Source organism: Mytilus galloprovincialis, chromosome 8, assembly GCF_965363235.1.
Source record: "Mytilus galloprovincialis chromosome 8, xbMytGall1.hap1.1, whole genome shotgun sequence".
Taxonomy (NCBI): Eukaryota; Metazoa; Mollusca; class Bivalvia; order Mytilida; family Mytilidae; genus Mytilus; species Mytilus galloprovincialis.
In genome coordinates this window covers 37312385-37384473 of record NC_134845.1, presented here as the reverse complement: position 1 = coordinate 37384473, position 72089 = coordinate 37312385, and the positions used below count along the sequence as shown (strand labels likewise).

At 32.0% G+C, this 72089-nt stretch overlaps 1 protein-coding gene across 1 annotated transcript; it reads right to left on the bottom strand.

Annotated features, from left to right (window-relative positions):
- Positions 1-52293: 52293 nt before the first annotated feature.
- On the bottom strand, positions 52294-70543 carry LOC143041849 (uncharacterized). The gene is made up of 5 exons (XM_076213954.1): positions 70410-70543; positions 62300-62397; positions 60969-61253; positions 56005-57962; positions 52294-53983 (listed from the first exon to the last, which is right to left on the bottom strand). Exons 2-5 carry the CDS (start codon positions 62394-62396, stop codon positions 53777-53779), a joined length of 2547 nt encoding a protein of 848 aa, XP_076070069.1. The 5' UTR covers position 62397; positions 70410-70543; the 3' UTR covers positions 52294-53776.
- Between the last annotated feature and the right edge of the window lie 1546 nt (positions 70544-72089).

Here is a 72089-nt window from a genome sequence, read left to right as displayed (position 1 = left end):
AACACCTTCGACCTTGGTTGATACAGTAGTTGTTATACGTAAACCTTCAATATATATATAAACATATAGTGTATACTTTATCGCAAATACATTAAATGAGGTATTCAGAGGCGGATTTAAAGCGGGTCAGGGCAAAAATTCGGTTGATAATATATGGAATCACTGAAGCATGACCGGAGCGGGTCTCCTCTTAGGCAGTCAGTTAGCCCCTACTAAATTTCTGGATCCGCCACTTGTATTAGTTTTTCTATTTATAATTCTGGTTTTTCTATGTTTTATACACCCTGGCACTAAGACTGAAACAGACGGTAAATGATTCAGACTTTCTAGTTCTATTTGGGTATTTCAGTGGTCTCATCGTAATCTTTTATTTTGTTGATTTTTATTTATTCGTTAATTTGATTTAATATATTTTTTCATTGCTCCGTTTGTATATAAATATTAACAAATACCTGTTTTTATCAATGCGATAGTATACTTTGCATCATACCCCAAAAACGTTAATACCGATATACTAAAGCAATAATTGAGCGAAAGAAATTAAGGGAAAAAAAAACATTTTATGCACACAATATAGGAAAATCAAATACTACAGATAACAATCAACGACAAATTTAAAAAAAACAGGTTCCCGTTTTTACGAACGGTGCACACAAATGTGGCATGATTAAACATTTTGAATCGATGCTGAGCCCAACTCTTAATCGAGAACAGCATCAGAACAAACTTCTAATATAATTTTCACAGATCTATACTCCTCAGATCAGAAACAAGGACAAGAAAAGGTTAACAAAAAGACAGACCAACTACCGATCTAAGAGTATCCGCTATAACTGAAAGCTAGTTGAAAGCTCATAAAACTATTAATGTAACATCTTTTTCCATATAACAAATTATCTAGTAATTTCAAAAGTATTGTTACAGTTTGGTCTTATACTTGTGCTGTTACACAAACGCTAACACATGTTTAACCTTGCCATATAATGTGCTTGTCCTAAGCAAGGAACCTGTAATCAATGTTTGGCGTTGGTTGATATCTGTCTTCATTTTATTTTGATTTAGAACATACCCGGCGGATAACTTTATTTTTTCTTAATTGTTACACATTTTGTCATCTACCAGATTTGTATAGTGTGCTAAATTACCTGAAATTTGTTCTTCGATACATTTGTACTTTGAACTACACAGGCAACAGTCTCTCACATGAATTTCATATGAATCTCACATGAAATTCACATGAAAAATGTCACGTGAGATTCACCTCAATCGAGCTTATACATGAAACTCACGTGAAAATAAATTGAGATTCACATGAATCTGATGTGAAATTTTTCACATGAATTTCACGTGAAATTTACAACAAAAAAAATGATATTTTTCATAATTTTGATTAAATTTGAAAAGTTAGATGATATTTGAAATACTCTATCTTGAAAATTCATGTGAATTTCACATGTAAAATATTTACGTGATTTTCATGTGAAATTCACACGAGTTTCACATGAGATTCACGTGAAACTCAAAAACACTGATTTCACGTGAGTTTCACGTATAAGCTCGTTTGAGGTAAAATTCACGTGAATTTCACTTGAGATTGACATGAATTTAAATTCACGCAAAATTGATGTGAGTGAAATTTGCCTGTGTATAAGTGTTAAAATCTTGTCAATATATACATTGTTGATAGCTTCTCATTAAAGCAATCATACCATATCCCTTTTTTATATTGATCTAACTGAGTAGAGTTTAGAGGGATACAAGTGCAAAAATCATCGAGAAACTTAAGATAACAAAAACCCTAAAATATCCAAATAAATAGACTTTTTTAGTCGCAAAAATGCTCGTAAACACAGAGAAACATCAACAACACAAATACAACTTTATATTTCATTCAATTTATGATATTCCTTGAATGTCAACCAGTGCCCATTAGTTTCATTTCTCCTTTTAAAGCTTTGCTAGACCATAAGTTTAGATGTTAGAAATAAATTTTGTAAGGATTACTTTGGTATTAAAATTATTTTGTCACCTTGCACATCAAAGAAATTTTAGAAGCCAAATAAATATTTATACATGTTATATCAATAATCAACTTACCCTCCGCTTTCAAAGTCAGTACACAGAACAGTAGAATTTTAAACATCTGATATATCAAGAAAATCATATTGACGTTGTTCATAAGTCCCACTAAACTTCTGTACATTTATAGAAACTTTATATCAATGATTTCCTTTATATACTGGATGAGATTTAGAACCAACGGTTACAAAACAACATATTTATAATGCACATGCACAGCACCCGCAAAACAAAAACCACTGATATAAACGGAAATAAAGATCATTAATTTTTAACCTTAGTGAACGATAGTCTCATATTTTTCTTTTGACACATTCTAACAATCAACATAAAATATTCATATTAATGTCTGACATCTGAAACCAGTGACTTGATGTCGACATAAGTAATGATGATACTTAATTGGTGTAGATTGCCGAAATTATATCGATAAAATCCTGTTAATGTGTTGAAATATTGACAATTTTGAATTGTGAATTTTAAGAGATTTTCAGATAGAAGTTACAAAGTTTGAATGATATGAATCAAGTGAAAGAACGGAACGTCTTAACAATGATGCACTGCAAAAAAATGCAATTTTTGAAATTAGATGTGAAAAAATATTAATGATACAAAAATATTAAGATGTCGCTGGATTCCTGTTTTCGTTACAAATCAATCAATTTGTTGTTTTTACCCAGACTAAATCAGAGAAAACAACAAACAGAAAAAAGCTTGAAATATAACATCTAAACAAGCATTTGACGATGACGCACTGCAAAATCGCAATTTTTAAAATTATTTTTTTCGAAACTACTATCAATTAAAAAGAAGTTACGAAATAGATGAACGATTCATTTATAAACTTTACAAATTTGAAATTGATGCACTCAAAGCTACTATCAGTTAAAAGGGGTTAACATAGATCAACATGATCAAGGAATTATAAAAAATAATCATAAAACTATATATAACTGTCTAGACGAGTTGCAAAAATTTTTTAACCACAAAAAAGGAACTTAAATTATAAAAATGCTGTTTGAATACCATTGATACAACTCTCCACAAGAGACCAAACGACACAGAAATGAGCAACTGTAAGTCACCGTACGGCCTTCAGCAATGAGCAAAGCCCATTCCGCATATTCAGCCACCAAATTCCCCGAAATGACAAATTTAAAACTTTCCAAACGACAAACCTAACGAGACAGGCACATATATACAGAATGTGGCGGGGTTTAACATGTTAACGGGATTCCAAACCTAGGACAGTGGTGTAACAGTACAACATAAGAACGAACTATAAAAAAATTGTTGACAAAGGCTTAACTCATCAGATGAATACAAATAGAAATACATCTAATAACAAAAACACAGAGTGAACGTGGCAGTATACTTGTATATTCAAACGACTTTAAGTATTGATCTGAGAGTTCTCTTAGTTACTGACAGCTAGTAAAAAGCAAGAAACAACTAACAAAAGAGCATGACAAAGACTAAGACTAAAACTATTTGACCTAATTTAGTGTTTTGTTACGAAAAGACTACCACTTTGTTTAAATTGTAGACCGATTATCCATTGCATTCAGTTGCAGAATTAGACATAGAAAGCAGTGTTCAATGTAAATTTATTTAGAGTTCTGAAAGGATATATTAGTCCCCGAGGGTAATACCAGCCCAGTAGTCAGTACTTCGGTACTGGCATGAAAATACGGATTTTGTTTGTGTTATTAAAATTTGCTGTTACAAAATGTTAGACATTTTTATAAATTAAGGAATATATCTCCATCATGCAAAGCTCTGATTCCTTTCACGGATTTGACTATACTTTTTGGACCTTTAGGATTATAGCTCCTCATCTTTTATATAAGTTTTGGATTTCAAATATTTTGGCCACGAGCATCACTGAAGAGACATGTATTGTCGAAATGCGCATCTGGTGCAGAAAAAATGGTACCGTTAATGTTATTACTACCACTAGGTCTATGCCTCTGCTGGTGGACTGTTAGTGCCCGAGGGTATCAACAGCCCAGTAGCCAGTACCTCAGTACTGGCATGAAAATACGGATTTTGTTTGTGTTATTAAAATTTGCTGTTACAAAATGTTAGACATTGTTATAAATTAAGGAATATATCTCCATCATGCAAAGCTCTGATTCCTTTCACGGATTTGACTATACTTTTTGGACCTTTAGGATTATAGCTCTTCATCTTTTATATAAGTTTTGGATTTCAAATATTTTGGCCACGAGAATCACTGAAGACATGTATTATCGAAATGCGCATCTAGTTCAGAAAAAGATGGTACCGTTAACGTTATTACTACCACTGGGTCGATGCCTCTGCTGGTGGACTGTAAGTCCCCGAGGGTATCATCAGTCCAGTAGCCAGTTCTTCGGTACTGGCATGAAAATACGGATTTTGTTTGTGTTATTAAAATTTGCTGCTACAAAATGTTAGAAATTGTTATAAATCAAGGAATATATCTCCCTCATGCAAAGCTCTGATTCCTTTCACGAATTGGACTATACTTTTTGGACCTTTAGGATTATAGCTCTTCATCTTTTATATCAGTTTTGTATTTCAAATATTTTGGCCACGAGCATCACTGAAGACATGTATTGTAGAAATGCGCATCTAGTTCAGAAAAAAAATGGTACCGTTAATGTAATTACTACCACTGGGTCGATGCTTCTGCTGGTGGACTGTTAGTCCCGAGGGTATCACCAGCCCAGTAGCCAGTACTTCGGTACTGACATGAAAACACGGATTTTATTTGTGTTATTAAAATTTGCTGTTACAAAATGTTAGAAATTGTTATAAATTAAGGAATGTATCTCCTTCATGCAAAGCTCTGATTCCTTTCACGGATTTGACTATACTTTTCGGACCTTTAGGATTATAGCTCTTCATCTTTTATATAAGTTTTGGATTTCAAATATTTTGGCCACGAGCATCACTGAAGAGACATGTATTATCGAAATGCGCATCTGGTGCAGAAACATTGGTACCGTTAATGTTATTAAACGGACATGAAAAATTATTAACAGAATTATACAGCGTACAAACAGTAGCATGGATAAGCACAAAATATTGTACTTATCCCAATGTATGTACATTCTTATTTTCCTCAATAGCATTATTAAAAGAGTATAATTCTAAAAAAAGAAAAAAAGAACAGTTTAAAAATTGAGCAATTGAGAAAGACAACATATGATCATAAAAGAGGGACGAAAGATACCAAAGGGACAGTCAAACTCATCAATCGAAAATAAACTGACAACGCAAAGGCTAAGAATGAAAAAGACAAACAGACAAAACAATAGTACACAAAACATAGAAAACTAAAGAATAAGCAACACGAACCCCATTAAAAAACTAGGGGTGATCTCAGGTGCTCCGGAAGGGTAAGCAGATCCTAGTCCACGTGTGGCACCCGTCGTGTTGCTTATGTTATAAAAAAATCCGGTAAATAGTCTAATTCGGTAGGTCACATTTATGACTTGATGTTTATAATTACAAACTGTTTTTATTGCATGGTCTTATTTGGATTTATAGGTAGGTTGTGCATCAAATTATTTTGAATCCATTGACCAGGAGATTGAACACCTCCGTTTATTAACGTTTTTAACAGTTTGTGTGTATTGAGTGTCTACTGAATAAATTTTAAAGGAAGAAAAAGTAGTAGTCTTACAGTGCTTATTAGCGTGACTTTTTTTTTGTGATGCAATGTCCGCCTAATTAAGAATGTAGCGATATGTATTATATTTCAATCGAAAACATAAATAAATCATAATTATATATAAATAGGTTTTGTTTTGCAATATTTATCAAAAAGACTTCGTAACTAAATGGTAATGACTTTGGGAAAGAACATCCAAGTAATGAAAAGTTAATATTAATGTTTTCTTGTTTCGAAAATGTATAAAAATGTTGTCATTCATATTAATGGTGTAACGCTTTATGAAATAATAAAATTACGTTGTGTAGAATGTTTTTAGATTAGTTGTATTTCATTACTTGACGATAAATTTGTCCATATGTAAATGATTAAAAAGTCCAATCTCCGACTACCACAATCTGAAGATGGAGAACAATAAGTACCGTTGATAGTATTGCTATCACTAGATCGGTACCTCTGCTATATATCAAGTCATGCACACGTTCAATTAAATATAGAAAGCAAGAGTTCATATCTTATTTTGATATGAGCGTCACTGATTAGTCTTATAGAGATGAAACGCGCTTCTGGCGTATAAAATTATAATCCAAGTACTTTTGATAACTAATTAAAATATGCATACGTGCAACACAAAATTTCTATAAATCATCTTAAGGTAGCACAATACAAAGATTTTATAACTCCAACTCCCAAGTTATAAAATGCTGTAACTTTCTTTAAAATGCTTGAAAATTTATAAAAGTGGTAGTTTTGGATAGCTAACAGATTACTCTTTCAAAAAATGCAATGTTAGTATTATGCAACAATTATGTAACCACTCATAATGTTAACTGTGTCTAAAATATTTTTCACCAAATTTCCACTTTCAAATGAAATTAGCTTCTGCATAGGTAACCCTAGAGGGAAGATTTTATTATGTGTTGTTCCTATGGCCATTATCTACAAAAGGTTGTCTCAGATTTCAGATGTATAGAACAAATTTTACACCTAATTGAACATTATCTTCTTTTATGTGGTTAGGATGTTTACACTAATTAGAGATTTATGAGAGAATGGAACACCATAGAGACAATCTGAGACACCCTTTTGAAGCCCATGATGTGTTGATTAAGATTCTGTTAAAATTTGCTGTATAGTTAAAGAGATGATAGAGCTAAATTCATTCAAGTGAACTTACCCAGATTTTGCCACTTATTTCATAATAATTGATTACAAAATGATTGCATAATAAAAATACAGCATTCATTTAAAGGATTAATCTTTTATTTATCTATATATACCTCTTTTATTATTTTCTATGCATTCATAAGAAAGTTACAGCATTTTAAAGGTTAGTGATTGAAGTAAAAAAATCTTTGTATTGTGCTACCTTAAACACACTGAAGCATGCACATGAGGTAAAAAAAGCAAAAGCAAAAGTATAATGCTATGCGACAAAAAATGTACTTAGAGATTAGTTAAGTAACTTCAATATTTAAACTCAAAATAGCTGAGGCACTACATCAAACGAAACAAAAAAAAAATTGGTCATGCTGAAAACAAATCATTTAACCAAAAATAATGAACAGAATTTACTGGCTTTGCAAAACATTTGCATGAGCGGCTTGAAAAACACAATTTTTCAAGTTTTTGAATTGATTTATAGATATTTGCTTACTTAAAAAAAGCTTAGCACCCACATTACTTAACGATTGAAAACTTCAATAACCAATGATCGCATTCTTCTTAGTTTTAAGGAACATGGTAATTTTGATTTGCAGTGTAAATCTTTTTTACTTGCTGAATAGTTTTCATAAATATATCTTAGTGCTCTTTCCTGAATTTTATCAATCTTTTTTGTACTTACCTCCCCACAAAAGTGTCAAACTAGTCGGCAGTAATTAAAGTTGTACATTATGAATGAATACTAAATTGTTAATTTCCCAAGTTTAGTCAGTTGTTTGCCAATTCTGTTTAATACATTTAGCTGTTTGATTCATATTGGTTTTTTTTTTACATATTATAGAAACTTATTAATTGAAATTTAGTTTAAAGTCTATTGTTTAACCTCATTTTCGCATTCCATTCCAATACCTTTTAAAATAAATTTGAGGTTTTTCTCATCCTTTTTTCTACAGCTATCAATTGTTATTTGTCTGCTTTCATTTTTATTAATTGAGAAATATTTGATCAAAATATGGCTTTCATCTTCTGTAGTATAAATCTATTTATCTATATCATTATCTTGGTATGAAAGGGTGTTGCCATCTACATAATTGTAAGGTTCACATTAATAAATAAAAGAAAAATGTTTTTTATTCTGATCTTTAGTCTTTTTCCTGTGTTCAATTATTTTTTATAAAGCTGTTTGAAATTCTTATTCCTTTCGAAAAGCTCACAGAAAAATGTTGAAAAAGAGTTAAAATATTCAGTATGTTTCTATAGATCTCTCAAATTTCTTTGCAATCATTGTCCGTATACTTACAGGTCTATACTAGTAATTTTGGGGCCCTTTATAGCTTGTTGTCTCCATGTTGAAGGCCGTACATTGACCTATAATGGTTTACATTTATAAATTGTTATTTGGATGGAGAGTTGTCTCATTGGCACTCATACCACATCTTCCTATATCTATAGTTTACTTTATCTAATTTTTTGGATTTTTTACGCAGAGATATAACTTTAGCCTCCTTCATTTTATCTGGGAAAACAGCTGACTCAAATGTTAACTTATTAAATCAGAAATTGGGTAGGATGATTCAGACTCAAATAATTTAATGTAAATTCCTTTTCCTTTCACAAAGCTCACAGAAAAATGTTGAAAGAGAGTTAAAATATTCAAAGAGTTGAGTGCTATAGACCTCTCAAATTTCTTTGAGACATAAAGCACATTAGGAATCTTATACAAAAAACAAAGAATTTGGTTACTGAGATAAAAAAAATAAAATCCCTCAGAAACAACCTGGAAATATATGTTAAAAGTAAAATCACAAAAACGCTGAACTTCCAGGAAAATTCAAAACGGAAAGTCTCTAATCAAGTGGCAAAATCAAAAGCTGAAACACATCAAACAAATGGACAACAACTGTCATGTTTCTGGCTTGGTACAGACATTTTCTTAAGTAGAAAATTATGCATTAAATCTAGTTTAAAGCTAGCTAAGCCTCCATCTATATGACAGTCCGATCAAATTCCATTATATTGACAACGATGTGTGAACAAAACAAACATACACAATAGGTAGAAATGTCACAAATTGGGTTACGAAAGAAACCCGAAACCCCAACAGAAACCGGGATTGATCCCAGGTGCTTAGGAAGGGTAAGCAGATTGTGCTCCAGATGTGGCACCCGTCGTGATGCTCATGTTATAACAAAGACTGTAAATAGCATCATTCAGTAAGTCATATATAGTGATAGTAAAGGTATCGACCTAAATATTTCATCGATTTTGAATAAAGAGGTCAACAGATGTTATTAATTTAATGCACAGTGAAAACTCGTTTAAGGCAAGTATATGTTAATGAATTGATTAATTGATTGTTGGTTGCTTAGCGTGCAGTGGCAAATATTGCATGCATGTTCAGGACGGCATGGAAAGTTATTTTTTTTATAATTTTATAAGTTTATGAAATTTTGTGCTGATTTAAAAGTCAAAAGAAATGGGCTAATTGCTAGAAATAAACTCGTCATAGATACCAGGACTAAATTTAGTATATACGCCAGACGCGCGTTTCGTCTACAAAAGACTCATCAGTGATGCTCGAATCCAAAAAAAAAAAATAAAAAGTCCAAATAAGTTACGAAGCTGAAGAGCATTGAGGACCAAAATTCCTAAAAGTTTTGCCAAATACAGCTAAGGTAATCTTTGCCTGAGGTAGAAAAGCCTTAGTATATAAAAAAAGACATTGAATATTTAAAGGAAGCGTAACGTCATAACGTTAGCACACTTATACATAACATTTAGTTATTTAGCCAGCTAAACAAATTATACATTTTCATATCAATATAACTGAAATATGCACAGCTTAAGAAAAGTCAGTGTACTGAATTTCGAGGGAAAAATTAAGTGATCAAAACCCGATTTTTACACAATCTATACTTTCTATTCAGTCTAAGGTTTAAACATACATATTTATTTTGATTTACTTAATTCTATCTAACAAGGTATACATCTTTCGTTGATAATAAACTCATTATAGATCACAGGATTGAAATAGTATTTGCGCCGGACGTTTTTACTACAAAAGACTCATCAGTGACGATCGTATAAAACAGTTTTAAAGGTCAAATAAAGTACGAAATTGAAGAGCATTGTGGACAAAAAAATCCAAAATGTTTTACCATATAAAGCTAAGGTAATCTTATACTGAAGTAGATAAGCCTTGGTTTTAAAACTGTTGATCTTTATTTCTGCGAAAGGAGTAGGTCCGGTAAGGACCGATTTTGGCCTCAAATTTCAGGTTCATCTGACGAAAGATTTTGACCACTTTTTAAACACTTAAGTGTCTATTTTATTTGAGTTAATTAGTTTATGTGAAAGATTTTAACAGATTTAGTCATTAAAAACGATCCGATTCAAACTCAAAGATGAAAAATCTACCTAATATGCCGGAAAATGTCACTTTTCAGATGATTTTTGGTAAAAATGAAAGTGACCGCATCCGTGTTTATCCTCAACCTTTGTATATGTTATGTATTATCATAAAATACAACTTACATTTCAATATTAAGGATGAACACGAATGCTGCCACTTTCGTTTTACACGAAAACCGTCTAAAATTTAACTAAAATGCTTGAATTATGAGGATTTCAGTAATTTAGCATGACTTAATGGTGCTAGTACCAGATATATGTGCATTGTATTGTCAAAAACAGCCCATATTTATGTAGCAGAAGCATTCCACTGTCCAATAAATAACTAAAGGTTTACATTTTAACAATTTTGTAAAACTGCTATATTTTGGGGCCAAAAAGGGGTCTTACTGAACCTACTCCTTACATTTTTTTTCTGCTATATTTTTTTTCTCATTTATTTCAATATTTTTTTTTATAACTGTATAGTTCATATGCGGATGCTGTTAATGTGCATTATAAAAATGTTGTTATGTTACCGTTGGTTTTAAAATATCAAAATAATAAACGCATTTGTTTTAAATATCACCGTGACAACAATGACTACTCATTAAATTGAAATTATTTAGCCTTAATAAGATTTATTCCTATGAAGAATAAATCCGGTTATCGGAGGAAAGTGGGCTTACGTTTTGGGAGTTGTCCCGCTTTGAACACGTGGTGGAACTTGTTATGTATCATGAGTCACGTTAATTATTTTAACCTTGATAACTGTGACGTCATCATTCTTTCTTTACCACGTACGATACAGCAGAGGGAAGACGCAAAAAATTGGGTTCCGTATGAATTAACTAATGTTTGTTTCAAAAGTTAATAATATTTCTTTGATTTGGTAGATGAAATGGATGTCTTTCAAAAAATCTTATTTTACTGAAAAGGTTCGGAAAGTTTGAAAGATAGGAAAAGCACATGGTTTTGATCCAGTATAAAATAGTGTTAAAGATTTTATATCTTTTGTTGTTTCTTCTGTAAAGAGTTTCTAAATATTTCATTGTAAATTTTTAATTGTTGGTTTAATTCAGTGGAAATCATGAATTATATTTCAAAAAATAGAAATTTTAACAGACCCGTAATTTCAGATAAAAACTGCGCACATGGTTTTAAAGACACGTGTCGCATGGACGTCTGCGATTTTAAAACTATCGTTATATGAAATGTTTCATCTGCTACACAGCAAGCAATTTAAAGAGAAACCAATAATGAATAAATGTATGAAGTTTATAAAATATACAGATCTAACATTGTTGGGTTGATGTTTAGACGAGTTGTATAGATATTATAACTTTTCAACGGTCGTTTCACTAATATTATTGTAGTAATTTTTCAGTTTTAAAAACCAAACATCTTATGGAAATCGGGAAAGCAGATCGTATGTCACAAAGGCCCTCTAAAAGTCCTTATAAATGCAGCCAAAGGCAAAGGGTACAGCAGAGGGGCGTACCGACACCGTTGGGAAACATATCTAGCAATGTCGTTGGACAGCATACTTCCACGCAAGTTTTAGCTACATGTATGATGACTCCAGAACTTAGGAATGAAGTTGTTCAGATTGTCAATGGCAATGCATGCCCTTATTCACTCTAAAAAAAAAAGCTTGTTAAAGGGTATTCCAATATATTTCATTAATTCAGATAATTTATTAGACCACAAATTTTCTCTGTACTAAGTTGATATTTTAATAGGATTGATTGATTGATTGATTGATTGTTGGTTGCTTAATGTCCAGTGGCAAATATTTCAGGCATATCTATCAGGACGAATATTTACACAGTGTCTGTAAATTGTGTCATTTTAGGATAATTTAGTTTGTATCAAGCGGATACATTGTTATGACACAGTGTCTGTAAATTATGTCTTTTTAGAATAACTTAGTTTGTATCAAGGAGATATTCTGGTAGGACACAGTGTCTGTAAATTGTGTCTTTTTAGGATAATCTAGTTTGTATCAATTAGATCCATTGATAGGACAAAGTGTCTGTAAATTGTGTCTTTTAAGGATAATATAGTTGTATCAAGTAGATACATTGATATGACACAGTGTCTGTAAATTGTGTCTTTTAAGGATAATATAGTTTGTATCAAGTAGATATGTTGATAGGACAGTGTCTGTAAATTGTGTCTTTTAAGGATAATATAGTTTGTATCAAGTAGATATGTTGATAGGACAGTGTCTGTAAATTGTGTCTTTTAAGGATAATATAGTTTGTATCAAGTAGATACATTGATATGACACAGTGTATGTAAATTGTGTCTTTTTAGGATAATTTAGTTTGTATCAAGTAGATACATTGATATGACACAGTGTCTGTAAATTGTGTCTTTTTAGAATAATTTAGTTTGTATCAAGTAGATACATTGATAGGACACAGTGTCGGTAAATTGTGTCGTTTAAGGATAATTTAGTTTGTATCAAGTAGATACATTGATATGACACAGTGTCTGTAAATTGTGTCTGATAAGGATAATTTAGTTTGTATCAAGTAGATATGTTGATAGGACAGTGTCTGTAAATTGTGTTTTTTAAGGATAATTTAGTTTGTATCAAGTAGATATGTTGATAGGATACAGTGTCTGTAAATTGTATCTTTTAAGGATAATATAGTTTGTATCAAGTAGATATGTTGGTAGGACACAGTGTGTGTAAATTGTGTCTTTTAAGGATAATATAGTTTGTATCAAGTAGATATGTTGATAGGACACAGTGTCTGTAAATTGTGTCTTTTAAGGATATTTTAGTTTGTATCAAGTAGATACATTGATATGACACAGTGTCTGTAAATTGTGTCTTTTAAGGATAATTTAGTTTGTATCAAGTAGATATGTTGATAGGATACAGTGTGTGTAAATTGTGTCTTTTAAGGATAATTGATTTTGTATCAAGTAGATACATTGATATGACACAGTGTCTGTAAATTGTGTCTTTTAAGGATATTTTAGTTTGTATCAAGTAGATACATTGATATGACACAGTGTCCCGACTCTGTAAATTGTGTCTTTAAAGGATAATTTAGTTTGTATCAAGTAGATACATTGATAGGACACAGTGTCTGTAAATTGTGTCGTTTAAGGATAATTTAGTTTGTATCAAGTAGATACATTGATATGACACAGTGTCTGTAAATTGTGTCTGATAAGGATAATTTAGTTTGTATCAAGTAGATACATTGATAGGACAAAGTGTCTGTAAATTGTGTCTTTTAAGGATAATTTAGTTTGTATCTAGTAGATACATTGATATGACACAGTGTCTGTAAATTGTGTCGTTTAAGGATAATTTAGTTTGTATCAAGTAGATACATTGATATGACACAGTGTCTGTAAATTATGTCTTTTAAGGATAATTTAGTTTGTATCAAGTAGATACATTGATATGACACAGTGTCTGTAAATTGTGTCTTTTAAGGATAATTTAGTTTGTATCAAGTAGATACATTGATAGGACACAGTGTCTGTACATTGTGTCGTTTAAGGATGATTTAGTTTGTATCAAGTAGATACATTGATATGACACAGTGTCTGTTAATTATGTCTTTTAAGGATAATTTAGTTTGTATCAAGTAGATACATTGAAAAGACACAATGTCTGTAAATTGTGTATTTTAAGGATAATTTAGTTTGTATCAAGTAGATACATTGATAGGACACAGTGTCTGTAAATTGTGTATTTTAAGGATAGTTTAGTTTGTATCAAGTAGATACATTGATAGGACACAGTGTCTGTAAATTGTGTATTTTAAGGATAATTTAGTTTGTATCAAGTAGATACATTGATAGGACACAGTGTTTGTAAATTGTGTCGTTTAAGGATAATTTAGTTTGTATCAAGTAGATACATTGATAGGACACGGTGTCTGTAAATTGTGTATTTTAAGGATAATTTAGTTTGTATCAAGTAGATACATTGATAGGACACAGTGTCTGTAAATTGTTCCTTTTTAGTATTTTTGATTTGTATCAAGTAGATACATCAGAAACATAGTGTACATGTCTAATGGCTTTCGAAGCGTTCCGTAAATTGGATAATTATGATATCATTTGGCCACCACTTTTAGAATCACTCAAGGCATTTTTATTGCATGCAACTATATTTATTGCTTATATGTCACTTGAAACAAATTAAATGGGTTTATAGGACAGCTAACTGTTATCCGTAAAGAAAGATCACGTTGCAAAATTTTGCTATTATTGTTATCCCATTATCAAAAACGGATCAATGTTGTCATGGTACATGTATAGAAATAACAGAAACTAAACTAGAATATTGTCTAATTTATTTGTTAAAAATATGAAATGCAAAGACCAAAGGTTAAAGTCCCCTTATTCTCTGACTTTGGTGACAAGTACCAGTGTTCATGTGTTCTAAGTTTTAAAAGTTTGAATACATGTAGGAATAATGGACTCAGTTTCATTTTGAATCGGAGATATGGTAAAAACCAATAAGCATGAATAAAGCAGCCACAAGAATGTACACCTTTGCCGCTTAGCTATATATACAATTGGGAGGTTGTTACATAAAATAGCCTGAAATATATAATAAGCCCGATATATTCACATCTGAATATGGTGTGTTGTGTCGCTACCGCATTTGTGGCGGTGGTCGAACTCAGTGTCCAATAACTCTTGGCATAGCCACTGAATTCGACCATGTGGCGAAAATAGCGACACAACATCTACAAATATATTATGCTTCTTATAATGGAATTATGTATCCGCTGAGCTTCTGTTTCCCAGGGCCAGCATCCGATATATTTTGGAAGCAATAATGTTAATAAGGATATTATATTGATATATAAGGAAATGACATTATAAGGAATAACAATAAGGTGGAAATAAGGAATAAGAATAATGTGGAAATAAGGAATAAGGAATGGACAATAATGTGGAAATAAGGAATAAGGAATGGACAATAATGTGGAAATAAGGAATAAGGAATGGACTATAAGGTTTAATTATATATACTAGGGACTTGCCAATTATGTTTCTCGGCAGTCCCATTCTTTGTCAAGCCGTGGCCGTACAATTTTGTACTTTTGCCAAATAAAATATTTCTTACTTTATATATTTGTATGTCATTTGGCCCCACGTTGTCTCAGATAATAAGATTTATTCCTATGAAGAATAAATCCGGTTATCGGAGGAAAGTGGGCTTACGTTTTGGGAGTTGTCCCGCTTTGAACACGTGGTGGAACTTGTTATGTATCATGAGTCACGTTAATTATTTTAACCTTGATAACTGTGACGTCATCATTCTTTCTTTACCACGTACGATACAGCAGAGGGAAGACGCAAAAAATTGGGTTCCGTATGAATTAACTAATGTTTGTTTCAAAAGTTACCCACCCACCCACCACTTAGATAAAAGACATACTCCTAAAATGTAGTTAATATACATGTGTTAAATGTTATATTATTAATATGTTATATCATGTTGTTCGTTTTTCTGCTGTTTTTGTTCTATTTTTCAGGTTGAAATGACTGGTAGCTAATTCCGATTGTAATCCCAATCCTTCGTCACGGCTTCAGACAAAGACTCCGACCATTGTAATCCCAATCCTTCGTCACGGCTTCAGACAAAGACTCCGACCATTGTAATCCCAATCCTTCGTCACGGCTTCAGACAAAGACTCCGACCATTGTAATCCCAATCCTTCGTCACGGCTTCAGACAAAGACTCCGACCATTTAATGGCGAAAATAGCGACACAACATCTACAAATATATTATGCTTCTTATAATGGAATTATGTATCCGCTGAGCTTCTGTTTCCCAGGGCCAGCATCCGATATATTTTGGAAGCAATAATGTTAATAAGGATATTATATTGATATATAAGGAAATGACATTATAAGGAATAACAATAAGGTGGAAATAAGGAATAAGAATAATGTGGAAATAAGGAATAAGGAATGGACAATAATGTGGAAATAAGGAATAAGGAATGGACAATAATGTGGAAATAAGGAATAAGGAATGGACTATAAGGTTTAATTATATATACTAGGGACTTGCCAATTATGTTTCTCGGCAGTCCCATTCTTTGTCAAGCCGTGGCCGTACAATTTTGTACTTTTGCCAAATAAAATATTTCTTACTTTATATATTTGTATGTCATTTGGCCCCACGTTGTCTCAGATAAAACATGTTAAAAATCAAACATTGTTAAAAAATGATCAATGATAGATAATTATCCAGTATATAAAAGGAAATCATTGATATAAAATTTCCATAAATATACAGAGGTTTACTGGGACTTGTGAACATATGCTGAATATGGGTATCAAGACAGATCAGCTGTTTAAAATGATAGTTTTCTGTGTATTGACTTTTAAGGCTGGTGGTAAGTTGAGTTTTAATATAACTTGTTTAAATATTTATTTGGTTTCTCAGGTCACAAAATAATTTTGATACCGAAGTTATTCTTTTTTTTTCGAACATCGTAACTACTGTGAAGTACTTTTATTCGTTAGTACCAAATTTCGTGGATTGAGCAAAAATTATACGTTCGTGGGTTCCTTAATTCGTGGAATTTAGTTTTCTAAAGAAAAAAAATCGAACAAAGAATTTTAGCCATCAGAAATGATGTTCTTGAAAATAATTAACTGTTGTTTGATTTGATTTGAGGGACATTGCAAAAGAAGGTGTTCATTTTCACTTACGTGTTCGTCTTCCATAAATGACAACATTCATTATATATTTAATAAAATAATTGCTTTCGGATATAAGCTATGCTTACAAATTGTCTCGATTGAAGGATATTGCAAAGTAAACATGTTAAATGTTGCATATGTGAAATCAGAAGTGACGACACTAATTAACCTGAGATCACAAATAAACGATCATCAAAGGTGTTACTTGGGCCATTATTATGTCACTTAAAGAAAACGATTACATAAAAAAGTCCTTCAAATGTACTTTGAATCGTAAAATTTAGTTCGTTTGAAATTCAAAAGCAAGCCCAACATGATTTATTTTTTCGTATGAGAATTTTGAGCACACCAATATATCATCCGGCATATCCTCACCGAAAATCTGACTCTCATCGATCAAAACTAAAATTTTTGTTAGAATTTAATGATTCAAAGTCAGAAAATTCAGGTTTATTTAAGTATTAAATGGGTGAATTTTAAATAAAGGTCATAGTGTTTTTGCTTTTATTCGAAGTATTTTCTAGATTAAATCAACAATGCCCGCATCAATGTAGTCAAACCTACATGGTGATCGTTACATTCATGTCATGATTTAGACAACAGTTGTTTTATTTCTTTGAACACTTAAATTCGTGGATAAAGCAATCCACGAAAACCACGAAAATTGGTATCCCACGAATAAAAGTACTTTCACAGTACTAATAGTCTAGAGAATTTTAAAGAAAAGACGAAACTAATGAGCACTAGGTGACATTCAAGGAATGTCATCAATTGAATGTAATACAAAGTTGTATTTGTGTTGTCTTTTCTTTGTGTTTATGAGCATTTTTGCGACTGAAGGTGTATGTTCTTCGGATATTTTAGTGTTTTTTTTAAATTTTACGTTTCTTGATAATTTTTGCATCTGTATCCCTCTTTCTTCTACTTAGTTATATCAATATAAAATTAGTATATGATAAACTCATCGTACATATGAAATGTTTGCATTAATGGGAATCTATCAACGATGTATAAATGGACAAGATTGGAACATCTATCGGTCAAAGTACAAATGTAACGACGAACACATTACAGATGGTTAACACAATAAACAAATCTTATAGATAAAAACCTGTGTAACGATTCAAAAGATAAAACTATCGGCCGGGTATGTTCTAAATCAAAAGAAAATGAAGATCCAACATCAAACATTATTTACAGGCTTCTTGCTTAGGACGAGCACATGATACAAACAAATGCAAGTTTTTAGCGATCATGACTGGCTGTACAGCCCTTGCACGGTCGGTGCACATGATATGGCAGGGTTAAACATGTGTTAGCGTTTGTGAAACAGCACAAGAAAAGACTTAAAGGCAGACGATACAGTTACAGGGGAGGTAATGACGTTGCTAAAGTAAAATGTTATTTTCGCGACGTCAAACTATGACATATCGGGAAAAAATGCATTTTTCGACTGATTTTTATCATTCAAACTGATTTAATTTGAAAACGAGTGCATGGACCCCTATTTTTTTAAAACGGCAATTTGTTTCATTTTGCAAGGAGATTATGTGACCCAAATTTTATAAATCTGTAAATAGAGAATTTTTTTTAATTTTGATAAACATGCAGCAAAAAATGACGTTTGTTCCTCTTATCATGAACATTTGATAAATATGAGCTATTTCTGAATAAAAATTGCATAATTTTTAATGATACTTATAAAAAACAGAAATTACCGATTATTGAACAAAAAACCATTTGTGTTTATCTTTTAAAACAAAAAAGTTATGTCTTTCTGTCGAATAAGAAAATACGGACACAAATCTGAATTTTGAGCAAATATACAAAATTTCGACCTCATTTTACTCAAAAAGTAGCACATGAAGGTATATTTTTTTATTACATATTTGATTTAATCAGGTAAAAAATAGCCTATATGCAAATTTTCATCAACTTGTAAATACAGGTTCAAAACTGTATCGTATGCCCTTAACTATAACAATCCTTAATGACTAGGTAACTTGATATTGAAAAAAAAAAATTTAAGAAATTGGTTTGTGAGCTTTCAACTAGCTTTCAGTAATAGCGAACACTCTGAGATCGGTAGTTTTCTGTCCTTTTGTTAGTTTTTTTCTTGTGCTTAGTTTTGATCTGATGAGTAAAGATCTGTCCAACTGAGTATATATATATATATATATATATATATAATAATATTTTTAAATTTGCAAACTACATTTCACATCAAATAATAACAGTTCGTTAAAATATTGTCACTAGCGCTTTCATGCCTTCTGGCAATCTTCAGGCGACGTTTTAACAATGTCCTTGACGACACTGCCGTTGGTAACGTTTATTACGTTACAATAACGATAAGGGGAGATAAATCAAACGTGTTTAAGTAGATCCGTTTAATTTTGGCTGAAAGTCCTTTATAAAGTGTGCTTCCTTTGCCAGTCTTTTATATTTGTTCGATTCGTTCATTTTATAGAACGGATATACGGTAAATTTTCCACTACTGCACGTTTCGAAATGCTCGCTCACATCTTGCATTCGTGTGGATGGATCTCGTATCTGTTGTCTGTGAACACGAACTCTTTGACAAATTGAGTTACCAGTCTGTCCGATGTACCATTCCTTGCAAGTGCTGCATACAATACAGTAAATAAGGTTTACCGTTTTGCAATTCATGTCTGCATTTGGAATAATGGTTTGGCCGTTTTTCAATGTTATTTGCGGGCCGGTATGCAGCACTTGCAAGGAATGGTACATCGGACAGACTGGTAACTCAATTTGTCAAAGAGTTCGTGTTCACAGACAACAGATACGAGATCCATCCACACGAATGCAAGATGTGAGCGAGCATTTCGAAACGTGCAGTAGTGGAAAATTTACCGTATATCCGTTCTATAAAATGAACGAATCGAACAAATATAAAAGACTGGCAAAGGAAGCACACTTTATAAAGGACTTTCAGCCAAAATTAAACGGATCTACTTAAACACGTTTGATTTATCTCCCCTTATCGTTATTGTAACGTAATAAACGTTACCAACGGCAGTGTCGTCAAGGACATTGTTAAAACGTCGCCTGAAGATTGCCAGAAGGCATGAAAGTGCTAGTGACAATATTTTAACGAACTGTTATTATTTGATGTGAAATGTAGTTTGCAAATTTAAAAATATTATTATATACATTCTGTACACCGTGTTTATTTACTTTTGCTATATATATATATATATATATATATATATATATATATATATATATAAAGAAGTTTGTGCTGATGCTGTCCTCGATAAGCAGGAGGGGTCAGCACCGATGCAAAATGTTTAAACATGCCATTTTTTGTGCACCGTTCGTAGGAGGGGAACGTGTAATTTAATATTTGTCGTTGATAGTTGTCTGTAATTTTAGACATTTCTTTATTGTGTTTGCATAAAACAAAAAAATCCTAATTTCTTTGGCTCAAATCTAGCTTCAGAATACAGGTATTAACGTTGTTGAAGTATGATGCCAAGTCTACTTTCTCAGTGATAAAAAAAATATTTGTTAATATTTATCTACACATGTAGCAATGAAAAAAAAAATAAGTCAAAGGAATGCATAGATAAACTTCCACAAAATAAAAGATTGTGATTAGACCACTGAAATATCCAAATAAAACAAGTAAGTCTGAATCATTTATTGTCTGTTTCGATCTTAGTGCCAGGGTGTAAAATCCATAGTAGAACCAGAATTAAAAATAGTAAAACTAATACCTTGCTTAATGTTTTTGCGATATAGTATATAATATATGTTTATATATTGAAGGTTTACATACAACAACTAATGTATCAACCAAGGTCAAAGGTGTTGCTGGTGTATGGTATACACCTGATATCATGAACTGCAGTATTGACATCAATAGTTATAACCTTGACCTTAGTGGAATAACATCGTTAGTGTTTGAAATAAAGAGATGTGGTCGGGCACATGCCATTCTGTCAAGTTCTGATGTCAGAAACTCGTCAGAACCATTGTATGGGATTAGCATCGGATATAAAACTTACAAAACGTTCATTACCTATCGAGCTGACGATTCGTTAGATTCTGAAAGCAGGAACTATGTTAGTTTTCTGAACCCTAATATACTGAACTGCACTGTGTATCAAATATTCTGGGTTAGTTGGTCAGATGGAGACATTAAGTTAGGAACTGGGAATGTCGTTGGTGAAAACATATTGGGATATTTGACAAATGCACCTCAGTTTGAAGTGAAAAGTATTGGAGTATTAACAGACTATGGTAGATTAGGGAATTGGAAAATACAAGTGGAAGGTAATTCAAAAATTTGCATTTAATTTGTATTTATTACAAATTCTAAAAAATCTATGAATCTGTGCTTTTTTGTATTTTCATTAATTGAAGAAACGTTCTCATACGTTTTCATTTTTAATTGGTCGCGGTTTTGTCCATTTTTACTTGTAATTTTAGTTCTTCTCCATTTAAAAACCTGTATCAATTTTCTAAACGTATCTTTAAGCTATGTTTGCTCGATCAGTGTAAACGCCAATGTATTGCATTTTCGTTTAAATCTTTCAAGATAAATAAACATTTATATCTTATTCAAATTTCCCAAATGATTGTAAGGAATGTTTATCGATCTTACGGGATTCATCTGACCTTGACCTCATTTTCATGGTCAAAAGGAGTAAATACAGTTGTACATACCACAAAATAGTATTTTTTACCATTTTGGGTTTAGTGTTGGTGCTACTTTACCCTCACGAATGCAAATAGCTCTAAAGAAAACTGTATAACAAAATAAAAGATTGATTGTCGGTTAGTAAAAGTCCAGTGACAAATATTGCATGCATGTTCAGGATGAGAACGAATCCACAATAAATACAATAAGTAGTTCCTGTATCGAATGCCATTTGGAATGCAGAATGGAGAAATTTGGATTGAAACTTATTACTGATCGAGATAGCTATTTTGCCAAGCAATACTCCACTTACGGATATCACAAAGAATTTATGCAGCGGTTCTTAACATGCAGAGTGTGTGGCACTTTATTTACACGAGGATTTGGTTCTTACGTTCCACGTGACAGTATGTGGGGCTTCTTACTTGTATATCCCATAGAGCTAATTAGAAGTTTCGCTTTTTCAAGGGTTTAACTTCCGGTCGGGAGAAGACAAAGAATGACCATATTTTTTCCCAGTACTGGCACGCTTGGGGATAAAAATGTTATTATTCATAATAATATAAATTGTAATCATAAAACAGATATGATTTAAGAACAGACATTCATCGTTTTTTTATATGAATTAAAACATTTTCTTTATTTTCTTATTTTCATTAATTAGTTATTTGTTTGAAATTTACGTCATACTAGTATGCAATTTTAATGAAGATATTTTTTCTGGTTTAGCTGAATTCTGTATATTACTTTAACGTGCATTTTTCTACTGAATCAATGTCATCTTGTGTTTTTATTATAAACAATATATTTTCTAGTAGAAGCAACATGCAGTTTTTAATTTGTTTGTTGTTTTCGCACCGATAGCGACAAGAGGTAACATTCGTGTTTGCGATTTTTTTTTGTGTAAGTGCTCATAAAATATATTCGAGTAAATAAGATTTTTTTTTCGTCTTAACATGTTTTAATTACATGAAAAATACAAAACTCCGAGGAGAATTAAAAACGGAAAGACCCTAAATAAATGGGAAACTTTATGAATAAGAGGGCATACAAATAAATGTTTTTGAAGGTTTATAGAAATTTGTATTATTAATACAAAATGACTGTTGGAATGACATACAGCTATTCAACCAGTGTTATCTGTTTTCATCGGATGCAAATTTGTAAATGTTCAACGTTTATCTCCATTTTGCGTGTTTTCGATTGTTTCGCCAATTTACGTTAATTCTTCAGGAATTTAAATATTTCCTTTTTTACTCTTTTCCTTTTAATAACTAAGTTTGAGTTTTTCGAGCATCTTACACTTTGCAAATTTCACTCATTTGAAAAAGAAAGTCTTTTTTAATTACCATAAAATCTCGTCATGTCGCAAATTCTGCTCGACTTTTTCTTTACCCCGAGAATGTGTTTTTTTTATATAATCGATAAGTTATAAGCTTAGTTAGACCGTTAGTAGATCAATATTTTCTATATAATCTATTTACTTTTATACATCATTAATATATAACAAAACAAGTTAGAAAAGAAAATCCTTTTCTTACGAACTCTAATAAGTAAAAAGCATACCAACTATAGCGTATTACCATTTGATGAATAAAACATTACAGGCAAGAAGGCAACACAAGGGAGTGTCAAAAAGTGCTGTATCGAATGGCTTAGATAAAAGTCGAAACGAGAACTATGAAAAGACAACCCAGTAAAATTCAATACACGTGCGCTTGATAATGTACAATATTTATTTTTATACAACATTAAACTTCATATGTTTTACTTAACATTTCTCTTCTTTTAATAGAGTTTATGTTATCACTTCAAACTGTTCAGAGTCTGAGAAGTCCATATTGTGTATTCGACTAGTACGTTCGAGCACAAACTTTACTCAACAAGACTCGACAGAATCTCGACAGTACTGAATTGTAATTAACTGTACTTCACTCTGGTCCCGATTTACTTAATAAGTCTGATTAAGTACTTGATAATCTTGGTGGAGTCCGAAATGGTCTCGACAAATGATTAACTAGTCTCGACTCTGTGTCGACAAATCTCGACCAGTCTCGATATGTATTGACCTGCCTCGATCAGTCTAGACTTAGTCTTGACCTTTTGGTAGCAATAAACAGTTAGGAAAAAATATTAAAATTTGCCCTTTTAAATTTTAACATCCCCTTTTCATTGCTTTCTTGCAATATCAAGCTTACTGTTTGTGTCATATATGGGCATATGTATGTAATCAGAATCTTCCATAGATTTTATATCCAGTATATATAAAATGGTAAAATATCATTTCTTTTGGGTGTATTCATGGCAACAATCTGAATTTATTTATTTTAAAATATTGAAAAAAGGGGGGAAAAGATGTCAAATATTTCCCAGAAATTTGACTAAAAGTAGAATTTCAATCGCTTAAAGTAATACCTTTTCTGAAACTGTGTACATATATCATTCAGCAAATCCAATGAAAATCATATGTCTTTCGTCTCATTTTTTTGTAAAATTGCGTAAAAAAATTCGTGTAGAAAAAAAGTGTTTGTAAACATTACATTAATTTCTAGAGCGATTGCCGGTCTAGCTATGAAAATACGGATTGTCAATCAGAAAACAGCCCATAAAACATGTAAAAAATAATCTTGATGCTCTTATAAACCATCTTTGATCGCTAAATTAGCACTCAGCTGTCTAAAAATGAATTTTAACTTTCCTATTTGAAAAATCCACAGGGTCCAAAATGCGAAACTAAACTCCTAACTGTGTATTGCTACCTTAATAGTAAATATTTTTTTCCCCCCCAAGTTCTCCCATTTAACTTATTCCAGTGTTCTCCTAGCGAAACCTATTAAAACGACCTTTTATTTTTGAAAAATTGTTGCAATTGAGTAATGAATATTTTATGAAGGTTAGCAGTTGACACTGAAACGCGACAAAAACTGATTTTAAAGAAAATTGCCAAGTCAAAGTGAAAAAGCTTATCTCTACCTCAATTTTTAGCAAAATCTTAAAAACTATACCTCTTTTGTCAGTTTTTTAATTTTGAAAATCTTTATAAGATCTTTGATGATACAAAATTGTACAAAATTAAGCAATTTCAAGCATAAAAATGGTAATCTTTATGCTTATTGCATACCAAAGACTTGATTAATAAACTTGGTGATAGGGAATCAATTTCTCACATCTGATTTAACTATAGATTTAATATATGCCAAAATGTAAAATGAAATCTTGATAGAAACAATAATTGGATATATTCGCAAGAAAAAACCCAACATATTCAATACTTAGGCTACTACATGCAGTCTAATCCATCAGAATCAAGGGTTAGGCCGATAGAGTACAAATATAAGCCTTGTGTCAAAATGTCTAATTTTGGTTGCTAAGGACTGTAAACAATAAAATTGACATGTAATGTCATTCTTAAAAACTTAATTTCCTCAGAAGTTGATTTAAAATCTCAATATCAATAGATTTGTAGCATGAAAAGTCTTAAATTATACAATTCTGAGCTTGGTAAGTATGCCATAAGATACCAATAAACAGTTAGGAAAAAATATTAAAATTTGCCCTTATAAATTTTACCATCCCCTTTTCATTGCTTTCTTGCAATATCAAGCTTACTGTTTGTGTTATATGGGCATATGTATGTAATCAGAAACTTCCATAGATTTTATATCCAGTATATAAAATGGTAAAATATTATTTCTTTTGGGTGTATTCATGGCAACAATCTGCATTTATTTGTTATAAAATGTTTCAAAAAGGGGAAGAAGATGTCAAATATTTCCCCGAAATTTGACTAAAAGTAGAATTTCAATCGCTTGCAGTAATGCCTTTTCTGAAACTGTGTACATATATTATTCAGCAAATCCAATGAAAATCATATGTCTTTCGTCTCATTTTTTTTGTAAAATTGCGTCAAAAACTTCGTGTAGAAAAAAGTGTTTGTAAACATTACTTTAATTTCTTGAGCGATTGCCGGTCTAGCTATGCAAATAGAGATTTTCAAACAGAAAACAGCCAATAAAACATTTAAAAAGATAATCTTGATGCTCTTATAAACTATCTTTGAAGGCTAAATTAGCACTCAGCTGTCTAAAAATGAATTTTATTACACCATAACTTTCCTACTTAAAAAATCCACAGGGGCCAAAATGCGAAACTAAACTCCTAACTGTGTATTGCTACCTTAATTAAATCTTGTAAGCTCAATATATAACAGAGATAACTGTATAGTTTATGACAATCTCAGTAATTTAAAACAAACTAATAAACAAATTTAAAGGTGACTATCTGATTTCAGTTCGAACTGAAAATTCTAGCTTTTTTTAACCTATTAATTAATTCCTTAAATTTGACAGCAGATAACAAAACTACATTGCTGTAAAATTAAAGGATTTAATTAAAAGGTAGAAAAATCCAGAATTTTGATTTAATTCAGACAGTAATCTTTAATTATTTCTATAACTTTTTCAAATCAACTTGAATTTTCATCAAACCCTACAGCTGTTACAATTTTACATTAATCTTCGATTCTGTCCTTTTCTACCCTTTGATTGTATCCTCCAATCTGATAACAATGATTCAAACTACAAAATAACCTGGAATTCGGTAACATCAATATATGATTGAGTTAGATGGGTTGATTTAAACAAGTCTAGACTAAGTCAAGACATGATTAGACTGGTCGAGACTGATCCAGCCTTTGTCGAGATCATTTCAGACTACACCAAGATCATCAAGTACTCACTCAGACTTATTAAGTAAAGTCGAGATTAAAGTTGAGTAAAGGTAAGTACTGTCGAGATAATGTCGAGTCTTGTCAAGTACAATATATGTTTTACCAAACTGGTCGAGCACAAAATATGGGCTTTTCAGACTCTGAGCAGTTTGTAGTTCATCAATTCCTTTTGGAAATAAAACCTGGAGGTTCGATTAAAGCTTTCGAATAAATGATTTTCTCGTTTCTCGTTTTTATATAGATTAGACTGTTGGTTTTCCCTTTCGATTGGTTTTACACTAGTAATTTTTGGGGTCTTGTATAGCTTGCTGTTCGGTGTGATCCAACGCACCGTGTTGAAGGTCGTATCTTGACCTATTGTGATTTACTTTTATAAATTGTTATTAGAATGAAAAGTTGTCTCATTGACACTCATACCACATCTTCCTATATCTATAAACACATTTGATACAGTTTCAGAAAAATTTCCTGGATATTTTTACACCTGTAGTCTGAATGATACCAAGTCTGACCTAGTTGTAGTCGACAACATTAAATGTTCAAAACTGGAATGTGCTATGAGCTGTCAACTGTCTAATACTTGTGTGGGTTTTAATTTCAACAGTGCCATGAACACGTTTGTGTTAAAAAAAAGTATCAACAGACCTTTCCGTCCTTACATTTACATATTATTATGTCTTAATAGACTTTTTTGTTTAGTATTGTTACACATGAATCTAGAATTCGGAATGTATAGAGAAACATTAATACATATTCCTGACTTCTGTTTTGCAAAATACAGCTAAGGTAATATATCCCCTTTATTAAGGGGAGACAATACATGCTGATATGATTAATTATTGTCAAAGTGTGATAGCTGAAACCTTTTTATATATTTATATCTCCAATGATAAACTGTAGATCACAACAAAAAGGAAAAGGATATTTTAAAATAAATAATAGTATTTTAGAAAATAATGAGTATCAAAACATAATTAAGAAACTTGTAAAACAGTATGAATGTAAAGTATTACTTACCAATGACATTGGGCTTCAATGGGATCTCTTTAAAACAGAAGTGCGAGACTATGCTATAGCATTCTGTAAAAGGAAAGCACAAAACAATGTAAAAGATATAAACATTTGAGAAAATAAACTTAAAAAATTAAATGAATGTATAAATTCGAAGTGCCAAGAAGATGCTATTGCCTATTTCAATGATGAAATCAATGAATTAAAAAATAAACTTAGTAATTTATATGAAGCGAAAACTAAAGGGGCACAAATTAGATCAAGAATTAAGTGGTTGGAAGAAGGGGAAAAAAATACAAAATTCTTTTTAGGATTAGAAAAATCTAGGCAAACAAAAAAAACCAATAACAGCCCTTAAAGATAAAAATGGGGAGATACACAGAGATCCTACAAAAATATTGCAACTTGAAAGAGAATTTTATCAAGATATATACAAAAGTTCAAAGCCTTACATAACTTATATTAAAGATTACATTATGAATACAGAAATTGATCATAAATTAACCAATAAAGAAAGTGAAAGTATGGAAGGTCTATTGAGTATCCAGGAATGCACAGAATCTCTATTTAAAATGAAACTCAATAAAGCCCAAGGCATTGATAGATTAAGTGTAGAGTTTTACAAGATATTTTGGGAAGATCTGAAAGAATTTGCTGTTAATACATTCAATTTTTCATATGAAAAAGGGGAGTTAACTAATTTACAAAAAATATGAGTTATTTCCCTTCTACATAAAAAAAATTGACCCACTATCTTTAGATAACTATAGGCCAATAACATTATTAAATGTAGATACAAAGATTTTAGCTCAGTCATTAGCACAAAGAATTAGTAAAATATTACCACAAATTATTCATGGAGATCAAAATGGGTATGTAAAAAATAGATATATTGGATATAACATTAGACAAATTCAAGATATCATTGATTTTGCAGAAAAATTCAACATAGAGGGAGCTCTTCTTTTCTTAGATTTCTCAAAAGCTTTTGATTCTTTAGAGTGGGATTTTATGTTTTTAGCTTTAAAAAAAATTTGGATTCGAAAGTTCAATGTTGAAATGGATTAAAGTTCTATATACTGATATTAAGAGCTCAGTTATAAATAATGGTTGGATTTCAAAACCTATAAGCATTTATCGTGGGATAAGGCAAGGGTGTCCATGCAGTGCGATCATTTTTAGCTCACCTGGCCTAAAAGGCCATGTCAGCTTTACTCATCACTTGGCGTCCGTCGTCGTCGTTAACAATTTTTCAAACATCTTCTCCTCTGAAACTACTGAATGGATTTGAATGAAACTTAGCATGATTGTTCCTTAGATTATCCTGCACAAAGTGTGTGCTTCGATTTTTGATCCGTCAAAAAACATGGCCGCCGTTACTTAAAATAGAACATAGGGGTCAAATGCAGTTTTTGGCTTATATCTCAAAAACGAAAGCATTTAGAGCAAATCTGAGATGGGGTAAAATGTTCATTAGGTCCATATCTATCAGCCCTAAAATTTTCAGATGAATCAAACAACCCATTTTTGGGTTGCTGCCACTTAATTGGTAATTTTAAGGAAATTTTGCAGTTTTTGGTCATTATCTTGAATATTATTATAGATAAAGATAAACTGTAAACAGCAAAAATGATCAGCAAAGTAAGATCTACAAGTAAGTTAATAAGACCAAAATTGTCAATTGACCCCTTAAGGGGTTATTGTCTTTTAATGACAATTTTTCACAATTTGTTCATCATTTATGTGCTAACTTAAAAAAATCTTCTCCTCTGAAACTACTGAATTGATTTGGATGAAACTTTGCATGATTGTTCCTTAGATTATCCTGCACAAAGTTTGTGCTTCGATTTTTGATCCGTCAAAAAACATGGCCGCCGTTACTTAAAATAGAACATAGGGGTCAAATGCAGTTTTTGGCTTATATCTCAAAAACGAAAGCATTTAGAGCAAATCTAACAAGGGGTTAAAATGTTCATTAGGTCAATATCTATCAGCCCTGAAATTGTCAGATGAATCAAACAAAACCATTGTTGGGTTGCTGCCACTTAATTGGTAATTTTAAGGAAGTTTTGCAGTTTTTGGTCATTATCTTGAATATTATTATAGATAAAGATAAACTGTAAACAGCAAAAATGATCAGCAAAGTAAGATCTACAAATAAGTTAATATGACCAAAATTGTCAATTGACCCCTTAAGGGGTTATTGTCCTTTAATGACAATTTTTCACAATTTGTTCATCATATTTGCTAACTTTAAAAAATCTTCTCCTCTAAAACTACTTAACCAAATTCAACCAAACTTCAACTGAATGATCAGTAGGGTGTATAAAATAAAGTTTGTGCTTTTTTTTTTATTTCGTCAAAAACATGGCCGTCATGGCTAAAAATAGAACACAGGGTAAAATGCAGTTTTTGGCTTATATCTCAAAAACTCCAGCATTTAGAGCAAATAAGACAAGCAGTTAAAGTATTTATTAGGTCAAGGTCTACCTGTCCTGAAATTTTCAGCCGAATTGGGTAACTGGTTTTTCAGGTATAATGCCCCTGAATTGATGATTTTAAAGAAATTTTGCAGTTTTTGATTATTATTTTGAATATTATTATAGATACAGATAAACTGTTCATAGCAAAAATGTTAAGCAAAGTAAGATCTACAAATAAGTCAATTTGACCAAAATTGTCAATTGACCCCTTAAGGAGTTATTGCCCTTTAAAGACTTTTTTCACAATTTGTTCATCATGTTGACTTACTTTAAAAAATCTTCTCCTTTGAAACTGCTGTATCAATTTCAGCCAAACTTAGGCTTAATGAGATTCAGAGTATCTAGTATAAATTTTATATTTTATTTCCTTGTATGTCAAGAAACATAGCTCCTATGGCTAAAATAGAACATAGGAGAAAATGATTTTTTTTTGCTTTTGAAGAAAATAGGACGATTCAAGAACATTTAAATAAATTGAAAAGCCAAAATAATCATTGATGAGAGATTTAACCAAAAAAATTAAGGTGAGCGATTCAGGCTCTTGAGAGCCTCTTGTTGTAATTGCTGTTGAAATTTTAGCATGTAGGATCAGACAAGATCATGACCTAAAAGGCTTTGAAATTAAACTTGATGTCAAAACTCACACATTAAAAATTAGTCAACTAGCAGATGATACCACTCTTTTTCTTAGAACAAAAAAAAGACATTTCAAAAGCACTTAATACGATTGAAACATTTGAAACATTGTCAGGTTTGAAATTAAACAGAACTAAAACTGAGGGTGTTTGGATTGGGAAGCAAAAAAACTGCAAAGATAAACATGAAAATATTAACTGGACAAATATACCTGTAAAGAGCCTAGGTATATATTTTGGTCATAATAAAAAAGAGTGTCAAAGATTAAATGCTGACAAACTTTTAGAAAAATCAGGAAAAATTATTCTTAATTGGAAAAAGAGAAACTTACCCATGATAGGGAGGATCACAGTTACTAAATCATTAATTATTCCTAATACTACTTTTTTAGCATCTGTCTCAACCATAGATAAAGAGTATTTAAACCAGTTTAAAAAAAATGATATATATGAATTTTTATGGAATAACAAAACAGAAAAAGTTAAACGCTCTGTACTAAGTTACGACAAATTAAATGGGGGATTAAAAATGATTAATTTAGAGAAATACATAGTTAAACAATAAAAATAGGTTGGATTAAAAGATTAAATGCAGAGCAATTCTTAAACTGGACGGTAATACCAAAATGTTTTTTAAACAAATTTGGAAACAATCTTCTTATATTGCAAATGAATCTGGATAATATAAATTCAATACCAGATATAAAAAACTGCCAGAGTTTTATCTTGATATAATCAAAGTTTTGATTAAGAACAATAATAATAATAATAATAATAATAATAATAATAATAATAATAATAATAATAATAATAATAATAATAATAATAATAATAATAATAAATACCCAAAAAACTACAGACTAATCCGCCAACAAGTTATTTGGGAAAATCAGTGGATAAAATTTCAAGAAAAAACATTATTATTCCAAAACTGGATAGATAGCAACATAATATACATAACTGATATCATAGATGAATCTGGAAATATAACAGAAAGATTTATTAAACAAAAACTTAATAAAAAGACAAACAGGATTACTGAATTTTTAAAAATTAAAAAAAGCTATACCAAAAGAATGGGTTAAAATATTAGCTGAAAAATGTTCAAGAACAACTAATGTACTAACAGATAATGTTGTGTATATTTATGACAAAGATAACTTTAAACAAAATATAAATAAATTAGAAAAAAGTAAAATATACAAAATATTATTAAAACAAGATAAAGAAATACCTTTTTACAAATGGAAGAGACTATAAAACTTTGAGAACATAGAAAATAAAGCTCAAGACGTACTAAAATTTGTTCATAATTATTTGAAAGAAAATAAATTTAAAATGTTCAGATGGAAACTATTACATTTTATTCTTCCAAACAAAGTTTTATTAAAACAATGGAAAATATGCCAAAACTCAGACTGTAATCACTGTAATATTACAGAAGATTATGAACACTTTTTTTTATTACATACCACTTTCTTGATAAATTTTGGAAAGACATATTTAATCTGTTAGAAAAAGTTAAACTTGGAAAACACATTTTAACACTAATAAATTTGATTTGGGGTTACAAAATAAATGATATAGAATATTATGATATTAATTTTTATCTTACAGTTATTATAGTTTCAATTCACAAAATACACTATTTGTCAGAGTTTAGAACAAAGAATACTGATGTATTTTCTGTTTTTAAAATCGAGCTTAGAAATAGGCTCGTTTTACAAAACAATTTTTTTTACCATGAAAGAAAAGGAATATTAGGAAAAATATTTAAGTGTATTTGAATTGTTTGAACTGACATCATGGTTAGTAATGTTATCATTGTGTATTAATTAATTTATTATCTAATTTTGTATTTATTTATGATGCTTGATAGACATTAATTACAATATTTATATTATAATCTGGTACGAGGCATTATACATTACAAAAAAAAAAAAAAAAAAAAAAAAAAAAAAAAAAAAAAAAAAACAGCATAGATGTTCTTTGATTACCGTACGACTATTATTTTTTCAAATTATAACTGCCTTACCTGAATAATGCTGTAGATAAAAGATAATTACAATCTTTTTCGATATTGATTGGAAAAAAAAACGTTATCCGGAAACACATGGAAACTGATAGAAGTCATCCCAAACTCGGATGAACTATGAAATTCCGAAAATAACGCAAGATGATATAAATTCTTTACTATAATTAGAAAAGCATTATTTATCTATTGATGTAACATTTACAATATTTTGTAAACGACTAACAATATGCAGATTATCTACCTGAAGAATCCCTGAACTTCTGGTACTAATGAAACAGGGACCTTCACTGAGATAGCTGTGTCAGTGGAGTAATTGTTAACAGCGAGCAATACTGTTGTTGAATAATAATAATAAAAAAGAAACCTTTTTGAATTTCACGTTAGCAACCTGCTTTTGTAGATTACTATGCAAATGCCATAGTAATTAAGTAATTATAAAAAAGAAGATGTAGTATGATTGCCGGTGAGATAACTCTTCACAAGAGACCAAATGACACAGAAATTAACAATTATAGGTGACTGTACTGTCTTCAACAATGAGCAAAGCCCACACCGCATTATCAGCCATAAAAGGCCACAGAAATGACAATGTAAAACTATTCAAACGAGAAAAATTAATGGCCTAACTTGTTTAAAAAATAAGAACGAAAAAAAATTATGAAACACATAAAGAAAAGACAACCACTTAATTACAGGCTCCTGACTTGGGATAGACACATACATACATAATGGGGTTGGGTTACAAAAACGAAATGTGGCGGTTATCTAATAATTCGTTTATTGCTTATGTTTTTGTTGCACTTCAGTGTTCCTGTTGTGCCTTTGTTTTCCTCTTATATTTGATGTGTTTCCCTCGGTTTGGTTTGAGCCTAGTTTTGTTTTATCAAATACAAAATGTATTAATACCATTATTGTAATCAATCATGTTATCCTATGCTTTGATTGAAATGCTAATGATCGAATAAAGGCAAGAGTAGTATACAGGTGTTCAAAGGTCATAAATCTGGGTTACGAACTAAAACCGAGGGAAACACATGAAACAACTATGAAAACAAAGAAACACCATGAACACTGAAAGTGGAACTAAAACAAACACCAATATACATAGAAACGAATTATTTGATAACAAATGCTATATTCCTGACTTGGAACAGGACATTCTAAGGAAAGAAACGCAGTACTTAAGCTTCGAATACTGAATTATGGCATTTAAAGTAAACGGAAATCTAACTACAAATGAATAGGTTGTTAGTTATACCAACTTCAACTGCATATATGGGATATACATCTGCCAGCTAATTCGGTATTCAAGAGCTTAGAGATACTACTCGGACTTTATAAAATGTCATCCGTATCTGAGGGGAAAGTTAATAAACCAAGGTAATGTCAAGGAACGTCTTTTCCTTTAAACAAAGGTTATCGGACGATAGCAAAACATTGTAAAAGATATTCCGTATCAACTTCACAAATAGAACATGCTGGGTTAGAAGTATAGATTCTAGGATGATTATCAACCCAATAACGTGTTATACTGTTCTTTTTATTTGTCCTTGTATGATTTTAACTTTAAATTTTTAGCTCATTTAAATATATATCCTTACCTTTCCGTGTTGCTCGGTATCTATACATCCGGTCATTTTGGTATTGTGCATTGGTCATTATTGGTTTTTCATTTTTACCTATTTGATTTGTCTTTAGAGTGATGATATGCCATTTTGTTTTTTCATGCTTACATAATTGTTTGTTTTCTGGGTGATTAATATTATTACACAAATTTGACTGTTATACCAATGTATCAAGTCAGAAATAACGTACTTTCCATTTCTTATGTTCTATTTTTTTTTTTTTTGTTATTTTCCTTTTTTTTTATCAAAATGAAATTATACGTTTATATATTAAAACAGCACTCATTTTATACTTTTTAGATGTGAACTACTTACGTTTGGATCAAATTTTGTGACAGACATACCACATCACATTGAAGCCGGATGGAAATTCTACAGTAAAAGTTTCGAGAGGACTACTTCTTGTCTTGAGTGTTGTTTTTTAGACGACTTTTAAAACAATCATTTGTAATTGGTTATAAATTTTCTTAAGAACCGCAGCTTCTTAGTGATGTTAAATTGGTAATTTCGAAACAATTGTAAATCAGCGATGCTGGAATCTCGTAAATCCATTAAGGAAATACACAAAAACAGGTAATATAATAAAAAGTTAGAATAACATGAACCCTACACAAAACAACTTCGAATGCTCAGACAGGGTGCAATTTCATATTCTCAAATCTTTACTGAAGAAGATTTTACGTCTACGTCAAGAGTTTGACCCTCTTAAGGAACCTTGTATAATGTGAAAAGATCTTTTTTTTTCTTTCTTTTCCGCCCTTTATTTATGAAATGGGCATAATCATACAGAATGTGGCAAGGTTAAACATGTTAGCGGGATGCCAACCCTCCCCTAACCTAGGAAAGCGGTAAAACAGTTCAACATGGGAACGCACTATAAAAAACAGTTTAAAATTGCTAAACTCATCATAGTGTGACACATTTTATTTTTGTCTTTATGTACAAAGGTAACTTATGTATTTTTTGTATAAAAGCTTCGCATATATGTATCAAATTTATTTAAACCTTAATGTCAACATGATAACTTGTTATTGAAACAATAATTTTTTTCGAATCTAGTTGTGTACCGAAAAAAATATAAAATGGCAGCCATTGTCGCTTGAGATTATACTGTTGTTCAATAAACTTCTATCTATAACGAATTGAATAAAGTTGATGTAGAAGCTTAATTATTCAAAGATATTCTGAAACCATTCCGCCGAAAAATAAAGGTAAACTAACTTCTTAGTTCAATCGTTTGCAGTTATTTTACAGCGAAAAGATTATTTCATTTAAAAGTTCCGAAAGAGGGTTTTTTTCTGTGAATAACGTGTTAAAGATTTTTTACAACTTTGATTAATTTCAAAATGAAAATTGCGTTTTGTTGGGAAAATTGAATCTGAAATAAAACTGAACGTATTAAAAGACGCGCAATAAGATCTTCGATTTATGATATATGAATAAAATTTGAATTAAACCTTGTCATCTCAAATAGCAGCTCAGAATAATTTTGAATATATTTATCTCCAAAGGCTCATGTATTCATTGATTAGTATGATGTACTACTTTCTCTTATCACACGATGGAATAAATTTATCTTTGCAATATTATTGAAGCAGATGATATACAGTTTTAAAAAATACTTTCAAATCGTACTTTCGTGTTAATTGACCTGTTGATACAATTTATAATGTATTTTTGTTATTTAATGTTGACCTATTCAGTAATATGTTTCGTCTCAAAACTTTTAATATATACCAGTGTTTGGTAAGACTATTAATTTTCACTTCTGTTCTCGTTCTACTACCTACAAAGGTTATTTGGAAACAAAAATATTACTGTACTCCATAACTGTATACCTTGCAACAAAATTATTTTTATGTGCGTGTACGTTATTTTATTTGGCGGCATTTTGTCCAAGGTTATGGTTGTCATTTTGTTATTGATTAACATCCCACTCCTTGTTTTATTAATTTTTATATTTTCATCGCATGTGTCAATTTATCCGTATAGAGTATGTTAACCTGTTTTTGTTTATATGTCTTTTGATTGAGTTGAGCAATTTCAATTGATATTTCATACTGTGTCTTTCTATAATGTGATGTTACACTATTGTTTCAGGTAAGGGTGAAGGTTGGCACCTTTTAAAACGTTTTAACCCGCTGCCTTTGTTTGCACCTTTCCTAAGTCAGGAACCTGATGTTTAGTTGTTGTCGTCTTTAAATGTGGTCATAAGTGTTTCCGTTTCTCGTTTTTTATATGATGGGATCATTTGTTTCCTGTTTTTGTGGGGCCTGCTGTTCATTGCGGGACAAGCTCCGTGTTAAGTACCGTACTTTGACCTATAATGGTTTGTTTTTATAAATTGTGACTTGGACAGAGAGTTGTCTTATTTGCGCTCATACCCTATCTTCTTTTATCTGTTAACTTGAACAAACTAAGTTGAAATTGCAATATTTGACGGTTTATGTGATTTATCTTACTACCCTGGATGTATACATACAATATCGGGAAAATCGAATTATAATGTAGGGTCTCATTAAAATCTAATTAACGTGATTTTTCTAAATCATTGTGATCTAGATTGTGTTTATAGGTCTTATGCTGATACCTTTATACTGCTGCTTCCGTAATCTCTATTGTTAAACCATTCTTTCTGGTCCGATTGATTTTTTTAACAAGTGCTGCACAATATCAAAATTATGGTAAAAGGATACAGACTTTTTAATTTTGATACGTTAGGATACATCACAAATAGCCTGGTAAAACGTTGTGGAAATTATTCTTATGTGATGGTTGATTTCAATATTTGGATAAAAATTAATCATATGAAGATAAACCTTTTAACTGAAAAAAAAAGTAAAGATTGTATAAATATCGGGGTTTTTGTGAGCTTTTAACAATAAACAGACTTTTTATATGTCATCTTTTAAATTAATTGTAAACCCAGAAAACTGTGTTTTTAATTTTTGGTCATGTAGGATACACCGTACTGTAGTTCCATCGGAAGAACAGAGAAGTAAATTGGTTTAACTTTGGAAGTAAATCGGTTTTATATGTACATTAGTTGAGAGAGAGAGCAACAGGTTGACATTATATTAGAAAGGCCGGAGAGTGTAAAAGTCGACAGGTTGACTCGTTTTAAGGTCGATATGTTGAAAGGTCGACAACTTAAGAAGGTCGACATAACGACAGGAGGATGACAAATGTATATGTCGACAGGTTGACAAGTGTTAAGGTTAACAGGTTGACAGGTTGGCATGAGGAAATAACTGTACCAAGGCAGTGATTTAACCGTTGTTATCCATATATTTGATGTGTTTGAGCTTTTGGTTCTGGCATTTGGTGAGGGACTTTCCGTTTTGAATTTTCCTCGGTATATGTGGTGTTTATGTTATTTTAATTGTTCATGTTGTTTTGTATAATTGTTTATAAATATAATATTTCAAATACGTGTAATATTCTGATCATCTTCTTATATGTGATAATCTTAGCTTTACAATTTTCCCTTTAAAAATATGTTATTGTGCATAAATGTTTTTGATGATTTTTGTGCTAATAAATAAAATATTGTGGTAAAAATATCTTTTCAAAATATTTAGTTTTCACTAAAGCCTTATTGGGACACAAGATTCACCACCTTATGAAAAAGTAAATCTGTAATGGGATACGTATATGAAAAAAAATGTGGCGACTTATATCAAATAGTTACGGTTACACTTTTTTTGTGTGTAAATAATCCAATTAAAACTTGTACAATACATATTGGTTTCCCATGATTTTTAACTATCCTTTTCAACATTCAACATTCGTTTTGAACATTGAATTTTGAACATTCGTTTTGAACACTGAATTTTCAACATTTTTATTGTGTTCATAATTTTTTTTTCAGAACCTTCCTCCGACAAAATATTTTTTTTCTTATGAGAAGGAAAGCAAATTTTTTTTTCCTATAATGTGGAACAGTAATTTTTTTTCACAAAACCAAAAATTAACATAAAATTCATTTTAATTTTTTAATTGATGTAAAATGTAAAGTGCATGGCTCTGTCTATATCCTGGCATTGGCTGTTGTCTCAGTTGGTTTTTTTTAGCCCACTTTCTACATTATGATATTCTCGGAGTCCGTCATACAGGTATCCTTAAATTTTAATACTGCAATTGAAGTGGCCACCATTGCCATATGTAATGGCAAATAGTGAGTAGCTCCAACTTATAAAATCCACTGTTTCCAACTATGATAATTGACATTCCATTGAAAAAAGTGGTATAAAGAATGATACAAACGGAAAATACTACCGGTATACAAGTCTGTGTCATACACAATTAGGGCTATCTTATATCTATTCCTGTTATAAAATGACCATTTCATGTTTATAATAGTTGCAGTTTTAAGTATGGTCTTACAGTAGTAACATATATATGCGGGAGATTTGGAATTCTTATAAATATTTCTGGATCAAACACTATTATAGGAACATACAAAAAGTGATAAGGTATAAAGATCTATAAATAGAAATCTTAGCTTAATCTGTATACTGGACAGATGTTTATAATCTGCTGTTTCACTGTCTCGTCTGTTGTTAGTTTCACCATTCTCAAATTCAGCAGTGCCAAAAAAAATTTCAAGCAGGTAACAGCATAAAATTTTTTTCAGCTTCAGTGCAAAATATAATTTTTTTTTCGTTCAGCTAGGCCATCAAAATATTTTTTTTCAAAAAAATCCCAGGCCCCCCCCCCCCCCCCCCCCCCCCAGATAAGAAAATGGTTGTTGCCTAACATTCGTTTTCATTATTCAACATTCGATTTCAACATTTAACAGTCGATAGCAATATTCAATAATCGTTTTTCAACATTCATCATTTGTTTTCAACATTCGTTTTTTAATATTCTTTTCCAACATCCGTTTTCAACATTCCACATTCGTTTTTAATATTCAACATTCGATTTCAACATTAAGCAATCGTTTTTATTATTCGACATTCCCTTTCAGTATGTATTATTTTCCATTATTTAACACTCAACATTCAATATTCAATCTTTAAAAATTATTTTTTTCAACATCTATTTTTGATATTCAACATTTGATTTTAACTTTCAACATTCGATTTCAACTTTCAACATTCGTTTTTCAACATTCATCATATTTTAACATTCAACATTCATTTTCATCATTCAACATTCATTTTCAACACTAGGTTTTTGACAGTCAACATTCGTTTTTAACATTCGATTTTTAACAGTCAACATTTCGTTTTCAATATTAAACATGCTAAACATTTATTTTCAACTTTCAACACTCGTTTCTATTCGATTTTCAAACCTAAACATATTTCTTGCCAATAAATGACATGATTTTAATAAAATCAGAATATGCACGTAAATCTGAAATGTTGAACAGAGCAATTTAGGAACCTTAGAAATAGAGTAAACAACTTTAAGACCAGGATTTGAAATATAGTGATAAAATTTTGAATGGAAATGGGGAATGTATCAAAAAGACAACAACCCGACCATAGAACAGACAACAGCAGAAGGTCACCAACAGGTTTTCAATGCAGCGAGAAATTCCCGCACCCGGAAGCGTTCTTCAGCTGGCCCCTAAACAAATGTATATACTAGTTCAGTGATAATGAACGCCATACTAAACTGTTTGAAAAGGGATTATATACTCGTTGATCACTCGTTTACCGTCGTTACATCACATCTTTCCACATCGATCATAAGTTGTCTAACAGACAAAATTATATAGTACACAATAAAACAAATGTTGAATAATGAAATTAAATGTTAAATATTGAAATACGAATATTGGATGTGAAAATTAATGTTGATTGTTGAAATATTGCATACCAAACTAAGAGTGTCAAAATCGAATGTTGAATACTAAAAATGAATGTTAAATGTTGAAATCGAATGTTGAAATTTTTTTTTTTTTTACCGTTGAATGTTGAATGTTTTTTGATGCGTTTTGTTATTTGATTTTGCCATGTGATTATGGACTTTCCGAATTGATTTTCCTCTGAGTTCAGTATTTTTGTGATTTTACTTTTTGAATGCATGTTGGATATTTAAAACGAATGTTGAATGTTAAATCTCGAATGCTGATTGAGGGAAATAAACGTTAAATGAGGAAAGTGATGGTTGAAAGTTGAGAAACGAATGTTAAATGTTAAAATCAAATGTTTACCAAAAAAAAGTATGAAACTATGAATATTGAAAAGGGATGTTGAATGTTGAATATTTTAAAGATGATGCTTAAAATCTATTGTTAAAAAGCATGTTGAATAATGAAAACGAACGTTGAATGTTGAAAATGATATTGGAAAAAAAGTGGAAACCATAAATTAAAAAAAAAAAATTGTTTTTAATGTTGACTGTTGAATATTACACCGTTGACATTCGGGTTTTTTTCCTATTTTTGAAGAATTTCGTGATAACTTTGTATGTTAGTCTGGGTAAATTATTTCAGAACAATGAATATATATATATATATATATTTATTTATCTATGAAGCGAACTATTTAAGTTAACTTATATTGTCGAGTGATGAAAAACGACAAATTCTTTGTGAAATTGGATCCAAGTCGGGAATAGGGCAGTTGTAATGTAATAAATGGTTTCTATGTTTGTTGCATTGTCGTTGGTTTTTGCTGCACTTGTTCTGTTGTTTTGTTGTTTTTCTCTGCTAGTTGATGCAATTCCCACGGTTTTAGATTGTAATCCGGATTTTTTCACTCAATCGACTTTTGAACAGTGTTTACTACTGTTGCTTTTATATAAGTTGAATCAAACCCTGTATTTGGATTTTGGATCTTTGACTCTACTAGGTGGAAGTTCAATTTTTTTTTTTCACTTCTTTTACCGCTTTCATTCTTTTCAGAAACCTATACAGAGTTAAATATATAATCACAATCCAAATCAAGAGTTTGAAGGTAGTGTTCATACTAGCGCTATTGTGACTATTTCTCAGGTACTATAAGCAGGTCAACTTTATTTGGTGTATTGAATAATTGCACGGCGTACATGTTCTTAATTTCATGGTTCATCTATAAATGTATAGATTCTTCCCGCTTTTAGTGGGGTTCATGTTGTTTGATCTAAGTTTTCAAAGTTTTTAATTGTTACGTATACTGTTGTTTGTCTTTTTTCGACTTCTTTATTTGAGTTCGTTTTCGACTTGGTGAGTTTGATTATTCCTTGTGTATCTTACGCCTCTATTTTACCGTAGTTTAGAGATAACCTCCGATACTATATTTAGAGCATAGGATTATTGTATGCAGGACCGTAAATTGCCTGGAAAAAGTTTTTGACCCATTTTTTGCAGAAAATTATATCATTTGGGGCATTTTTCCCTGTATGCAATGTACCTCCCAAGAAGCCACCACTTAGATTTTAAGTACATTTAAAAAAACAAGCGCCTGGAATATAATGAATACAGTTATAATTCAGGGTTAGATTAGGTGTGCCTTTAAAGATATATATGTTAACGCTTTATTACTCTTCACAAGCTTTTTTACTAAGTTTTAGGGAAAGTTTGCGAACTTACAATGAAAGGCCTGCCTGAAATTGGGTATTTTTTGTGGTTTATCCTGTTTTTTTGCTGTCCCAATCAAGCTATTTTAACTTCGTTTTACAGACACAATTTTCAAACCTTGAACTAAAAATTCTAACATAATAACTCATAATGTTATTGATCAAATGCAAATTATTGTTATGAATATGTTATACTCGGAACTACATATAACTGGTCTTACTATTACCAATGTACATTCGGACAACTACCACGTCATATTAAGGAATTCCGGTATTCCCCATGGTATATTTGACAGTCATTACCCTAGTTGTTATCCAGATCGGACGTCCCCACATTGATGAGCGACCTATTAGACGACTAATGACTCAAGCATAGGATTGCTATGTTTAGGTAATATAACGCATACACATAACCCTATAAAATCATTACAGTGGTGTCAGAAGTCGGCACGAATCCACTGATTTACACTGTTAATTGGTGACATCCATTCGCGACATATTTTCATATTTTTTTTCTTTGTTTTCGCGAGAGGAAAATCTTTGTTTCTTCTCTCCCGCGATTGTTTTATTTCATGGCGCGCTGATTTATCAGTATATTGATATTTGCGCGAGTGATATATTAGTTTCATATTTATATTGTGGTTATCAGACTTCCCGTGTGATAAAATTCCCATCCCCCTTTTTGTAACACATTTACAAAATACACAGATTTGCATACACCTTGAGAATAAGACAAAATAACCTTATAAACAAACAACTAGTGGATAGTTTTTGATTATCTTTTTGGTTTATTTTAGGTTTTGTTTATTTATATTAATACAAATCAACACATTTTTTTCCATTCATTGATATTCCGTTGAGCGTCAGATCTTCTGATGTCAAATATCTTTTATATGTTTTTCTTTTGTTTTTCATAAATTATTGATACAACTGTGTGCGTCAGATCTTCTAATGTTATAGTTGTTATCAAATCTGTTTCGTACTTAGGAGTGGAACTTTCCTCTCTGTGCACTTTATCATCATCCTCACTTAACCAACACGCTTCGTAATTGGGATTGGGACTTTCAATTGTGTAAACTGCATCTTCCTTCACAACATTGGAATGACATGGTGTTGCATGGTGTTCTATTACTGGGTCTGATACTTTCTCGATTGTCTTTCCTTGATGCGCCGTTTGCTCTGTTCCTTGTCTTATCATAACGGGACTATGGACTTCCGTCTTTTCTATCAAATTGGTATCAGCTCCTTTCTTTTCCATTGCCTTAAAAGACAAATTATGAAGACAGAACAAGGGACACAAATTGATGACTTATTTCCAGGAAAAGAATCCAGTCTTACAAAAAGAAAAGAGGTGAAAGATCAGAGTACACAAACAACAGATGATCAACAAACTCCAATACACTTTGATCAAATACATAAATGGAGCATGCATTTTACACAGACAGCCATCAACCATCGTAATACTGTCAAAGCAGAAGGTGAACATATTGATCCTGGTTTCCTTGAAGGAACACTATTAAAAGGAAAAACATGTACAGAAAAAAATCAGGAAGCAAAGAGATGCACAAGAGCATCTGGTCAGAGATGATTTGAAACATACAGAAAAGAAAGCTTACGTGAAGACTGAAAGGTCCAAATACAAGAAAATAAACTTGGAACAACAGATAAAAATGACAAAGCAGAACTTGATTACCAAGAAAAAAGAAACTGCTACAAGTAAAAGAAAGATAATGAGAACAATTAAGAGAAAAAAAGAACAAGTAGCAATGAGAGTGTTACCAAAAACGAGAAGTTGGGGTAAAGACGTGAAACTTAGATGGAAGAAACCTAAGGCTAAAAGATTCCATAGTAAAACATTGGTGGTATCGGATTGGAACCTTAATCGTGACAGAAAGGATGGTCAGACTGAACGTTTGGTGACGGACACATCATTTGATATTTCTGCAATCGAAGATGAAGATATTGTTGCCATTAAAAAATGGTTTCTTGAGTTGTGTTTTTATGTTTTTAATTTGATTGAAAATAGATGTATATAGTTACTGTATTATTTATATCAGAATTACATTGATATTGAATGCTATAGTTACTGCCATGTATATAATTATGTAAAAGTGTTGTTATGATATTGTAATTATTGTATTTATTTATGTTGGCCTAATTTGTGTTGTATGGCCTGATAGTTGTTTACAGAATAATCTTAGAACTGTGCAGTTTAGAAATCACTGGAACAATTACAGAATGATTGGAACTTTCCAGAATGATCCTAATAAAAGATGCGTTATATAAACTTCTACATTTTACTAGAAACTTCTGTTGTAACTTTCTAGGATGTTCCATTATAGACTGTTCTAGAATCTTCCATGAAAACTATATATATACAGACACTAAAGTTAAACGATCACTCTTGGACTTGAACTTAGACATCAATAGACATTAATATTCATAGCATTTGGATTGACACTTTTATTCTACAAACAACATCATACTGGACTGTGACCGTAATATTCAGATTGGATTCCGAAAGATAACTGGATACAGATAAAGATAAAAGATTGGACTCATATTTTGACAGTTAAGTTGACAGTAATATTTGTGTAATACTTCTTGTAAACTTTTGTATAATAAATATTGTTAAATTTTATTATTGATTTGTGTTTTTTGTTGGCTACAATTTAAAGGTAATTTCTGGCCGTAACAGAAATTGGGGGCTCGTCCGGGAGACTGAAAATATATTATTCAAAATTTATTCAGTATTTTTATTATAACTAGCCAACAAAATTCTACAAAATGGCATTTGATGCCGATAAATTTTTGAAAACGCCAGACCTGGAGGGGTTTGATAATTTAAAGAAAGAGGAATTAGTGTTGCTTGCTAAACATCTGAAATTAAATTTTAAAGTATCTATGAGAAAACAAATTATAAAAAAATTTGGTTATAGACAAATTAGTTGACGCAGAAATTTTAGGTGAAGAGGTTCTTGAACTTAAGGTCGAAAATGTAGATGCCTTTAAATTAAAACAGCTTGAATTAGAACATGAATTTAAATTAAAACAAGCAGAACTGGAAATGAAGGAAAGGTTAGAAATGGAAAAGAAAGAAAAAGAAGATGAATTTAAATTAAAAGAACTGGAAATGAAGGAGAGGGAGAAAATAAAAGAAGATGAATTAAAATTAAAAGAACTTGAAATGAGAGAAAGGCTAGAGATGGAAAAACTGAAAATTGAAATGGTCAAAGAAGAAAGCAACACTAAAGTCCAGTCGAAATCAGAATATTTTGATGCAGCAAAAAATATACGTTTGGTTCCCAGATTTTGTGAAAAAACAGTCGATAAATATTTTCCACAGTTTGAGAAAATTGCTCGTAATTTGAATTGGCCAAAGTCGTATTGGACTACAATGCTACAAAGTGTTTTTGAGGGTAAAGCCGCTGAAATATACTCCGCACTTCCATCAGAAAAAAGTTCCGATTATGACACGGTGAAACAGGAAGTTTTGAAAGCTTATGAGCTAGTACCAGAAGCATATAGACAGAAATTTAGATCTTATAAAAAGTTTGATTCACAAACCTATGTGGAATTTGCTCGGGAAAAAGAAGATCTATTTGATAAATGGCTTACTTCAAAGAAAACAGATAACAATTTTGATAACCTAAGACAATTGATGTTATTAGAAGAGTTCAAACAATGTGTTCATTTAGACTTAAAAACACATTTAGACGACAAAACTGTTGGGACAATACATGATGCAGCTGTAATTTCAGATAATTATATCCTTTCACATAAAAGAAGTTTCAAGGGTCAAAATGTTAATACTTCAGGTGGAAATTACAAAAATCAAAGCACTGAACGTACTGATAGTAAGCCTGTTGCACAGAATAAGAGTCAGTCCAGTTATAATATGTCTAGTCCAAAATTTGATACTTTTGAGAAGAAGTCACTGATTTGTGCTTATTGTAAGAAAAATGGTCACCTGATGGCTGATTGTTTTAGACTCCAGAAGAAGAATGAACGAGATAATAAGCCGAAGTCGAGTGCTTGTACGACACCTTATATTACCAGTACGTTGGAATATCCTGCGAGTCAGGCTTTTAAGTGCAGTTTTTGTGATTACATGGAGGAATATAAACCCTTTATGTCTGATGGGTTTATTTCTATTGTTGATGATACCACTCTTCAGCCTATTAAGATTTTACGGGACACTGGAGCTTCTCAGTCTTTATTGTTAGAAGGTGTGTTGCCTTTGTCCGAGAAGACTTCTGTTGGTGCCTCCGTTTTGTTACAAGGTGTAGAGTTAGGTTGTATAGATGTTCCTCTCCATCGTATTTATCTGAAGTCAGATTTGATAACTGGACCAGTTATAGTGGGTGTTCGTCCTAATCTCCCTGTTGAGGGTGTTACATTATTGCTAGGAAATGATCTAGCTAGGAACAAAGTGGTTGCTGAACCAATTGTTACCAGTGAACCGGTGGTAGATGTTAAATCATCTGAAGATGATGCTGAATTCTATCCAGCTTGTGTTGTCACTAGAGCGATGGCTAGAAAACAACAAGATGAGGATTTGCAAGAAAACCAGTTTGATTACATGGACCTTTCTGACACTTTCCTAGCCGACATTGAAGGTCCTGGTAGCTCAGAAAAGGCCATAATAAGACCACCTAGTGTTAACAAGAATGTTATTATGCCATGGCCAAACGTAAACAGCCATTCATTAGACCGAAAGAATTTATTTGAAGAACAACATAAAGACCCTGAGGTTCTTCAGCTCAACCAGCGGGCTCAACCACAGGAGGAAGCAGACAAAGTGGCCGAATGCTATTACCATCAGGACGGCATTTTAATGAGGAAGTGGAGGCCTCCTGATGCTACCCCAGAGGAGGAATGGAGAGTGGTATACCAAGTGGTGGTGCCTAAAGTTTATAGGCAAGAAATTATTGGTCTTGCCCATGACACCCCCTTGGCTGGACACTTAGGTATAAGGAAGACTTGCCTTAAGATCTTGCAGCATTTCTACTGGCCCAGACTTCGAAATGATGTCGCAGAATACTGCAAATCATGCCATATATGCCAGGTTGTTGGTAAGCCTAACCAGAAAATACCACCAGCACCACTTCTGCCTATTCCAGCCTTTGACGAACCTTTCAGCAGAGTTCTAATTGACTGCGTTGGACCTTTACCAAAGACCAAAACTGGAAATGCGTATTTATTGACAATCATGTGTACATCCACTCGCTTTCCTGAGGCTATTCCGCTAAGAAATATCAAGACACCTACTATAGTCAAAGCACTTATCAAATTTTTCACATTAGTAGGACTTCCTAAGTCTATACAGTCCGACCAGGGATCAAATTTCATGTCAGGTTTATTTCAGCAAGTCGTGCACCAGTTAGGGATTGCTCAGTATAGATCAAGTGCGTACCATCCAGAATCTCAAGGTGCCTTAGAACGTTTTCATCAAACATTGAAGAACATGATTAGAACTTTTGTCTTCAATTTGACAGAGACTGGGATGATGGAGTTCACTTTCTACTTTTTGCAGTCCGAGAGGCTGTTCAAGAATCCCTTGGATTTAGTCCCTTTGAGTTGGTATTTGGCCATACTGTAAGGGGACCGTTAAAATTGATTAAGGAAAAGTGGCTTACTGAACATACTGACTTGAATCTTTTAGACTATGTATCTAGATTTAAAGAAAAATTGTATACTGCTTGTCAAATTGCTCAGAAAAACTTAAAAAATGTACAGAACAAGATGAAAATTTGGTATGATAAAGATGCCAGGGACAGAGTTTTTGAGCCTGGTGATAGGGTACTTGTATTTTTGCCAGTCCCTGGACATCCTTTACAGGCTAAATATTGTGGTCCTTATACAATAGAGAGTAAAATCAATGATTTGAATTATATTGTAAAAACTCCAGGTCGGCGTAAACAAAACAGAGTGTGTCATATTAATATGTTAAAGCCATATTTTGAGCGTACTAATGAATGTGAGAGTAAACCAGTTGCCACTTTAGGCATGGTTAAATTTGAGAACAATCATGACAAACCAGATGTAATTGAACCACCTTTTAGTTCTAAAACTTTGGAAGAGACAGTTAAATTGAAAAATTCAGAAATTTTGTCAAATTTAGACTCAAAACTTGCACATCTATCTTTTGCTCGTAGAGAAGAAATAAAAACTTTGGTATTTTCTTTTAAAAATCTTTTTCCAGATGTGCCAAACAAAACCACTGCTGTTTGTCATGATGTTGATGTAGGAGATGCTTCTCCAATTAAGCAACATCCTTACCGGCTCAATCCACTCAAACTTGAAGCTATGAGAAAAGAAATTAAATATATGCTTGACAATGATATTATTGAGCCGAGTAACAGTGAATGGAGCTCTCCTTGTCTCCTTGTGCCAAAACCAGATAAAACCTTTCGTTTCGTGACTGATTTCAGAAAAGTAAATTCAGTCTCAAAATCTGATTCCTATCCGATTCCAAGGATAGACGATTGTATTGACAACATTGGTCAAGCAAAATTTGTGAGCAAATTTGATTTGTTGAAAGGTTATTGGCAAGTTCCACTGACACAGAGAGCTCGTGAAATATCAGCTTTTGTTACACCAGATGGCTTATTTCAATATACTGTAATGCCGTTTGGCATGAAAAGTGCACCAGCTACATTTCAAAGAATGATCAATAATGTTATAAAAGATTTAAACTGTTGTTATGCTTATATTGATGATCTAATTGTATGTAGTGATAGCTGGGAACAGCATTTAACACATTTGTATGATACTTTTGATAGATTATCACAATCAAATTTGACTGTTAATCTTGGTAAAAGTGAATTTTGTCAGGCCACTGTTGATTATTTAGGGCATACAGTTGGCCAAGGTCAAGTGAAACCTATTATGGCTAAAGTGGAAGCTATTTCCAAATTTCCTCCTCCTACAAATAGAAAACAACTTATGAGATATTTAGGCATGATTGGATTTTACAGAAAATTTTGTTCAAATTTTGCTACTGTGGTTCAACCACTGACTCATCTTTTACGAAAAGATTCTAAATTTTTCTGGAGTGAAAATTGTCAAAACGCTTTTGAAAATAGCAAATCACTTTTACTTAATAGTCCGGTTCTGATTACTCCAGACTTTGAAAAACAATTTAAACTTGCTGTTGATGCAAGCGATGTAGGAATTGGAGCTGTTTTATATCAAGAGACAGATGATAATGTTGAGAAACCTATATCATATTTTTCCAAGAAATTAGATAAACATCAGAAAAAATTATTCAACTATTGAAAAAGAGTGTTTTGCAATGTTGTCAGCACTTCAACATTTTGATGTATATTTGAATCCCACTGTATATCCTATTCTTGTTTGTACTGATCATAATCCTCTCACCTTCATACATAAAATGAGAAACAAGAATCAGAGGTTGACTAGGTGGAGTTTATTGTTACAGGAATATGATGTTATTGTAAAACATATTAAGGGTAAAGATAATGTAATAGCAGATGTTTTATCTAGAGCTTATTAAAACACTTTGTATATACTATGTATTTTTGTTCATATTATTCATGATAAGTTTTTGTTACACTAAAACTTCTTTTAAGGGGGAGGTGTTATGATATTGTAATTATTGTATTTATTTATGTTGGCCTAATTTGTGTTGTATGGCCTGATAGTTGTTTACAGAATAATCTTAGAACTGTGCAGTTTAGAAATCACTGGAACAATTACAGAATGATTGGAACTTTCCAGAATGATCCTAATAAAAGATGCGTTATATAAACTTCTACATTTTACTAGAAACTTCTGTTGTAACTTTCTAGGATGTTCCATTATAGACTGTTCTAGAATCTTCCATGAAAACTATATATATACAGACACTAAAGTTAAACGATCACTCTTGGACTTGAACTTAGACATCAATAGACATTAATATTCATAGCATTTGGATTGACACTTTTATTCTACAAACAACATCATACTGGACTGTGACCGTAATATTCAGATTGGATTCCGAAAGATAACTGGATACAGATAAAGATAAAAGATTGGACTCATATTTTGACAGTTAAGTTGACAGTAATATTTGTGTAATACTTCTTGTAAACTTTTGTATAATAAATATTGTTAAATTTTATTATTGATTTGTGTCTTTTGTTGGCTACAATTTAAAGGTAATTTCTGGCCGTAACAGTGTTGGTTCAGAAAACTAGTGGTTTAGTTTTTTTAAATTTTATATTCGAAATGCATATCTAATTGTATGAAATTCATGTCTTTAGATATTCGCTACTGGACATCAATGAGCAAGAGACAATCCATCCATTTATTCATTTTAAACTGATGTTTCTGCATAAAAACTACAATAATTTCAGTTTTACTTTAGGTTTATGTCGGCATCATTTTATTCATATTAAACATTTATATGTCACTTTCTTATACAAGAAATATCCTTTCTTCCAAGATTTCTACTGGTAGGATCTTTACAACGAAGTGAACTATTTTACCCCAAATAAATTGTAGCGTACGCAACTAATGTTTTTAGAATAGAATCATTGTTTTTATGGAAGAGGGAGGAGGTGGAAAGGATATTCATTTCATATTTAGCATTGGCGTTTTAAGAGACATGCATATTGTATTCTTTGAATACTTCTACTTCCAAATTGGCTATCCTTTGAATAGACGAACTTGTTCAGCAATCACAAGATGTCGTGTTGAAACTACAGCTATGTTATCAATAATATTGTATAGGACGTTTTAAAATAAACCTTTACGATACAATATAGCTCATTATCGTCATAATCGTATATAGAGATTGTTTTATATATTTGTTTACAGAAGGAAAAGGACAGCTGTTTTTCATAACTTAAATGATTATAGTTTTATAATGTATAACAATGGAGAATCTATCTGCATGTATCAACCCTATGTGTATCAACTACAACTTTACGGACTAGTGTATTCCAAGGATTTCAAATTAAGGATGTATTTTCTCGCATTTAAACATCAAACAGTTTAAACAATTTAGTGTTGAGATATAAAAGAAGGTGCCATGACGTTATTCTAGAAGCGGTCCATTTCTATGAAAGAGGGAGGAATGTTATGAATATGGTATACTCGGAACTACATATAACTAGTCTTACTATTACCAATGTACATTCGGACAACTACCACGTCATATTAAGGAATTCCGGAATTCCCCATGGTATATTTGACAGTCATTACCCTAGTTGTTATCCAGATCGGACGTCCCCACATTGATGAGCGACCTATTAGACGACTAATGACTCAAGCATAGGATTGTTATATTTAGGTAATATAACGCATACACATAACCCTATAAAATCATTACATTATTATAACGTAGCACTGTTTGTTTATACTGAAAGTTTTAGTTCGTTAAGCTTTGTCAAATACTTATGCAATTTTTCTGTGATCGAACGAATCCCATCTCTTTAGCACTTCTCAGTATAGACCTAATAGTACATTCAATATTGCAAACATTGTCACTGATATGTATATATAGCCAGACCAAACAATCTGCTTTATGTCATTGTTGACCTGTTCCATGTTTAAAGGTGATGTAGCGCAGAAAACGATCTATCACAACTGGCAAGGCTAACAGAATCGATAGCATTTGTTTTCTATTTCGGTAGAACTGTATGTGTTTGATTGCTTGCTCTATTGTACATTTTGACCCAATCTTCTTATTAGACGTAAAGGTTTTCCATCTCTGACCTTTTGTGGCATGTCATCAGGGTATGGGATATCATTTATACCCATTAGCAATAGAGCCTATGTCTTTCGAATAGGGAACAGTTTCAACCTCAGACTCATATGGCGAGACAGCAGAATTTTTAATATGCCGAGAACGAGCCACAGGGAAATATCGTGCTAAGTATATTGACGGGAAAATTTTACGTGTTCAAAGGAATTGGGTACCGTTCAGCGATATAATACAGATCTAAAAATCGAACACACCCTGCTATTATGATATACACCTTGTGGGCCCAAGTTAAATCAACAACCAGTGCTTTTAAAATAATGCAGGATTTAACCAATTTTTTTTAAATTTTCTGGGGTTATTATTTTTTTTTTTTTTTTGGCCAGCCCACTATAGGATGCAACTGCCTAGCTACATGCCTGCATGTAATTTACGGCCGTGGTATGGCAAACATATTTTCTGGTAGTGTTCGTCGGACCGTGACTTCATTTTTATTGTTCATTAATTAAACAAATGTTAGGCTTCCTGGTCTAGTCTGTATCTCAGATACTATAAGCAATAGGCCAACTATATTTGGTGTATTTTATGATTGTAAGTTGTACATGTCTGTCTAGTAGGTATCATATAAATGACCTTATTTTCATGGTTCATCTGTCAATGTAAAGTTTTGGTGGTTAGGTTTATTTTTGTGAGTCTCGTCTCGAATATATAATCATTAAGGACAGCAGGTTGTTCTCTGCTTAATATCTCGTTTCATAATATGTGTATTAAGGTGTCTGTCTCATTGACAATTATTTCCGTTGTTCATATCTGTTGGATTAAATTGCTCCCTCACATATATATATATATATATTGGATAAAAACAGACTATCCCACCACATCTTTCTATATCTATATATTTCTTTGCATAATTTTATTCAACAATAATATTTACATATATAGACAATGTAATTGCGCTTTGGCACAGAGTATTCAGCAAATGAGGTATAAAAAATCCAGAAAAAGTACATAAAAAAGGGGTAAGCTGCCTATAATTTGTTTATTGAATTGTTATCGCATACAAAAAAAATCCGAAAGTTTTAGATTAGAACAAAAATAATAAGAGAATCCATTTCAGATTATTGTATGTGTTACTAAAAATGCAGCTTAATTAAAAGCAATGTCACCTTTATAATTTCCTTTGGAAAAAAAAGAAAAAAAAAGTTAAGTAACCAAAGAATATTATTGCACTTTGAGAAAAATAACATGGAATTAAGGTTGTATTTAAAATTTGAGTACAGTTTTAATAAAAGGAAAAATATTCAATAAAATATGAAAAAAATATAAATAAAATAGTAAATTTGCAAATTTTCTATCAAAACAAAATACAGATCTATAATTTAAAAAGTCCAATTTTAAAAAAAAGTTTTGAATTTTTTTAATCTGAATTTACAAAAACAATATGATGCATAAACTGCATTACTCTTGCTAAAATGATCTCAAATAGAAAATTTTTGAATCCCAGACCAAAATACCAGATCACGCCCGCACTCTTAAAAAAAGAAAATTTAAAATCCCAGACCAAAATACCTAACCCTTACCCTTTAAAAAGAAAATTTTGAAGCTCAGACCAAATGGTAACTATCTGATTTGTAGCAGGTCAAGTTTACGGTCTTGTTTCATACACGCCAGTGACTTACGACCTATTCATGCAAACAAGAGGTCGCACCCTGTCTCCAAATCATGTAGTACTGATGCAAAATTTAAATTCTGTGCTGTTTTGGTTAAATTTAATTCAACAGGTTTTAGAGCAATGCAGTTTTTTATCAGTAAATTAAAAAAAAATGAGATAAAAAATGAAAGCCCTTTTTCTCCACACTAAAAAAATATAAAAGATATAAACTGATTTTTGGATTTAAATTGAACCTTATCAGATTTTAACATGAATAAAAATTAGATCCCAGTGACCTTTTAATTTCTGACTTGCAATAATCTAAGAGTTCAGTATGGAAGGTTGAATAAATGGTTTGGCATAAAGGAAAAGATCAACCGATCTGACTTATAGTAATAATGTTCAGGATATTGTATTTTATAAAATATTTTAATTTAAAGAAAAATTCAAAAACTAAGATAAAGCAACATAGCATAAAAATACAGCTATGTATAAAACAATGATAAAAGGGCAGGATATATAAATAAATTTAAATTCTGTAAATTTGATTCCCTGAGATATAATATATACTGAAAATATCAAAACATAAACTTCACCAATCATAGATTACTAAATTGAAATGATTCAACATATATTCAGTATAAATGCTGAAAATAGTTTGACCTATATAGAATGATGTATGTATAAGTGTGAGAAATATGAAGAAGACTTGATCTAAAAACAAAATGGTGGTCTCTCCTGGTTAGCAGGTTTCCTAGCTGTACGCCTTTGAGCAGTTCTTCTGGATTCATAGGATTGCTTTGGTGCAATCTTGGATTTATCTATCAACTGGGATCCTTTAACAATATCAGGGAGCTTGAGAACCTCTAATTGTGTGCCCTCATCTCTCCTTGTAATTACTGGCTTATTCTTGTATATAACCTAGAAAAAATGGTAAATAGATTAAAGTGATTATAATAAGAAGTTTGCTTGCATATCACCTTCTTCCATTGGTATTTTTTCAGGAGACAAATTTACATATGATATTTCAAAGGGGAACATGCAGATTTGGTCAATGACACGTGGGAAAGTCTCAACCAATAAAATTATAATATATACCAGATTATAAACCATCAACATGATCAATATGTATAAACGGTGGAATAATACATTTTATTTTATCTGCCTTACTGTCCTCCAATCTGGTGATATTACCTTTTTTTTAAATTATTATTGTCCCTTTTTTTAATGACACCAGTCAACATTATATTTTATCTTACCTGCCTGACATCCCTCTTATTAGGTGATATTACCTTATTGTCCCTTTTATTAATGGCATCAGTCAATATTATATTTTATCTAACCTGTCTGACAGTCCTCTTATCAGATGATATTACATTATTGTTTCTTTTATTAATGGCATCAGTCAACATTATAATTTATCTTACCTGTCTGCAAGTCCTCTTATCAGATGATATTACCTTATTGTCCCTTTTATTAATGGCATCAGTCAACATTATACATTATCTTACCTGTCTGACAGTCCTCTTATCAGATGATATTACCTTATTGTCCCTTTCATTAATGACACCAGTCACATTATATTTTATCTTACCTGTCTGACAGTCCACTTATCAGATGATATTACCTTATTGTCCCTTTCATTAATGACACCAGTCACATTATATTTTATCTTACCTGTCTGACAGTCCTCTTATCAGATGATATTACCTTATTGTCCCTTTCATTAATGACACCAGTCACATTATATTTTATCTTACCTGTCTGACAGTCCTCTTATCAGATGATATTACCTTATTGTCCCTTTCATTAATGACACCAGTCACATTATATTTTATCTTACCTGTCTGACAGTCCTCTTATCAGATGATATTACCTTATTGTCACTTTCATTAATGACACCAGTCACATTATATTTTATCTTACAGTACCTGTCTGACAGTCCTCTTATCAGATGATATTACCCTATTGTCCCTTTCATTCATGACACAAGTCACATTATATTTTATCTTACCTGTCTGACAGTCCTCTTATCAGATGATATTACCCTATTGTCCCTTTCATTCATGACACAAGTCACATTATATTTTATCTTACCTTTCCGACAGCCCTCTTATCAGATGATATTACCCTATTGTCCCTTTCATTAATGACACCAGTCACATTATATTTTATCTTACAGTACCTGTCTGACAGTCCTCTTATCAGATGATATTACCCTATTGTTCCTTTTATTAATGGCATCAGTCAACATAATAATTTATCTTACCTGTCTGCAAGTCTTATCAGATGATATTACCTTATTGTCCCTTTTATTAATGGCATCAGTCAACATTATACATTATCTTACCTGTCTGGCAGTCCTCTTATCAGGCGATATTACGTTATTGTCCTTCTTATTTATGCCACCAGTCAACATTATATTTTATCATACCTGTCTGACAGTCCTCTTATCAGGTGATATAACCTTATTGTCACTTTTATTAATGGCATCAGTCAACATTATATTTTATCTTACCTGTCTGACAGTCCTCTTATCAGGCACTATTACCTTATGTCTCTTTAATTAATGGCACCAATCAACATTATATTTTATAATACCTGTCTGACAGTCTTCTTATCAGGCGATATTACCTTATTGTCCCTTTAATTAATGGCACCAGTCAACATTATATTTTATAATACCTGTCTGACAGTCCTTTTATCAGGTGGTATTACCTTATTGTCCCTTTTATTAATGGCATCAGTCAACATTATACATTATCTTACCTGTCTGACAGTCCTCTTATCAGGTGATATAATCTTATCTTATTGTCCCTTTTATTAATGGCAGCAGTCAACATTATACTTTATCTTACCTTTCCGACAGTCCTCTTATCAGGTGATATTATCTTATTGTCCCTTTCATTAATGGCATCAGTCAACATTATATTTTATCTTACCTGTCTGACAGTCTTCTTATCATGCTGGTTCCTTGGACCATTTAGTGTATCAGTTTTATTTGGATATGTTTTTCTGTTATCTCTTACAGAAGATGCTTGTCTCACAAAAACATGATTCTGCAGGATAGGTGTACTGTTGGACAGCTTTGGTTCTGGAGCCTTTATTCTCCTGTTGTTACCAATGTTAAAATCAGTGAAGTTTTCCTTGGCTAAAGAATTCATGTTTACACCTTTTCTTGGTGCTTTTGGTGCATTCTTCAATGGTGGCAAAACTTTGCGCTCACCAAGTTTTGACAGATCAAGAGGAGGAACAATAGGCTTTTTCTTCTTAGATTTTGGCACGTCTAGCTTTGAGTTTATGAGCACTTTATCCTTCTTCTTGAGTCGATCATGGCCATCAATGGCATGTGTAGTCGTATCAAACTTGATAGATCTAGTAGTAGTATCAATCTCGATAGCTCTAGGAGTAGTAGAATAAATATCGATAGCTCTAGGAGTAGAAGTATCAATCTCAATAGCTCTAGGAGTAGTAGTATCAATTTCAATAGCTCTAGGAGTAGTCGTATCAATCTTGATAGCTCTAGGAGTAATAGTGTCATTCTTGATAGCTCTAGGAGTAGTAGTATTATTCTTGATAGCTCTAGGGGTAGTAGTATCATTCTTGATAGCTCTAGTAGTAGTATCAATCTCAATAGCTCTAGGAGTAGTAGTATCATTCTTGATAGCTCTAGGAGTAGTCGTATCATTCTTGATAGCTCTAGGAGTAGTAGTATCAATCTTGATAGATCTAGGAGTAGTAGAATCAATCTCAATAGCTCTAGGAGTAGTAGTATCAATCTTCATAGCTCTAGGAGTAGTAGTATCAATCTTGATAACTCTAGGAGTAGTAGTATCAATCTCAATAGCTCTAGGAGTAGTAGTATCAATCTTGATAGCTCCAGGAGTAGTAGTACCAATTTTGATAGCTCTAGGAGTAGAAGTATCAATCTCAAAAGCTCTAGGAGTAGTAGTAACAATCTCAATAGCTCTAGGAGTAATCGTATCAATCTTGATAGCTCTAGGAGTAGTAGTATCAATCTTGATAGCTCTATAAGTAGTAGAATCAATCCCAATGGCTCTAGGAGTAGTAGTATCAATCTTGATAGATCTAGGAGTAGAAGTATCAATCTTGATAGCTCTAGGAGTAGTAGTATCAATCTCAATATCTCTAGTAGTCGTATCAATCTTGATAGCTCTAGGAGTAGTAGTATCATTCTTGATAGCTCTAGGAGTAGAAGTAGCATTCTTGATAGCTCTAGGAGTAGTAGTATCAATCTCAATAGCTCTAGGAGTAGTAATACCAATTTTCATAGCTCTAGGAGTAGGAGTATCAATCTTGATAGCTCTAGGAGTAGTAGTATCAATCTTGATAGCTCTAGGAGTAGTAGTATCCATCTCAATAGCTCTAGGAGTAGTAGTATCAATCTTGATAGCTCCAGGAGTAGTAATACCAATTGTGATAGCTCTAGGAGTAGAAGTATCAATCTCGATAGCTCTAGTAGCAGTATCAATCTCAATAGCTCTAGGAGTAGTCGTATCAATCTTGATAGCTCTAGGAGTAGTAGTATCGTTCTCGATAGCTCTAGGAGTAGTAGTATCAATCTTGATAGCTCTATAAGTAGTAGAATCAATCGCAATGGCTCTAGAAGTAGTAGTATCAATCTTGATAGCTCTAGGAGTAGTAGTATCAATATTGATAGCTCTAGGAGTAGTAGTATCAATCTCAATAGCTCTAGGAGTAGTAGTATCAATCTTGATATCTCTAGGAGTAGTGGTATCAATCTTGATAGCTCTAGGAACAGTAGTATCAATCTCGATAGCTCTAGGAGTAGCAGTATCAATCTTGATAGCTCTAGGAGTAGTAATATCTATCTTGATAGCTCTAGGAGTAGTAAATGCAGTTCCTGCTATAATCATCTCTGTAAAAAAAACCATTAAACAATAAAAGAAAACTTCAAGGTAAAGCATAGATTTTCAGATTTTTCTACAAGTGCAATGAACTGTAATTTTGTTCACCAAAATTTTTTGAAAAGATGATGAAAGTATGCATTTTGAGATAATTTCTTCTACAAGTGCAGTGTCTATAAGAATGAAAAAAATTGTAAGTTAAAGTATTTATTTTCAGATTTTTATTTTGCTTCTTCAAGTGCAGTCCACTTTTAATTTAATCACAAAAAAACTTTAAAAATATGATAAAATTATGCATCTTAAAATAAACAAATTTAAAAAGTATCATCTATAAAGGTGAACATTTTTCATTTTTCTATGACAAATATATCGGTATAAAAAAAATAATAACAAACAAAACGTGAAAATTTCAAACACAAAGTATTGAAAAAAAAAAATGTTTTCTCCTAATCTGTCTTCTGATTGGTTTAAAGTATTACTTTTATTTTCAATGTTGTCAATTTTTATGGCGACATGCCCATTCTGATGTTGTGTATTCATACGCCAACATGTGTGTACGTTGTTATTGTTAATATAAATAATATAAAACGTTATTTGAGTCTTATTTTTGATAGCAATTTATTTATAATGAATGGCAATCATTTATTTTGAATTTATTGAACCATAAAACTCATTTTTGACACAATCCGCTTCGCAGATTATTCAATGTGAAGAGTGAAAAATGAATTTTATGGTTCAATAAATACAAAATGAATAGCCATTCATTAAGTAAAATTACTTTCTTATTTATATAATATAATTAATAACAGTATGTTTCAACAAGAGGCTGTCACAACGACAGCAAACCAAATTTATTAACATTTATTTGTGTCCTGGCAATATCACAAGAACCATACATTGTAACTGTTGAATGGTGAAAGTGAAAATCGTCAATATCAAATTTGACCTCCATTTTGTCATCAGTATCAACATATTCAAATTTGAAAAGCTTGGGTTGAATGGTTCATGAGTAAATACAACATGAATGGAAATGTCATTTTTCGATCTTTCAAGAACCATAACCCCCTGAATGGTAAAAGTCAAAATCGACATTATTGTACTTGACCTTCATTTTTTCATCAGTAACAACATATTAAAATTTGGGAAGCTTTAGTTGAACAGTTCATGCGTAAATGCACGGACACGACTGGAAATGCCATTTTTCAATCTTTCAAGAACCATAACTCCTGAACGGTAAAAGTCAAAATCATCATTATTGAACTTGACCTTCATTTTGTTGTCAGTAACAACATATTAAAATTTTAAAAGCTTTGGTTGAACATAAAAAAGTAAATATTAAATAAACAACTCTCCTAATGCTCAGGTTGGTTGTCATATTGTGCAACACAGTTAATAATATGGGAAAAACATAGAACTTCTTTTGTCTTACAAAACACTGTCAAACATCCAAACATACTATCCGCACTGATCTGTGTCCACACTTGTATATATATATTTTTAAAAAAAGGTATAAAACAGCAACTATAAATGACACAGAAACAACCACTACCCATTGAAATCTCACAGTGCAGTGCATAAATTAAATTAAGACAGAGGAAGCATAAACAGAGAACAAACTGAATTAGGTTAATTGAAATGTTAGATAATAAAGACAAACATGCAACATCAAATAGAAAACATCTAAATTACCTTACATTGAACACTGAATTATCTCCCCTTTGCTGGAATTGTACAAATTATTGAAAAAAAAAAAAACATCATAAACAGAAAATGTTGACTTAATGAATATTGTATATTATATTACTGGTATCTTTTTAATTTTTCAATTATAGTTTTATTTTTAAATGCTATTTCAAAGCCTTTATCAAAAACTTGATCTAAACAAGTCTTTTACATAATAGTACAGCATCACCTGCCCTGAACTGAAATTTCTGCATATATCTTTATGCATCATTTAAAAAGCCATTATAACATAATTCATTGCAAAACACAAGTATAATCAAAACTCCTTTCCTTGAAACTTTGCTTTTTGTTTTTGTTTTCAAATACAATGGCAAAGCCTAAATCATAAACATTTTTTCATAGTAGTACAGCATAATCTCCCATGACCTGAAATTTCTGTATATCTTTATGCATCATTTAAAAAGTCGTTATAATACATAATTCATTGCAACACACAAATATATTCAAAACATCTTTCCATTTATACTTCGATTTTTTTCTATTAAGGTTTGCAGCAAAAAAACTTTTCTGAGAGATCTGACATTCTGACTTTATAGTGCTTATTGAAAAATGACAAAGAAACTTAAATGTAAGCTTTTTTAAAGCTAAAAATAGGGAGGGTAGGGTAATAGGAAACAGTAATACACATTTTATTTTATTTGGCCTAATGAGGATTACTCAAAATATATTAATGATTGTCTGTTTAAACCTTAGAAGTAAAAATAGGGACCAGAGGTCAAACAGTGAGGTTCCAAGGACAATGAGTCGATGACAATAAAACATTTCTTCATATATAACTGATAACAACTTTGTTTGATATACTATTTGATGTCTGAAATTGAAATATATATTGGACATTTTTATTTTCTATAAAAGTGTGGAACTTATTTTATATTGATAGAACAAATTAAACAGAAATTATCTGTGAAAAAAGTCAATCTCCCAGAAAATACTTCCTGTGATTCAAGTTCCACCGGAAATTTTTTTTCACAGGAACAAATTTTGGCTTATAGCAGTAGAAACTAATTTGACCACTTGGGTACTGAGGCCCCCTAATACAGTAGAAACATGCACAGCACTAAATTGAAGGGATGTATGTCTATCTCCTGTGTCTAACCAGCTTCATCCTAACTTCATGTTTATTAAAATCAGATTCAATGGTTCTATGTTTACTGAAAGTTGTTATTACACAGGACAGCTATTGAATATAATCAAAATCAACTGTAAATCTGGTCAGAGTGTCCTCTTTTGTACGCTTGATTGAAGTTTATTTTAAAAAATGGAAAAATTATTACCTCCATCATGTCCAATGTTTGGTGAAGCAATATGCACTGCAACTGGTAATGAAGTTTCTGTGGCCTCAATATCTACCTCATGTGATGGTAGTAATTTAACCAGCTCTGTTATCTTTGGTGACATTCTCATTCTAGTCACCTTCTCAACTTTTGGTGTTGTGGTCTGTTCGTCAATGTTTAGAGATGAAAATGATTTTATCACTTCTTCAATATCAAGTGGTGGTGGCGATGGAGAAAATTTGATAATCTCTTTCAATTGTGGTGATGGTGGTGTTCTGGTAGACTCTATAATATTAAATGAGAAAAATGATCTTATTACCTCTTCAAGTGATGTTGATGGAAATTGTATGGCCCTCTTTTCCATCTCTTGTGATGGAGTTTGTTTGACCCTCTCATCTGAGTAGCAAAATACTAGGTGTATCAATTACTGCTTTACTGCTTAATTAGTATGTGTAGACACATACTTTGTGACAATCTTACTTTATTGGTTAGTCTATGTAGCCACATACTTTGTGTCAATCTAACTTTACTCCCTATTATGTGTAGCCACATACCTTGTGTCAATCTTACTTTACTGGTTAGTCTGTGTAGCCACATACCTTGTGTCAATCTAACTTAACTGCTTAGTCTGTGTAGCCATATACCTTGTGTCAATCTAACTTAACTGCTAAGTCTGTGTAGCCACACACCTTGTGTCAATCTTGCTTAACTGGTTAGTCTGTGTAGCCACATACCTTGTGTCAATCTTACTTTACTGCCTAGTCTGTGTAGTCACATACCTTGTGTCAATCTAACTTTATTGCCTAGTCTGTGTAGTCAAATACCTTGCGTCAATCTAGCTTTACTCCCTAGACTAGTCTGTGTAACCACATACCATGTGTCAATCTAACTTTACTGCTAAGTCTATGTAGCCAAATACCATGTGTCAGTCATTCTATTTTTACTGCTTAGTTTGTGTAGTCACATACCTTGTTTCAATCTAACTTTACTGCTAAGTCTGTGTAACCACATACCTTGTGACAATCTAACTTAACTGCTAAGTCTGTGTATTAACCACATACCTGGTGTCAATCTTACTTAACTGCTTAGTCTATTTAGTTACAAACCTGTTGTCAATCTAACTTAATTGCTAGCATATGTAGCCATAAACCTTGTGTCAATCTAACTTAATATTGCTTAGTCTGTGTAGGTACATACCTTGGCTTGTGTCAATCTTACTGTTAGTTTAGTTTTCAATTACAGTTTGACCTACTTGGTATATTCAGGTTAGAACTAATTATTTTATTTAAACATTACAAACCATTTAAGTTTCAGACTGACAATTTACTCACCCTTTTCCTGAGCAAGGATCATGTCATCTACACTCTTCGGTGATGATTTCCGACGGAAAGACCGAGACTTGCGCCCTGGAGAAGGAAACACTGGCATTCTGAAACAAAATAAAAATGTTAACACTTTTTGTGATAAACCGCCTTAACCTATAATTGTGTCGTGTAAGCAGTCTATAATATTGTTTTGCTTGCACTGCCTTCAATAATCATTAATGGATAATGTAGCGGATCACATCATTCAGGCATCAAATTATATATAAGGCGATAACTCGAGTATGCGGTCTATAAGTATCTTTTATTTCTTCAAAATTACATTTAACTTTGGCTTCTTATACTTTATATCATATCAACCGATTCTCTACAATAGAATACAAATACACATAAACATACATCGTAAGTAAAAATATAACTTAAAACACTAAAATCATAATACTAAACAAACAATAAGAAACACTTTCTTTCACGCTTAATGAATAACTTGTTAAATTAAAAGTTAATTGAATAAATATTACTTTATAAATACTTTTACAATTCTTCATATTTCTTCCTTAAATAAATATTGTTCTTAAAAATGTACATAAATTATCTCTTACCGATTATGATCTCTCTATAAAAATAACGATGTGTCTCCGAATATCAAATAATTTGTAATGAATAAAAACTAGACAACGTAACTAACGTACGTAAAAGGCTAAACGTCATAAAACTTTAAAAACGGGAAATATAACAATTCATAAGAGCGCAACGTTACATGTATGCGCAAATACCCAAAAATCGTATCTACAAGTATTACAAATAAAATAAATAACTTCAGTAATAATAAATGAAGTAACCCAACAATTTGGAATTACATTTCAAATCTAACACTCCCCACCATGACATTTCTTAAAATTGTCATCACACAAAAAACTAATAAAATATCAATTAATTATTGTAAATTCTATTGAGAACATTCAAGTATGCATAATTTAGTTACTGGTCTTAAAAATTTTGACTCTTTTGTTTTGATCACACAACTACGTATAAGACTATCGCGGCTCCTAATGACATCAATTACTCGGCCCAATGGCCACTGTCCTCTCGATGTATGGTCATCTGCAACGATTACAATGTCGTCAATCTTTACATCTCGTTGTTCTCTTTGCCATTTATTTCTCTGTTGTAAAGTTGGCAAATATTCACGTAACCAACGTCTCCAGAATACATTGGCTAAGTATTGTATCTGCTTCCACCACCTTTTAGCATACACATCTTTCTCGTCAAACACCCCTTGCGGTATTGAAGTGTTGTTTTTCATTAGTAATAACATATTCGGTGTGAGAACTGGCAAATCTCGAGAATCATTACTGACTGCTGTTATCGGTCTATCATTGACGATTCTTTCGGCTTCAGCCATAAAGGTTAGTAACTGTTCATCGGTAAGCAGTTGTTCATTTGCAAGAGCTCTGAGAATTTTGCGTGTCGTACGAATCATTCTTTCCCATACACCACCACGATGACTAGCGTTTGGCGGATTGAAAGTCCAATTAATATCCTTGTGTGACATGTAACTGGATATTTTTGTTTTGTTCCATTGATCAATATATTTCCGAAGTTCCGATTCTCCACTGACAAGATTTGTCCCGTTATCACTATACACCGTTTCAGGTATGCCTCGCCTGCTCGTAAAACGTTGGAAAGCAGAAATAAAGGAATCTGTAGTCAAACTATGAGCTACTTCTATGTGAACAGCTCTTGTTGTCAGACATGTAAAAAGGCAACCGTATCTTTTAACGACTGAACGTCCAACTTTAACATTTAATGGACCAAAGTAGTCTATTCCAACAAAGGTAAATGGTGGTTTATCAGGAGTTTTCTGATCGTCTATAACAGAAGCCATCTTCTGAAAACAAAGCGGTGCTTGATATCGTCTACATCTTACACACCTGTTCAAAACTGTTCGGACAGTACTAGGTCCTTTTAAAATCCAATACTTTTCCCGTAATGATGCTAGCACTTGTGCCATTCCTGTATGACCATTTTGTTCATGAAACGACCTGATTATCAAAGTGGTCACGTGATGAGAATTTGGTATAATGACCGGACATTTGCTTAGTGACAAGTTAAGACGTCCCTTGACGCGCAATAACCCATCATGCATAACAGGATTTAAAGATGCTAAACGACTATCTTTCTTAACAGGATTTTGCTTTTCAATCATTTTGATTTCATTTAAGAATGATTCTTGTTGTACATGTATCAATATATACCTTGTTGCTTCCTGTAATTCATCAGCATTTAAGCTGTCTGTCTTTATTTCGTCGTCTCGTTTTAAGAAACGACGTATACAATATTTCTTGAAACGGATTAGCCATGCTACCACGGGGGGGTAACTTCGATATTTTTTTGGTAGGGGTGTGCCATTTTTGCCATAAAAAACGTACCCATTTTAATATAACATTCACTGAAATTCAGTACCTATAGTTATATAAATATTTAAGAAAGAATGACCTATACTTATATACAATATTTAAAATATGACCTCAATACGTTATTGAAGATCAAATCAGGAGACAAATTTCCGGGGTTCATTTGGGAACTTATTTGAAAGGTGAACTTTCAAATGAACTGACTTAATTTAATATAATAATTTACCATTAATAAGGTAAGATTCTCAATAGCATATTTATATATGATATGTAGATCCAGGAACATAAATGTTAGATATACTGTTCCCAGGTAGAGCATACCCCAAATCAATATACAGTTATCAAACGTAAATGCATTTTAATATAGGATGTCATTAAAAAGGAGGGTCATTCTTATATAAAATCTCGCAAAATTATGACCCATATTTTTGGCACATCCCCGTATACCCAATAAGAGGAAGTTACCCCCCCGTGCATGCTACAGTCCGTTGTAATACTTGCCAGTTTGAAAAGTATGTAATTATATCGCGTATCGAATCAGTTGTAGTTGAGTTAATCATAACGACCCTTTTGATCTCAATGTCTTGCTCGTCTACCGTTGATACAGCTTTTGGTTTCGGCCATTCATACGAGTCTTTCAACAAGAATTCTGGTCCATGGAGCCAAAATTTGATCTGTTTATTTTCTGTTGCAAGAATGCCTCTAGATGCTATGTCGGCAGGATTTGATCTTGTATCTACATATCGCCACTGACCTGGTGATGTCAACTCGTGAATGCTGCTTAATCTGTTTGCAACAAATGTTTTAAAACGACGAGATTCATTCTTAATGTATCCAAGTACTATCATAGAGTCGGTCCAAAATACTACGCTGTCAATCTTAATCTCTAATTCGTCTCTAATTATTTCGTAAAGTTTGCAAGCAACAACGGCACCTGATAACTCTAGTCTGGGAATCGTTGTCTGTTTTAATGGCGCTAAACGAGATTTTCCCAGAATAAGTGAACAGTTCACTTTTCCATTAGTGTCTACTAGACGTAAGTAAGCGCATGCTCCATAACCAATTTCAGAACCATCGCTAAATATATGAAGTTGAGCATCAGATATTTCTTTCATGTCTTTTGTCTTGAAGCATCTAGGTATTGATATATTTTCAATTTCTGGCAGTGTCGATTTCCATTTTATCCATTCTTCTTCTTTTTCTTTTGGTATAGGATCGTCCCATCCAAGCTTAATTGGCTGTTTACTTAGATCTTGTAATATAATCTTCCCTTTTAAAATGATTGGCGCTATGAGTCCCAGTGGATCAAATATCGAACTTACCGTAGAAGTTATTCCGCGTCTTGTCAGCGGCTTCTCCTCGAGTTTGACTTTATATTTGATGGCATCATCATTTACGTCCCATATTACGCCTAGTGCGCGATCGGTCGGCAAAGCTGTGTTTGACTTCAAAATTTCAACTGAAGGTGCTCGTTCCGAATTCGGTATTTCGTTTATAACGACTTTACTGTTACTTAACCACTTCGTTAATCGGAATCCACCACGTTTCATAATTTCTCGTAAATCCGTTGCAAGCTGAACGGCCCTTTCTTCCGTGTCCACTGACTTCAAGAGGTCGTCTACATAAAAGTTTCTCTCTACGGTTGATGCTATCTCTGTTTCAAATAACTCACCGTTGTCAATAGCTGTCTTTTTCAATGCGTATGCGGCACAACTGGGCGATGATGTTGCACCAAACAGATGAACCTGCATCTGGTAACATTTTGGCTGTACTTTTAAGTTTCCATTAGGCCACCATAAAAATCGTAAAGCATCACAGTCATCGTCTTTCACGCGGACTTGATGAAACATAGCCTCTATATCAGCAGCTAATGCAATGTGGTCTTGTCTAAATCTCATTAGAACTCCTACCAAGCTGTTCATAAAGTCTGGACCTTGTAATAATCGGCTATTTAGCGAAACATCTTTAAATTTGGCTGCACAGTCGAAGACTACTCTCACCTTTCCGGGTTTATGTTCATTTGTGACAGGGTGGTGTGGAAGGTACCATATGTGACTTGACTCATTACTTACATCAGTAACTTCCTTTGCATATCCTTTTTGTATATAATCACTTACCGTTGCTGTGTACATCTCATGCAGCTTCGGATCATGTGACAATTTGCGGTGTAATTGATTTAATCGAGCATGTGCTAAAGGCAAATTATTCGGCAATTTTACATTTTCATCCCGCCACGGTAATCCGAGTTTATAGTGTCCATCTTCATAGGCTATTGTTGACTCCATTGTTTTCAAGGCGCGTTTATCCTCCAGAGACATGCATACTTTTTCCGTGCTAGGCTGATCGAGAAAATCAGTGGTCCAAAGTCGCTCTAACTGCTGCTGCAAAAGTACATTATCTGCATGCTCAAAATTGATGTTAACTACATCACTGGTGCTTGTGTTGTTGATTGGTCCTCTAACGATCCATCCTAAGCGTGTTCGTACGGCATATGGCTCATAACTACTTCCTGAACGCACTTCTATGGGAATATGTGCTTCTGGTGTATCGGTGCCTATTAGAAGCAGAACTTTATTGCTGCTTATTTCTGGTATATAAATATCTGACAAGTGTTTAATACTCTTAATATCTTTATTATTTGCGGCTGAGTGTGTCGATATCGGTAGATTTTTAACTGACCATACCTTACTAAGTGTTATCGGACAGTTGCTGCCAACTGATTGTACATGTAAGTCAACCTCTTGACCTTCATGTCGGACTCGCTGTGCTGTTGCTGTTGTCATTTTAAATGTAACCGGTCTACTTTCGGTTTCTAGCATTTTTATCAAACGCTCGTCACATAACGTTTTATCCGCTCCATCATCAATCAAGGCATAAGTTTGACAAGTTTTTCCATTTGACCCTTTAACCTCGACGGGTATAATTCCTAGACAATTCTTAATAACTGTCCCGGCGGATGAACAATGGATGCCTACCTTTGTAGCCGTGTGATCAGTGTTGTTATTTTTACCCCAACTATGCATTAAAATGTGATGTTTAGAGTTACAATTTTCTACAGTACACATTTTAGCTTTTCTACAGTCCCTTGAAAAATGTTTACCCTTTAAACAATTAAAACATAGCTTAGCAGTTCTTACAAAATTGACTCTATCGATTAAACTCATAGACTTGAATTTTACACACAATTCTAAATTATTACATGTACCATTACAACAAATACATTTATGATCTTGTGTCGTAGCCTTGCTGTCATACATATTATTAGAAGCAAATGTAGATACCTTTTCTCTTGTATTCATATCAGTACGTTTGTCTATATCTTTTCTATATGTATTTGAGTTTTCTCTTACGAGATCTAGACCAAACATTGACGAAGCTAGACGAGACTTTTTATCAATAAAATTTGCTAAATCAGAAAATCTAGGTTCTCTACCATTTTCAGTAATGGAATGAGCAATATCAACCCATTTTACCCTTAAATGCATAGGTAAACGCTTTACAATCTTTCTAAGATTATCAGTATTATCTATATCAGAAACATATCCTAATTGTGATAAAGTTATCTCACACTTTTGCATTTCAAGAGCTAATTTTGAAAGTGACTCAAAATCTGACGCCTTTATCGGGGCACCATATACAAGATTTTCTATATAAGACCTAACTATCATGTGTGACCTGCCATAACGTGAGTGTAAAATAGACCTAGCACGTTCATAACCCTTTTTCTCTAACAATACACAATCTTCAATCGAAGATTTAGCCTCACCTTTACAATACTGTATTAAATAACTTAACTTTAACTGATCATCTGTAACTCTACATTCAACATTCGTTTCAAAGTTCTTTATAAATTTGCAGTAATCTGTGGGTTTTCCATCAAAAGTCAAAAGTTCAGGTTTAGGTAGATTGAATCCTTCTTGTAGTGTTGATGCTAATCTTTGGAATGCAGTATCGATGCTGCTGCTTGACTGTAAACTTCCGGCAGTGGTGCACTCTATCCTTGAAACGACATTTTCTGTACTCTTTGTTGTAACATGTTCCTTATTATTAAGTGTCTTATTTTCTGTGTTAAATGGCACGTTTATGTTTTGCTGGTTCTTAAATGTTACCTCAGTATCTTCTTCTTCTTGCCACACAGATTCTTCTAACTTTGCTTCTTCTAGCTGACTTTTTCTTTCTAACATCTGTTCTTTCATTTCTATTTCTCGACGAGCGCGTTCTAGTTCTTGTTTTTCTTCCATTTTCTTCACTTGAACCTCGGCCTTTAAGCGGTTGGCCCTCGCTAGCTTCAGCCTATACTGTGTTGACGATGAAGTCCGGGACACCGACGTGACACGGCTATTCTTGTCTTCTTCATCTTTTGCAATTTCTGGTTCGCGCATCCACTCATTGAATCTTTCACGAAATTCTGTAAAGTTTTTCTGTGAACTATCAAAGTTCATTTCTAGTGTTTCAAAAATATCCGAGTTTGTACACAAATCCAAACATTCCAGATGTGCAGTTTTAAATTGTTCATATCGGTCGCACAATTTTGTGAATAATGTTTTTACAGTTTTCATATTATCCCGTGAAATCATCTTTGTTTCTAATTCATTGTATAACTTAGTTAGCTGAGACAAATTAACTGTTCTTCTCTTCCGAGATTCTTCATACGCTTCTTCGCTATCCATCTTATTGGAGTAATCGAGAATTGTAGCGGATCACATCATTCAGGCATCAAATTATATATAAGGCGATAACTCGAGTATGCGGTCTATAAGTATCTTTTATTTCTTCAAAATTACATTTAACTTTGGCTTCTTATACTTTATATCATATCAACCGATTCTCTACAATAGAATACAAATACACATAAACATACATCGTAAGTAAAAATATAACTTAAAACACTAAAATCATAATACTAAACAAACAATAAGAAACACTTTCTTTCACGCTTAATGAATAACTTGTTAAATTAAAAGTTAATTGAATAAATATTACTTTATAAATACTTTTACAATTCTTCATATTTCTTCCTTAAATAAATATTGTTCTTAAAAATGTACATAAATTATCTCTTACCGATTATGATCTCTCTATAAAAATAACGATGTGTCTCCGAATATCAAATAATTTGTAATGAATAAAAACTAGACAACGTAACTAACGTACGTAAAAGGCTAAACGTCATAAAACTTTAAAAACGGGAAATATAACAATTCATAAGAGCGCAACGTTACATGTATGCGCAAATACCCAAAAATCGTATCTACAAGTATTACAAATAAAATAAATAACTTCAGTAATAATAAATGAAGTAACCCAACAATTTGGAATTACATTTCAAATCTAACAGATAAAAAAAATCAAAAACAAAAATTACCCTCAGCAAAGATCAGGAAATACAGACGGCAGATTTAATATCGGGAAATCGGGTTGAAAGCATCTCATCCTTACAAGTTATTTACTTGTATGATTTTGAAGCAGTAAAATGATGTTTAATATATAAAAAATAAATAAACACGTGATGTTTAAGACGCTGCGGTAGTTTTCTTCAACTTTAGCTTATGACAGCTAATTTTTATTTTGCTCCTCGTTTTTCATATTCAACAGCAACACCAAAAAATAAAGTCTGCAAACAATGAAACAAGTCCGTATACAATAACGTAGGAGCCATAACGTATAGCCTATAGCACATGTAAATGAAATGTTTTACTTACTTGAAAAACGATGATGCGGCTCTGCAGCAATCGGAATCTTCGGTAAAACTTTTAAAATACTCTGAAGATTCTTTATGTTCTTCTGCTACGATGTCGTAGTTGTGGAAGAATGACCTACTATGACGTAACAAGAAGTTTACTCTACGCGCAGGAATAAAATAATGCATGCAGGAATCTTAAAAGTATGATTTATGAACAGACTGGAGAACTGTTTTTGCTTTTCTGTCTTACAGTTTGACTTTTGTGAAGAGAAAATTTTATTTTATTTAAAGTAATTATGCAATTTTAATTAAACTCACTGATCTACAAAGTTTGGCGTAATAATTAGGTGATAAGTTCACGGATTATGACGTTTTTTGACGTTGACCTTTTGGATTGTCATGTAGAAATTAAACTGGTACCCGACCCGCGTTATTCACAATTCGCCATGATTGCTTGTTCGCCCCTCGCTATATATGAGCATTTGTATCCCAGTTAGAAGCTACACCAAGTTGTAATTGAAATGTGCTATAAAAACTCACTTGACAAAAATTTAATAATAATATCTTTATTTGCAAAACAGACAAAAACCAATTTAGGTTATGGCAAATACAAAACAAACATGATCAAACATAATGAAAACTCGACAATAGTATAATAGATTTATGATAAAAACAGTTATTGTTCTCCTTTCCTCAGTTCTAATGACTCTTTAATAAAAGAAACAACTGCTTTTACATCATTTGGTGTTGATGGATTAAGTATAATCACGAGTTTATCAGTAAAATTAAGTGTATTAAAATTCACATATTTTTGTATATAATATTTTAGAAAGATTTCTCTTTTATTTTCATTTATTTTACAGTTAAAGAAAAAATGAAATTCATCGTCTAAGATATTACATATTTTACATTTTCTTTCATTTCGTGGTATTTTGGTATATCGTCCAGTTTCTATTAAGAGACAATGATCGATTATTCTAAATTTGGTTAACATTTTTCTTGTTTCTTTACTTGGGTGTGATAGGTAGTATTTCATTTGGTTATTTATATTAGAATTAAGAAATTTATATAGATATATTTTATTATTTTCGTTTAAGTTATTTATTTTATCATCAATAAGAGTTTGATAGTATAGTTGATATAACTCTTTTTTAATTGGGGTTTTAACATTTTAGTCTGTTTTAAAGTTTTAGTTTCCTCAATAAGTTTGATGTCAATATTTATATCTTGTGACACATTTTTTGCAAAAGTATACCAAGAGTATGTTTCCTTAGTATCTAAACTTTTAGTTAATTTAAAGGCTTCATTAAGAAGTGGGTTTAGATTTTCATTATTTAATCTAGATAGGTACATCATAGTTTGGGTTTTTATGAAAGTTTCTACCCAGATAGCAATACTTTGTTGGGCCAACATTGGTGATTGGTTGGCACTGTTGGTGAATAGTTGGCGTTGGCAGCACAACAAGAAACCGACGTTGGCCCAACAAAACTCAGCCAACAGTTATTTTGACACTATTGGCCCCTTGTTGGCCCAACAAAACTCAGCCAACAGTCATTTCGACACCATTGGCCCCTTGTTGGCCCAACGACTTTCCGCCAACTGTCATTTTGGTGTTATTGGCCCAATGTTGGCCCAATATTTTCTTACCAACTGTTATTTAAGTAGCTTGCCCAACGATATTTGACTTACTTTATCCATT

What these genes read in the sequence shown, in the direction of transcription:
- LOC143041849 (XM_076213954.1), bottom strand. Translation starts at nt 62,396, where the DNA reads ATGCCAGTGTTTCCTTCTCCAGGGCGCAAGTCTCGGTCTTTCCGTCGG. An exon ending in AAACATTGGACATGATGGAG is followed by an intron (nt 57,963 to 60,968) that starts GTAATAATTTTT and finishes TTTTTTTTACAG; the next exon opens with AGATGATTATAGCAGGAACT. An exon ending in ATAAGAAGACTGTCAGACAG is followed by an intron (nt 53,984 to 56,004) that starts GTAAGATAAAAT and finishes CATTTTTTCTAG; the next exon opens with GTTATATACAAGAATAAGCC.